This window comes from Epinephelus lanceolatus, chromosome 1, assembly GCF_041903045.1.
Source record: "Epinephelus lanceolatus isolate andai-2023 chromosome 1, ASM4190304v1, whole genome shotgun sequence".
Taxonomy (NCBI): domain Eukaryota; kingdom Metazoa; phylum Chordata; class Actinopteri; order Perciformes; family Serranidae; genus Epinephelus; species Epinephelus lanceolatus.
The window spans coordinates 52,077,257-52,149,345 of NC_135734.1; the positions used below are offsets into that span (position 1 = coordinate 52,077,257).

General features: G+C 42.4%; 3 protein-coding genes across 4 annotated transcripts; all 3 read left to right on the forward strand.

The window, feature by feature from the left end:
• The first annotated feature begins 32,152 nt into the window (after nt 1–32,152).
• On the forward strand, nt 32,153–39,362 carry LOC117256590 (nuclear factor 7, brain-like). The gene is made up of 2 exons (XM_033626093.2): nt 32,153–32,340; nt 32,450–39,362. Exon 2 carries the CDS (start codon nt 32,467–32,469, stop codon nt 33,853–33,855), a length of 1,389 nt encoding a protein of 462 aa, XP_033481984.2. The 5' UTR covers nt 32,153–32,340; nt 32,450–32,466; the 3' UTR covers nt 33,856–39,362.
• A 546-nt stretch (nt 39,363–39,908) lies between these two features.
• LOC117256473 (zinc-binding protein A33-like) lies at nt 39,909–43,274 on the forward strand. Its single transcript, XM_033625906.2, has 2 exons — nt 39,909–40,061; nt 40,171–43,274. Exon 2 carries the CDS (start codon nt 40,188–40,190, stop codon nt 41,574–41,576), a length of 1,389 nt encoding a protein of 462 aa, XP_033481797.2. The 5' UTR covers nt 39,909–40,061; nt 40,171–40,187; the 3' UTR covers nt 41,577–43,274.
• A 1,324-nt stretch (nt 43,275–44,598) lies between these two features.
• LOC144464531 (nuclear factor 7, brain-like) lies at nt 44,599–47,612 on the forward strand. 2 transcript variants are annotated; one of them, XM_078171991.1, is made up of 2 exons: nt 44,599–45,641; nt 45,736–47,612. In XM_078171991.1, the coding sequence occupies exon 2, from the start codon at nt 45,762–45,764 to the stop codon at nt 47,136–47,138; it is 1,377 nt and encodes a 458-aa protein (XP_078028117.1). In that variant the 5' UTR covers nt 44,599–45,641; nt 45,736–45,761; the 3' UTR covers nt 47,139–47,612. The 2 variants fall into 2 exon arrangements, with proteins under 2 accessions (XP_078028117.1, XP_078028113.1); XM_078171987.1 differs by having other exon boundaries at nt 45,745–47,612.
• The last annotated feature ends 24,477 nt before the right edge of the window (nt 47,613–72,089 follow it).

The following is a 72,089-nucleotide window of genomic DNA, read 5'->3' on the forward strand; positions in this document are numbered from 1 at the left end:
CACGTCAACCCCGTCTCTTCTCCAACAGTTAATGAAATGAAGAAGGACAAACGTGCAGCCGCTGCCTATTAATTACTCTCACTTCTGAAACCTCCAGTTAGTTGATGGAGAGTTGGGAAGGACGCCAGTCTGGCAGATTCAGAGTCTCCTGGCTCGTATCAGCCAATCTTCTTATTTCTGTCTTAACTGCAGTCCGTCACAGTTAAAGCTGGAGACACACACAAAGAAAACACAGCGCACTGTAATGCAATCCAATATGTCTGTGCAGTAACTACTGACTGTGTGAAACATCTTTTTAAAATGTTAGTGACATCATATCAACAGTGTGTGACTATTTATGGGTGTCTGTGGATGAATGATGGCGGCTCTTAAGACGTCTTTTAGTCAAACACGTTAATTAATAACAACACCTGTTCACTGAAACACATCAGCCAAGAAATGAGCTGGTGAAATGAGCTGGGTGTTTTTCTGCTTTTGGTGTGTAAACTCTGAGGTTCTACTCTCAGTAATAATTTATTGAAGCCGTCAGAGTTCATTGTTGCAGGAAAACTCCCACAGGAAGCTGGTCTACCTTCCTCCAACTGTTTTGTCTTGGTTAAAGCCTTTGTGAAACACAGACCCAGACAGAATCTCATTTCATTTTATCTTCTGTAACTGCTTATCCTGTTAGGTCACAGTGGGGGTGGAGCCTATCCCAGCTGACACTGGGTGAGAGGCGGGGTTCAACCTGGACACGTTGCCAGACTATCACAGGGCAATCTGTGGATTTTTTTTTTTTTTTTTTTTTATGACTTGCAGTTTTTATTTTATATATTCAAGTCAGTCGCATCAGATGGTCTAAATAACACAGTCCATCACAACAACAAAACAGGATCGACCTGCCCGCAGAGTGGCTCGCAAATGATGAATATACTACACAAATTATTAACCAAGAGATGTGACAGGGCAGAATAAATACAGTTCTGCAAGTAAGCTGAATAATCCCGTAAGGGGTGAGCCGTGTTGAAACAGCCAGACACAAAAAAAATCATTCATTCATTTGTTCTGTCCTGCATCACTTCACAACACTCTTTCATATGATGCTACTTTGCCTAATTCAGTCACCCATTCCTGAAAAGGAGGTTCTCCAGGTTTCTTCCAGTTTCTTTGTGATGCTGACATCATGACGTCTCCACACAGACTCTTAAAGGGACAGTGTGTAACATTTTCAGTTGTTTCTTGGCAAAAATCGATGTCTGCATTCATAAACATGTCATCACTGGTGCATCATTACCTCCACCAATAATCTGACTTATTCTCGTAAAAGGAGAATTTCAGATTTGTTTGTACATTGTGCGGGTAAGTCGTCTGGGGGATTCCATAACATTTCGCCATCTTGAGAATACACCCACCACCGCCTTCTGTGTTTTCGTTGAGTGCTGCGTGACTGAGGAGCCGAAGGAGAGGATCAAGAGGCGCTTCACTACGACCCCAGCACTACTGCAGCATAACACAGTCCCACTCTTTGAGCATAATGCAGGATCATGCACATGCAGCGTCACGGGAGACGGAATCCTCGTCGCCAAGAAAGCGCAAAGGGAAATCAAAAAGGCAACGTGAGCGGCAAATTCAAAAAACGAGGGTCAACATCGGGGCAGTCTTTCCCAGGTGGAGAGAGCTGCTGAAGGAGAAAGGTAATGCAGTCACAGGCCAGTGATGCGAGGAGAGGGATGAGGTGTGTGAGGTTGAGCCACTTGTCAGTTGTCAAAAGACAAGACATGATTGGTTTGTTTGGATTTTTGATTTGCTTGTACATTGTGCGGGTAAGTCGTCTGTGGGGTTCCATAATGTTTCGCCATCTTGAGAATACACCCGCCAGCAAGGGACATACAGCCCCGCCTTAGGCGTTTTCGTTGAGAGCCAGGCCAGCGCTGCATGATTGAGGAGCCGAAGGAGAGGAGCAAGAGGCGCTTCGCTACTACCCTGGCAAATTTGAAACAAAGTCCCACTCTTTGAGCATAATGCAGGATCATGCATATGCAGCATCATGGGAGACGGAATCCTCGTCGCCAAGAAAGCACAAATGGGAATAGGAAAGGCAGCGTGACCGGCGAATTAAAAAAATGAGGGTCCACATCGGGGCAGCCTTTCCCAGGTAGAGAGAGCTGCTGAAGGAGAATGGTAATGCAATCGCCAGTCACGTTGCCTTTTTGACTCCCTTTTGCCCTTTCTTGGCGACGAGGATTCCGTCTCCCGTGATGCTGCATAATACATGATGCTGCATTATGCTCAAAGAGTGGGACTTTGTTATACTGCAGTAGTGCCGGGGTCGTAGCCGCGCTGGCCGCTAACAGCGGCTAACAGCTGTTAGTGGCACAGTGTTGCGAGGAAAGGGATGAGGTGTGTGAGGTTGAGCCACTTGTCAGTTGTCAAAGGACAAGACGTGATTGGTTTGTTTCGATTTACATCCGCCCCAACAGTCCTACGCTGTAAACACAGCCAGCATGGTGAGGAGGGGGTTTGTCAACTTGCCCGTGTGTCTGTGTAGCAGCCTGAATGAATACTCCATGTAGTATCGGATGACATGGTTTCATCAGTGTTATCATTGCTTTTTGGTACACAGCAGCTACCGTAGTTGCAATACGCGTTTGAAACAGTGAGGCGCTAGAGTGCGTTATCCGTTTGAATGCAATATATGATTTCAACGTTAGATGGGAGAAATTCGTACACACTGTGGCTTTAAAGAGCCAGTCTGGCGTGTGACGATAGTAAAATGGTGAACTGTCATGTTTACACTTTGTTTTTTGGACAGATTGAACCAATGGGAGATAATGTGTTTGTTACTGAGCTTGGTCAGTTGTCACCTTTGGACGGTCTGAGCCAGCTGCTTCCCTGTTTCCAGTCTTCATGCTAAGCTAAGCTAATGTGCAAGCCATATATGTAGCCCACAGACATGAGAGGTTTTGCTCCTCTCTGAATAAGCATCAGTCCCAAATGCTGAATTCTCTTTGATGACGGTCGGGGAAAAAGAGTTAAAGTAATTAATTTTTATTAACATAAATTCTCCTTCTGTCCCCATCAGGACGAGACTTTTCAAACACAACGTGCTCGAACGTCTAAAACCCTCCTCAGTTGTTCTTTTCTATGTTGTGTTGGCCGTCCTCCTGGAGGTTATCATGATTGAAGTGGACATACCACGGCAGAAATGTTGCACTTTTCTTTCCTTCAGTAATGTCAAACAAATTGGAAAGGACGTGTAGCAGCATGCACACGAGGCTCGGGAGGCACATGCAGTCGTTAAATGTTATTCCCAACGCTTCCCCACATTGTTTAAATAAATTTGACTGAATGTCACGGGTGACACTCGGCGGAGAGTTTGCCCGTGGGGTGAGCTTTTCCTGGTGACATTTCACACCATGTGTGTGACAACTTGTCTCTTTCGGCATGTGTTTGTATGTAAGACACCACAACAGACAGAACGAGCACACTGGTGTGACAGTTCCATGAAACTAGGACGTGTTCACAGCTATCGTCCCACAAGGTCACTGCCCCCCCAACACTCCATCTGTCACTGTGGGCACACACACTGATGGACGTACATTTATTCAATCCATCACCCTCACCATCAGTGTGTGTTTCCCTCTCAAAAATCTCACACATCATTTCCAGTGGATGTGAACATGTTTGTTCACACACTGAAGAGACAGAGTCCTCCTTTGCTGCTAACAGAGAAATGTGTGTGTGTGTGTGTGTGTGTGTGTGTGTGTGTGTGTGTGTGTGTTTCAAGGCTTTTCTTGAAAACAATGAGACAAACTGGTTCAAGATGATAGAAAGGCAACAGGAAGTCAAATAAGCACTGGTTCCAACCAAGGTGTGCAGAAGAGCATCTCTGAAGCAACAACACCTTGTCCAACCTTGAAGCAGATGGGCTACAGCAGCAGAAGACCACACCAGGTGCCACTCCTGTCAGCTAACAACAGGAAACTGAGGCTACAATTCACCAAAACTGGACAATAGAAGATTGGAAAAACCACATTCAGATGGAAGCATGGATCCATCCTGCCTTGTATCAACGCTTCAGGCTGCTGCTGGTGGTGTAATGGTGTGGGGGAGATTTTCTTAGTACCAACTGAGCATGGTTTAAACACCACAGCCTACCTGAGTATTGTTGCTGAGCGTGTCCATCCCTTTATGACCACAGTGTACCCATCTTCTGATGGCTACTTCCAGCAGGATAACGCACCATGTCACAAAGCTCACATCATCTCAAACATGACAATGAGTTCACTGTACTCCAATGGCCTCCACAGTCACCAGATCTCAGTCCAATAGAGCACCTTTGGGATGTGCTGGAACGGGAGATTCTCATCATGGATCAACTGTGTGATGTCATCATGTCAATATGGACCAACATCTCTGAGGAATGTTTCCAGCACCTTGTTGAGTCTATGACACCAAGGATTAAGAAGGGGGTCCACCCAGTGAGTTTATATGTATATATATATATATATATATATATATGTGTATATATATATATCCCAGATAGCACACATACATCTGGCTGACGTCGGCCCGTTGTATCAAGTTTAGATCGTTAAGACGTAGCAGGGAGAGCGTTTGCTCATTGCCAAGACGCCGCTAAGACGTCGGCCTTTAATCGAAAATGACCACCACGCGACGTTCAAACGATCAATAAAAAGCTGCCCTCAGTGGGCGCTCCTTCATTAATATTCATTAATATTCATATGCTTCGTTAACTACGACCTTTATTCATTTAGGTCGGACCTTTCAAACTACAAATATTTCACCATTCAATGTGAGAAATCAATGCTAACATTCAAAAATAGCTGCTTGTTACCATATTTCGTGTGTAAGTGTGCACAATGAAGAGACAAAAGTCAATTTGACAAACTTGATTTTCAAATTTCCACAAACAGTATCTGACGGCCAGTCCGCTTCTCCTGGCAGCCTGCAAGACACAGAAAAGATGATGAGCACGTAACTTCAAGAAACAAATCCCAACTTCACCACTGTATTTTGTTTTAGCATTTCAGCTGTCTTTTAGCCAGACTGAAGGCTTTGGGTCCGTCACTCTGCTTCATTTAGTGTGGAAACTGTTAAATAACGGGATCCGGCGTTAACTCTGTTAACTGTTAACAGCAGCTCAACAATCAGTCCTTCATCTCGGAAAAACAGTGGTTTCAAAACTGCGTTATTACCTGTAGCCACCGGGTCAGTTTGCTTTGCAGAGGAGGAGACCTCGACTGATAAATTGGCCATAAAATCACATTAACAACATACCGAAGGCATCCTTAAACTTCACTATTTGACCTCCATGCTCCTCTCCGCTCCTCTCCCAGACACTTGAGCACATGTCCAGGGCCCCAGAGGTCAGGCCGGGGGGCCGTGGGACCACGGGTGGCAGCTCCGGGCACTTGCACTTTAACCCAAAAAGAGTGCTCACGATAACCAGATGAGCACATAACGTCAACTAGGGAAAATAAAATGAAAACACCGCAGTTGTAGCCTGTTAGCTAACATGAGCTAAACCGCTAAACTAGCTAACAGCTAACGAAAGATAACGTTAGTTGGTGGGCACATGTGCTAAGCTATATGTTACACCCAGTCGTGCCTCGCCACTCACCAGGAACCTCTTTTAACGGTCACAGAATAAACAACAAAGCTATTTTCTGCCAGTTTATTCCAGTTAGCTTACCTGAAACCAACTGCGATGAGATGCTGTGTGCTGCGAGCTCAGTTCCAAACAAAGACCGCGGAGATGAAATTCCGCCTTCAGTGGAGAACTTCCGTATGTGGGCAGACATTCTACGGCTCTGGGCCGACCCAAAGCCGACGTAACAGAGACGTTTGATGAGCTGGGACAAAAGAGTATTAAATTTAAAGATATCCGCCCATGCGGCCGACGCTTGTCAGACGTCGGCCAGATGTATGTGTGCTATCTGGGATTTATATACATATATATATATATAGATATAGATATAGATATATATAATTGTCAGCTTTATCATAAAGCAAGGAACAGACACAAATGTTGGTCTAATGAGGATGTGATGATGCAGCTGAGAGCAAATAAATAAAGTTTCCCTTGCGCAGGTTCCAGCCGCCAATGCCAAATTTATGTGAAACAAAAACCTCGGTCAGTCTTTATTTTGATAAATAATAAAACAAACTTGATGAGCCACAGTTGATTTTTCATGTTTACATGTCCAATACAAACTGATCTGAGACGCTCTCTGGACAGCACGTTGTACAGATGTGTCTAACATTAAAGCCTGAGCATCTCCAAGGTAGTACCATAACCTTCAGACACCTGGAGCCTCCTCTCACTCCTGCAGGCAGACACTGAAGGACTCTGAGGGCAGAAGCACCTGAACCATGACCATGGATGAATCAGACATTCACACAGTTACTGTTGTTACACATGATGACTTCCAAATACTTTGATATGGAAAAATATTTCCACAACAGTTTGTGTGAAGCTTGTAAATGAGGAGAGGGAACAAATCACGTTTCTTTGCTGCTGGTTGTAAAAACAAAAATTAAGGTGGTGTCAGCTTTGTGTGTGTTTGTGTGTGTCTGTGTGTGTTTGTGACACAGAGAGATTTACGGTGTGTATGCAGTAGTGTATGTGAAGTTATGCCTCCGAGGTGTGTCCCCACACATCTGTGTGTAGCTGTGTGAAAATGTCTCTGGTTATGTATGGTTATGGTGGAGTGCACACGGGCATGTCACGTACAGCTGTGGTGATATGAGTGTGTATATTACAGCTATTAATCAGACGGAGCAGTCGAGGGTTTGTTCGTCATCTTTCTCTCTCCGTCCACCACAAGCTTTAAAACACACTTTCACATAATCCTAGTGTGTGTGTGTGTGTGTGTGTGTGTGTGTGTGCGTTTCTCTGAATGAGTGTACCAACTGTAAGATGGTGTGGAGGAGCCGGCTGATGGATCACGTCAGCTCTCGCGCTGATAATGGAATACAAATACAGTTAAGACCAGAGTGAGGAGGACATGTGGTGTGAAAGTTTACCCGTCCACACATGCAGCGGTGGTCCTTGCACATTTGGTGCCCAGAGGGAACCTCACTTGCTGCAGCTCAGCAGTCAAAGTGCATGATTATTACCAAAATGCAAATTAACAACTGAGCTACCAAAAAAAAGAAGATACAAAATATGTGCTTATTTGCTGCAGTGGTTGTTTCAGCCTACCACAGTTCCTCTGCCACTGAGTTTGTGAGATGTCTCAGTTTGGACTCATGTTTCTGTTCCTTTTCTTTTTTCTTTTTATTTAACCTTTATTTAATCAGGTGAAGTCCCACTGAGATTAAAAATCTTGTTTGTGAGGGAAACCTGGCCAAGACAGGCAGCAACAATAAACAATAAAAGCAGTTCCAGACAGAACAACAAAAACAACAATACAGGGAAGTAAACATAAAAAACAATCTCAAGGATGCACATCATCAAGCACTGATGCATCAAAACACTGACAGTGTGAGGATTCTGACTCTCATTTCTTTCATTTTAAATTTAAAAGCAGTCAAAGTAATAAGATTATCAAGTTTTAACACATTCTGCAGTGTGTTCCATGACGAAGGAGCAGAATGCTTAAAAGCTCTTTTACCATGATCGGTGCATGCAAATGGCACATTAAGCAGGAAGAGGTCTTGAGAGCGCAAAAAGTACTGCCCCACTTTCTGAATTATAAATATACACAGATAATGTGGGAGCAGACCAAGAATAGCCGTATAAATGAACGTGTACCAATGGCACATCCTACGCGTGGCCAGCGCACACCATCCTACAACTGTACACTCACAGTGGTGAGTGAGGGGTTTGCAGTTTGTAATGAACCTCAAGGAGGCAGGGTAGGCTGCACCAGCCTCCTGAAGACATTGTGCAGAGGAATGCATATATAACAGATTACCAGCTTTTTCACATTAAAAGAAAAACACATCTTATGAAAATAAAACCCCAACTTTAACCTCAGCTTCTTCACCAAGCACATCACATGTAACTTAAATGTGAGGGAGTCATCGATCAAGATGCCCAGGTATTTATATGAATTTACAACCTCTTTGATGTTACCATCAAGAGTGACCACTGAAGGAACATTTATTGGCCCATTTTTGGCATTGGTGAACAGCATGAGTTTCGACTTGTCTGCGTTGAGAACAAGTTTCAGCTCAAGTAAGGTATGTTGAACCACATTAAATACATTTTGCAAAGATTCAATGGCCTGTACAAGAGTTGACGCACAACAATAAATCACTGTGTCATCAGCATACAAATGAAGATTTGCACCTGGTTCTGACACACTCTGACCCAGATTATTTATATAAGTAGTAAATAAAAGTGGGCCTAATACAGAGCCCTGTGGTACACCCTTGGAACCAGTTAGAGTATCTGGAGATCAGTAGTGCCCGTGTGAGGCAGGGAAAGAGTTTATTGAGGTTTACGGAGAATCCCCCCCCCCCCCCCCCCCCCACACACACACACACAAAAAAAAGCAAAACCACAGACCAAGTCCTTCCAATATTACATGTTGTACAGTCCACTACTGACTTAGTGTCCTATTTCTATATATTCTCATCGTATTACCTGTTATTATATTTCAACACTGCAGAACATAGTCAGAAACTTATTACGACCCAAATCAACAAACTTCACGTCGTCTTTTAGGCACAACTTTGTCCACTATCTCCGACTGTCATGTGCACTGAACTGCCTCACGTCACCACACCTGGTGTAAATAACTTGTGCCTGTATTCTAACACATAAATAAAGTGAATGTAAACATAACCTCAGCACAGTCCGCTACCATACACCACTCAGAATATACTGAAACTGTTGTGTGAACTTAAACAACACAGAATTCTTTACTAAATATAAATACATGGTTAAGTGGCTCTTACGTTTGCTTTGGTAACATGCATGTTGGAACAATCATAAAAATCACACACATAAAAAAAACACAAATTAACTAGATCAGAATAATAAACTATAAAATAACATATGATGTTTTAAAATAATGATAAATTGTGCAAATTAACTTTATAATTGAAGTAGAGATGCAACGATTTTGAAATTCTGATACTGATAGCAGTGTTCACAATAATCTCTCCAACAGCTGATGTTTTTTATATTTTTTGTTTCTTTTGGTTTGGTTTGTTTTTTATTCTGCTTCTGTGCCACAGAAGTCTACACTATAAAATTTGAATGAACAGTTGAAAGTCATTCAGTCACTTCACACCTCTGAATGAGCATTACATTATCATTACGTAGGATATGAATACATACCCCGTGTTATGATGCGCCATTTATTCGTGTATAACCCTCAATCACAGTGTGCTGATGGAGTAACAAGGCACTGGTCCTTTAAGGGGACGCACCTTTAACCACCTGGAAAACAAGCACCCTATCACAGCCTGTTTACCTGAAGTCCTGAGGTCAGAGCTGATCTACTTCCTGTTTGTCTGTGGGACAGATGTGATGCTCTGACAGCTCTGCACTAACATGATCAGCTTCTCTTCCATATTTATCACACACTGATATTTACTGAAGAAGGACAGATATCTGTCAGCTGTGATTGGTCGGTCCTCGTCACATGATGTTATGCACGCTGCTGCGTTCCAAAAGTTGAACTCAGTCTATCTCAGGGTGCAGCCATCGTGACCTAAAAAAACAAACAAACAAAAAAAAGGCGCTAGGGAACGTGTGTGCGTGTTTGACGTTGAAGTATGTACCATCATTCATGGGGTTCACATTTGTAGGATATCATATGAACCATATGTTGATGTGTTTGAATTGTTGGACAGGGATCAACTTGTGATGTGATGTCAAATATATAATTACACAGCCAGTGATGAAAGATCTGACTTCTTCTAAGTTTGACTGTGAAACAGTTTGCCTCTACTTTTCTGACTTTGATGGTTAAAATGCAGCAGATAAATAAGTGTGAGCGCAGTGATCCTTCATTACAGTGACATATTCAGGTCAGCTTCAGCCACGTCCTCGCCTCCATGCTGAGGGCTTGGTTCACATTCAGGTTTCTGATTCCTTTGAACATTAAGTGCAGTTTGACTCCCCAAGCTAAAATCAGAATCATTCACTGATAGGATGAACAAAAATCCTGTTTTTGTTGTCATGTTGTCTGATTTCAGTGTCTGATTTCATCTTTTGTCGTTGTTGTGCTGCTCACATCAGAGCAAAATTTGGATTCATCAGGCCAGTTGTTCAGAGAGAAGCTGGCTGACAGAGTTTAGTTGAGAGCTGTAACATTCTGCTCATGTCGATATGTTTGTGTGAGAGACTGAGAATTCGATTAGCTTTTGGGGACTGTGGTCGGGCTGCAGCTGAAATTTCAGGCTTGCAGAGAACTAATGGAAAGTGTTCAAAGCGCAGAGGCAGTGCTGCAGAATGTTGTTAATTTGCCTTTAATACAGTTTCCTGATGTCTGTCATCCCTGTGTTTTACAGCCGCGTGTCAGCTCCACTAATCTTCCCTCTCCAAATGAATGCAAATCCAACCAAAATGAAAATCCTTTTCCTAAAAGCTACTTTAGCAATTGAGCTAAATTGGGGTGAATTTTAAGTGGAAAATCTGAAACCCTGCGTTGTTATGAATGAGCAAAGGACCATGTCAACCCGAGGATAATGTCAAGAAAAGAATCTCCTAATAGAGATTAAGGTTCAACTGTGGCGTGTGAATAATACAAAACAGGTCTGTGGCTCAAAGAAAAGGAGACGCAGGAAAATGAGTGGTTTGAACCTTGTTTAAAGCTGTCACAGTTTCAAAGTACTTAGCCGGTTTACAGCGTGTAGGACAGCAATATTAGAGCTACTTTACAAAACCTGACAGTGTGTCAGGAAGAAATGCTTTTTCATTTGATTTAATGGACTATTGTTTGATGCCACAAAGAAAGTAACAAACCACACAAAGGCTGGATAATCCCAACGCTGCTTCCTGATTCTTGTTAACACCAATGAAAACATCAGGCGTCTGTCAGCATTTAGTCCACATTCAGACAGACTGACAGCAAAACACAGTCCCTTTATCATGGACAGATGGACACAATGGGCCCCTTGTCTGCACCAGAGGAGCAGGATCCCCAGACTGAGAGAGCCTGATTCTCTTTGTAGTTGTTTGTTTTTAGTCGCCTGACATGTTTCTGAGCTGGATCATAAAGTAAATCTGTGATCGATTCTGTTGGATGTCCAAGTAAAGTCTCTGGCGTTCCGTCAAAGTGTCCAGGGCCCTCTTTCAGAGAGCAGGCTCACCAAACTCTGAGCCTGTGCCTGAGCTGGCAAGCTCTGAGTTTTCAGTTCCAGAGCAGCTGATCAGAATTAGCTCAATCAACTCTGAGCATGTTCAGCCTGAGGGAAGCGCGTTCACGGTGAGCACCAAAAGTCAATGGAGTGCAGGTGACGTGATTCTCAGTGGCAGAAAGCAGAGCTACTTATTTCATCCCTCGGCCGAACTGGAGATGTTAATGACTGCATATGGACGGTGACTTCCAGCGTCAGACACCAACGAAAAAAGACGTTCTTTCATGTCAGCATGACACACAGCCGGTTGTTGTTATTGTTTAACGGTGCCAAGTGATGTTAGGGAAACGTGGCGGGACAACAAAAAATTTAAGATGGGTGGAAGTCTGAGTAGCGTGGGGGTGAGGGGTGGATGGGTCCAACAACCAACGACTTGCGGTGTTGTAAAGACACAGTGCTTTTATTTTGAAAGAGACTGTATCAAACTGTACATTTCCTGTGAAAACAGAAGTGTATTTTGAAAACAGACAATGCATGTAACAGGCTGAAGTTGACACAGCGTCCCAGAACGTCAACAACCAACACACCCAGGGTACCTTGGACGTCATATCTGGACGTGGAAAGTCCATGACTGAACGTGGACATGTGACGAGGTCACAGTGAGGATGTCATGTTTTTAATATATTCATATTCCAGCCATTTAAAAAAATGGAGAATCACAAGCAGCTCTCCTCTTTGTTGTGTCCCTCACATAACTGTAAGTCTGTATAGAAGGGCAGGTTTGAATGAGCTGACATGTTTTCTCCATATGAACCTTCTCGATCGCTGAGGTCGAATAATTCAGGTCAACTGACTGTTTTTGGGTCAACACAAAACACAGGGAGGCAAAAACTGTTCTGAAAAGTGGAAATGTTTTGTCATGTAAGAAGGGAATACACCTCGTCACGACTAGGAATATAAACGACACAGATACTCAAACAGAGACAAAACAGCTAACCTCCACTAACAGAGAGCAACAAAAATAGATATCACCTCTCCTCATGTTACCCTGCCTGTGGCTGTGAAACTCCCTCACACAACTTCCTTTCAGCCCGCGTCTCTCCTGATGCAGCTGCCTGCACACATGAAATGGAGGAAGAGTATGCAAATCATCCCGAATTCTGTTTGAAGCATGACGTCAGTGGGAGGATGACGCCGGGTAACATCACAGCAGGAGTAAAGGAATGAAAACATTTGGAGACTGAGACGCAGAACAAGGGAGAAAATCTGAGCAACATTAAATGAACCAAATGTGTAAGTTTGAGACCAAGTTTCTTTGAACCAAAACAGAAGTGAGAATGTTCAAAGGCATGCTGAATATTTCAGCAGCTTGTAGATCAGGGCCTGGTGCAGACGTCTGAGGAAAGAGATGCTGAAAGTGGAATAGAGGTCATCATCTGCACCTTCATCATCACCACAACCTAAATGACAGTCTCCACCTGTGAAAGGACAGCACCACGATAATGTCAGAGTCAGGACGAACATGACGTTGGAAAAACACACAAAAAGACACTTTGGAGATTTTAGCCAAAAACTTCGCTTTCCAGGTGGAGTTGTGTCCAACAAGCACTTTCATTCATTTTTTTTTTTTTTTTTTTCAAATTCTCCTCCCCTGAAGACTTTTGTATCCGCTCAGTACCTGCTGGTCAAACAGCTCTGTGCACACAGACACTGAAATCATCTCAAATGAACTGGAGCAAGACGAACACATTTGTTTCAGTCACACTGACTCTGAAACATTATTTAAACTTAATTCACTGCTTTCTAGTGTCATCAGTCTTGTCTTGGTCCAAATATGATCTAAAATACATCACATGACATAAGTCACTGAGTCATGACTTTCAGGCTGCTGTCAGCCCTAGAGTGGTCTCCTCTGGTCTGAATCAGGGACTCATGTTGTTCCAAAGTTGTATAATTGTCTAGAGTTGGTTCGTGTTCTCACGGCAGCATTTACAAGAGGACCAGATCAAATGCCTTGTGTGAGAAAGCTGCTCTTGATTGGTCAGAATTTCCATGTGGGAAAAATCCAGGAAGTAAAGCAAACGTTGAAGAAGAGTACACTTGCAAGATAAATGTGACACTTTCTAATGTCACAATGGAGGGACAACTACGCAGGTTGATTTTAGCGCTGCTCATCGTGGACTATATTGCTGTCATTGTTCATTTTAGTCAAAGCATACAGTTTGAAAACGAGGCGCGGCTCCAACTAGAAAACAATGTTTTGATGCATTGGATGTGCTGAATGTGCATATTAAGGCAGTACAGGAGGAGGTGCACATTAATAATCCTCCAGGACTGTAACATGCTCATGTTTAACCCAAACAATGTGTCATGTGACTGCAGTTGCTTCACATCCAGGTCAGAACACCTTCTCACCACAAACCAACCGCACCAGAGTTCCTTTGGAACCGGACTGAGACCACCTCTTCAAGAAGGTCTCAGTCTGGTTGTTTTGGTGTGTTCACACCTGCACAAACAAACTTGAGTTCAATTGAACTGAATCAAACAGGGCAGGTGTCAAAGCACCCTAAGTGTTATGGGAACAGGCATTTTTTCTATCATTGCACTAAAACTCTGGAATCCTCTTCCTTCCGCCATCTGATTGTCTCCCATCTTCGAGATCATTTTAAAACACAGTTCAGACCAAAGATTGGTGACGAACCAAACAGGGCAGGTGTCAAAGCACCCTGAGGTAAAGGCCTTCAGAGTTTGCAGTTCCATGGACATGACTGAGCTACTGACCTACTAAAGTGGGAGGGCTTGTTGCACTCTACGCGCTGTTCCCAGGTTAAAAATATGTGTAAAAGCTACGGGAAATGTTTATTTTGTAGCCAGCAGGGTAACAAAAACAAACATACCCAACAACACGGTGCAGGAAGAAGTGAAAATGTTATTTTGTAAGATCTGTGGTTTGTTTGACAAAGACATGAGGATACAGGTCGAGAGTCACCACTTTGACTTCTCTTGTTTACCATGCTAGTTTCCTGAAGTTGAACCAAGTGACTGAATTGTGGAGAATCTAACTGAGCTCACGGTGTGTAGCAGGTCCATATTGACAAGAATGGAGCCGTTGTGACATCTGACTGGTTTTCTCAGAGTATGCCACATTGATTTATTGATAAGTGATTCGTAGCCATGCAAAAATGTCTCTATTGATGTTAATAAAGATGGCTGACATGACAGCTCGGGTCATGGTTGGAGAAAAGGAGGCGGGGCTTTGTAAGATGTAGGAAGGAAAAAGAAAAGAAAGATGATGAAGAAGAGAAAGAGTTGGTTTTCCATATAAGAGTAGAGACAACACTCTGTCTGTCTGTCTGTCTGTCTGTCTGTGTGGTATGAAGACGAACACACTGACCCAGGCCATAAACAATAACTGCACACTGAGTATCTGTAAGTGAGTATGATTATGAAAGAACAGCATATTGCAGCACATGATTGAATGGCTAATATGTTTGCCAAACACACTCCTGCATTATTCAAGAGGCAAACCCTGAAATGTTTCATGCATGTGTGTATACATATATATATATATACACACACACACACACACACACACACATACATATGGAACACACACACACTACACACTGGTTGAAACACACAAACACATCCAAACACTGCTGGAGGGCAGAAATTCACAGATTGTCTGTGCATTGATTGCCAATTAATTAAGCATGCACTGTGTTGTGTAGTATTTACACAGAAACACACACACACATACATGTGAGCACACACACAGACATACATGTACACACACTAGTAAAAACTGTTTTTACCCTCTGCACACACACACACACACACACACACACACACAATAATTTACAGTCCACAGGCATAAATAAACATCAAAAGATGTGCACATACACACCAACTCATCTACAAATATATTAGAAAATGCTGTTGCTTGTGGGAAGTCACACACACACACACACACACACACACACATGTGAGCACACACACACACACACACACACACACGTACATTTTCTTACTAAAACATATCCAACCTGTTCTCATTCTGAAGTCGTCAAATACCGCCTCTCTGTCAGTGATTTCAATGCCAGAAACCACCTTTTGTGGCGGTTTGGTTGTCGCCTAAATCGAATCACGTGCTTTTGTTGGCGTCTCTGTGTTGGTTGCGGTGTCCTGACACGTCAACAGCAGACGCAGGAGGATACTTAGCATTTAATAAACTTTAATCCTCCTGCAGGCTGTGAGATTTTATCAGTCTTCTAAGTTCAGTGCAGCTACACTGTGTCACATGGATCTAATAAACTACAACATCCAGCGTGATGTCTGCAGACTGTACGATGACGGCACCTACTGAATCACACTCTATGATGTAACAGCTTCACACACTGAGTGCACAAGCATGCTGCTGGTTATTACTTCTCCAACTGTGAAGCACAATATAGAGCAGATTAATAGGACTAATAAAGTGTCAGGACAAATGTTGTTGTTCCTAAAGTACATAAATCCCTTGACCATCCCCCAGGTCGTCCTATTGTTGCATGCAATGATAGCCTTACCGAACCTATTTCAATTTTTGTTGACAACAGTTTAAGGCCTTTAGTTGTTCAATTACCTTCGTATCTGAGAGACACTATGGATTTTCTAAAACAACTGTCTGAGGTCCAACTGCAACCTTTTGACCCTGACTATCATTTGATTACATTAGATATCACCTCTCTATATACTAATGTACCATATGAGGAGGGCCTGGAAGCATTACGACATTTTCTAGTCAAGAGATCTGAAGATATCCCATGTACTTCTTTTGTGGTAGATCTTGTAACTATATTATTGAAGAAGAACTATTTCCTATTTGAGTCTGATTTCTACCTTCAGAAACATGGTGCAGCTATGGGTTCAATTTTTTCTCCTGATTACGTCAACTTATTTATGGGTTTTCTAGAGGAAAAGCACATTTGGAATGATAATCCATTCTCTGATCACGTTGTGTTCTGGCGCCGTTATCTTGACGACATATTTTTAATATGGAAGGTCCCACTGGAAACATTCAATCATTTTCGAGAGAATATTAACACACTAGTACCCTCTATCAAATTCAGTGCAGAGGTGAGCAAAACTGATGTGGCATTTCTTGACACCAGAATAACACTAAATGCAAGTTGCATATTTTCTACTCTATACACTAAACAAACTGACCGTAATAGCCTTCTACATGCATCTAGTGCACATCCCATTCCTCTAAAGAGCGGCGTTCCATATTCACAATTCCTAAGATTGAAACGTGTTTGTTCTAACAATTCTGATTTTGAACAGAGGGCCAAGGAAATGTATGACCGTTTCCTCCTTCCTTCATATCCTAAGTCATGGTTGGATACAGGCCTTAATAAGGTACGCCATGTTGATGACAATCCACCAGCACACAACAGAGATAAACAAAAACAGCATTCAATTAAGTGTGTTACAACATATTCCTCCATGAGTCAGGAAATCAAGGGAATTATCAAAAAACACTGGCATGTGTTAACTTCTCATCATGTATGTGAAAAACTCTTTGCTCAACCACCTCTGTTTTGTCATTACAGACCCAGAAACATCAGGAATTTCCTGGTCAGGGCAGACACATACACCCCCCCCCCCCAGCATCGGGACCACTCACTGAAATGACAGGCTTTTGTCCTTGTCGCTCTTGTACAGCGTGTTGAGATTCATGCAAGCCTACTAGCACTTTTGTCAGTCATACTACTGGCTAAAAGTATAAGACAGTTTTCCACATGCAGTTCTAGTAACGTCATATATCTAATTTCATGTCCATGTGGACTCCAATATGTTGGCAAAACGACAAGACAAATAAAAACAAGGATAATTGAACACAAAAGTGCAATTAGGAGGGTAGATGAAAAATCCTCTATTGCTCGTCATTTCAGAGATGCTAACCAGCCTGTTTCCTCTCTCACCTTCTGTGTTATCCAGCAGATTAAAACACCACGCAGAGGAGGTGACATGGAACGTCTTCTTTTACAGGCAGAGTGTAAATGGATATTTTATCTCCAAACTCTGCATCCAAAAGGTTTAAACGAAGAAATGGTATTAAATTGTTTTATTTAGAACCCTTGGGGTAGTGTGTGTATGCTGTCTGCCATGATCAGGGATGAGAAATGTGTCCTTCTATCCTTCTATGTATTTTGTAATTGCTAGTTTTAAAACTGTTGTGTTGATCTAAAATCAGGCTTCTTCTCTTAGTAATCTGATGATGCTTTAATATGCTATAATAGCTTTAGATATCATCCTGTGTGTAGTTGTACTTGTGGCCCTGGAACATGTATGGATCCATACACTGATTGACTCTGTCCCCAATCTCCAAATAGAAAACAGGTGTGTGATTTGCCCTTTAAGCATAATCACACTATGGTAGCACTTGTTAAACATGCTACCTCAACATCCATCATCCTCTGGAGTGGACAATCCATTTTTCTGATCAGTGTGCGAGCTTTTCCTGCTTTCTTCAGGACAAATGTTGAGAAATGTTGAAAAGTATATTTTAAAAATAGTGATAAAATGTCCAAAAAATGTTGATATAATTTACAATAAATGCTGATAAAATAAAATACTAAAATAGCTGAAAAAGTGTAATTAAATTAAAAAAAAATGAAAAATATTATGAAGGTGTGTGAAAATAACTTTTAAGTGTTGTGGGCGCTTCGTACTTCTTTCTGCGATCATGGTCAGAGCTGGAGGACACATCACAAGGTTTTCCTTGTGGTTCTTTTAGCGCTTTAGTTTTGCCTCCATGGCGAGCTGCGATCTGTCTGTTTGACTGGCTCATTTCATGCTGCATTTCTATTGGTTGGTTAGTAGACGTAGGTGGTGACAGCATCACACTGTCAGAATTTTAATCCCAGGCTGTCTTTGATCACAAACCGTGACAACGACCATCCTTGAACCTCTCTGACTGTGTGACGTAGGACCATCGCTTTAGAGCCGCCACCAAAGATATCGCCACATTTCTTTACCCCTCGGTCATCTTTTGTCTGGGACAGCCCAAAATCTGTGCTATGCAGCTCACAGCAATTTATACAACTCGGTCTCTGGCTTTTGTTTGATGTCTAGTGTCAGAAAAAAATGTTGTTGCACATTTCCGATCTATAGCGCAGTTAGCTTGTTTACTTATTACACGAATGTTATTACACAAATGTTGCCGTCACACTGAGCGTCTCGCTGAGCCCCGCTCAATCTCTAAAACTTTATATGGAGAGAAAAAAGAAATGATCAAATATTCCTATTGAACAGCCAAATCTGATCCAACTGACAGCTGGGTACAGCCCTAATATCAGACAAGCCGCTGCACACACACACACACACACACACACACACACACAGAATACAACATAGTTACATGCAGTCAAACACTGACTCCTCCACTAGCACACGTTCATAAATGTATCTTCAAAGATGCACCAGCATGCTCAAATTGATCTTCATTAATTCATTAAGAAAAAGTTATGTAACTTAAAGCCAGCAATAAAACACACACACACACACACACACACACACACACACACACAAACACAGATCCTATAAGTCCTTGTTGGAACATCAAACAAACACAGTGTGTGTTCCTGCTGTGGTTCCTGTGAGACCGCAGGTTCTCTGTCGCTCCTCATTACACACTTTATGTAACACCTCCCGTCTTCCTCCTCTCATTCTGTTTGCTTTTTCCCAGGACTTTTCTCCTCCACCTAATCCATCTCTTCTGCAGCAGCACAGATCAGATATTTATTATCTGCGGACCCAAAAGGATCTGCCTACAAGGTCTGACAAGGAAGAGAGGGAAGGAGGGTGGAGGAGGGACAAATTAGATTTTGGCAGGTATTATCCATTTCCGAGACGTATGGATGTCCAAGGACACCGCCAGCAGGGTAAACAATGGCACACAGTGCAGCTGGATAAATAAAACAAACACAACAAATAAAGCGTTGTGATGATTGTGGACAGAGTGAGAAATGTGTTTGGGGAGAAGGAGGGGCTGTAGAGTTGTTAATGATGGAGGAGCATTAGGAGACACTAGGCCTCAGTCATAAACACACAAACCTGAGCTTAAACCGTGCGGACAAATGTTTCAGTAGGAATCTGGGATTCATCAATATTACCTCACCTGACTGTGTTACTACTCTGTGAACAAATTTAAAACAGCCTCAGACCACAAGTACACACAAATGATAAAGGCCTGAGTGTCTGAGAAAAAGCAAACACACACCTCTTCGTCCCTCGATTATTTCAACAGCCTTTATTTGTGTCTTAATCTAAAAACACTGCAACGACTGCAGATTGTACACAACTCAGCCGCTCGGCTTTTAACCAGAACCATGAGGTCCGATCACATCACACTTGATTTAGCCTCTTTACACTGACTCCCTGTCTATTTTAGGATTGGCTTTGAAATCTTATTGATCACGGCTAAACCCGCTTAAAACAGGCGATAGACTGCTTTGCAGTAGATCATAGCTGTGAACACGGCTCTGCAGCAGACGAGTGTAACGTCCTGTTTGTGTGATTGTTTTTGATGAGTTCAACGTTCAACGTCATAGACAGGCCGGAAAACAGGTTAGTAAACTGTAGAAAGCAGCATAAAGACCTGTAAAAAAACCTTTGCAGTGGTTACCTCTCTTTATATATCTCTTACCTATTCAGTTTGTCTTTCAAACTCAGTGCAGACTAATTTGGATGGATGTTTGGGTGGAGACAGACGGTACTTTTAGGTGGCGTGTCACTGCATCTTGCCGATTAATGGGCTAAAATTAGTGTGTTCACCTGCGTGTTGTGTTCCCATTGATGCCAGTCAGAGCCGGAGGTGATAAATACCTGTGAGTGCTGCAGAGTCATTTGACTCAGGTGTGAATGCTGATTGTAACCCTACCCATCACTTTAAAAAGACAGATGTTAGCAGTTATTGGTGAGTTATTTTGTGCAGTGGCAAAGGGGCTTTACTGTGCGTTCACACCAAAAGCTGCCAGAGCTGCAAAGACGTCAGGTCTAATTCATTTTCAATGGATAGTGGCGACCAGAGGCGTTTTGAGCTGCAAATGATCAGGCACCAATCGAAAAGTAGATGTCCATCGCTTGTGTGGAACCCAGAGAACGTCCTCGGAAACTTTTAGTTCCTACCACACATTCGTTCCTAAAACGAGCAGCAAGCTGTCAAAATGATCTATGTTCAGCCTGAAGTAGCGCTGGAGCCTCTCCCCATCCAGCTGCAGCTCCCGCACCAGCCGATGATATTCCCTGTGCTGTTCACGGACCCGGAGGATGTCGTGAACCCAGACCCGACGGCGGCGCAGGTACCACACAGCAGCCCACATTACAAGAATGTCTTCTTCCATGTTGAATCAATACACGTGTGGACAAGCGCACGCACTTATACAATTTCTTTGTGTTCTGGAACGCTTGTTATCAGCGGGAATGTAATTCATTTGCTCTCCGTTCCACCAGTTTAACTAATCGCACTGTAGGCACTCGAACCCAAACCACTGACAGTGTTTCCCCTGGGTTCACAGCTTTGGGGGGAATAACAAATAAAAAATGTTGCTCATATTGGGTTCGGGTTCGGCCCACTTGACATGCTGCTGTGTTGTGCTACGGTGTATTCAAGTACTGGAATTTGTTATTTACGTGACAACGCCTGAACGCAACACAGGCTGTGTGTGTTTAATGTTTAATGTCAGACCTGTTTAGAGTTTTTATTGTTTTCATTGTCCAAACGTGGAAGTTTCTGTACAAATGCACAAAGTCACATTTCTGTGCTCCAGCCAGTAACCTGCTTTGGCTCCTTTAAATTGAGAAGCATAATCGAATGTTCAGAATTTGACGTCATGAGCGACTTGAGCTGCCACATATATTTTACCAGCGGCGCTGATAGAGCGAATTCCGCTATTTTGCAGCTCTGGCAGCGTTTGGTGTGAACGTACAGTTACTCAGTGTTTGGGGTCCCACTGACCCGATGGCTCTGTGTAAAAATAATAATTGCAAGATTCAGCAGTTATTTTTTCCTCAAATATACTTTGCTTCTGACCTCATTTAAACACAACATGTAGAAAAAATTCCAGTGATAACCTTTCTCTTTGCCATGCTGTGAAACTGCACATGTAATGAATGGGAAATAACCATGAAACACAGTAATAAACCAAAGAAGAAAGTATGTCAGGTGTTACATATTCTATGGGCCACACATGAGCACATATATAATAATTTTACTCTGTAATAGAGTAATAAATGTAACATATGTTATCCTACAGATCAGTTTCACAGAAGCAAATATAGCTGTGATAAAAGCAATCTGGAGTGTCTTTAATCATCATGTTAACAAATGATAAGATGGTGCTTTGAAATTGATACAGTCATTTAACTGTTGCAGCACATTCTCTAAATTATAGTGTGCTCATCTACAAGTCAAAGCTCATCTGGTAATTGTCTGGTTTTGTCAGCCTCCCGCTGAGCATGAAATGATTTCTGTTGACCCGTACTGAGCTTCACAGCCACCACCATCCATGGCTGGTTTTTTTTTTTGTCTCTCAATAACAGTAATTGCGAAATAATTTCCATTAATGTGTTATCTCAATTTTTCATTGAAACAAAGGTTAACAAGCACAAGAAAGATGTCAGCAACTTCTCCACTGTCTGATGTGCCGCATTTGTGTTTCACACAAAAACAAAATAGCCTGCAGACACGGCGTCTCCTATCAAAGAGGTTTTTGTCTGATAGATTCTGATTGAAGAAAAAGAGATGAAAAAGAAACTGAGATGAAAAGCAGCAAAACTCATAAAATGAACCTTTTCTCCTCCAGCCTGTATTCTGACTAGAGAAGAATTCAGCGGCTGAGCTCTTAAAGCTACGCTGACATCACTGCGGTGGAACTGAACACATGTACACTGACAGTGGAAACAAAGATGGTTATTCAGACTGTGTGAAAGTGAAAGTTATTCTTTGTCAAAACTGTGAAACTGATTATGACACAGAAAACTAATAACATATCACTTCTGTGGATGTGAAACTACGGTGTAACTCGCAGGCATTACTAGAATATGACTTAAAATCAGAAAACTCTGCATCTGCATTAAGAAATGCATCGTTTAAAGTGACAGATCACTCCTAAGTCAAAACCACATATTTGAGCTGTTTGTCAGTCTAGATTATTCTGGTGTGAGCTGCAGAGTGTTGGAGATATCGGCCACAGAGACGTCTGCCTTCTGATCAGTCTAATGAAACTAGATGGCACTCAGCTTGTGGAGCTCAAAGTGCCAAAAAAAGTTCGGTGGAAAGAAAGTAGTTCCTACATGAAGCTGCACCACACCATCAACAAGGTCTGTTGTGATTTCAGGTCATTTCAGAGCACAATGTCCCCTGGCACTCCTGTCATAAAACAGTAGGCTACATAATACCCACTCACTGTACTCTTCAACCCCAATATTTCATTGTGTTGTTTCTGTAATCAAAAGCCTCGTGTCCACCAAGCAGTCCGGTTCAATTCAGCTGTGGATGGTACCAATAGAACCATCATCCATTTCATTATTTTTCTTAATTTTTTATTTTTAATAACCAAATTTTATTCAGCAATACTGATCCAACACTAAAAGGTGGAGCTAGATACGCTACCGTTCAGGCTGGTTTTGAAAGTGATGTAACCACTGGCAATATGCCTTTGACCATTTAGGGCCCTATTTAGATGGTCTAAAGCGGACGGCGGCGGGCACATAATCCATGTCGCAAGTGTCATTGCTATTTAGATGCAGACGCAGTTTTCATTTTCACGCCCTGCACCCCCGTCATCTAACTAGCAAATGAACTTGCGCTTCTCTGGGTGTGTTGGTCTAAAAATGAGGATCGGTCAGGCGCAGTCATGGCGCGTTGCTAGTTCGATGACGTAAAAAGCAAATGTGCCAGTGACCAACAAAAATCTGGTCTAAAGTCAACGGCGCAGTATTTCGCTGTTAAACAAGTTGGTAATATGCGTCTCTAGGCGGGTGCACAACACGCGTGCACTCTGCTCAGACACACACGGAGCAGCCACACATATGCAACAAGATAACAAATAAAAATATGATTACAATGTGAAAGATTATTATTGTGCACATTACAATATTTATCAGAAACACGTCTTAATGGTCAGTCATTAATCAGAATGATCTAATCGCAGTAATAATGAACATCATAATTTGTAAAAATGACAAATGAAATTGTGAAATATTCTGACCAATCAATCATTTTTTTGATTGAAAACCAAAGGCCACACATTGCATTTATTTTAACATGTTATACTAGGCTACATTATATTATATTATTATATTATCTGAGTGTAGAGAGGACACACATGCAAATAAGAGGCAGAACACAGCTCTAGGAAACGTGAAAATTAACAAACGTGGGTGGGGGAGAAAACGCTGAACAGGTCCTATAGCTGCAGGATCAGCACCTTGCGGAGCTCCGCGGCAGTCCTGACAGCTGTGCTCTGTTATATGATGAAAACAGGTTTGAATAATATTCCACGGAGATTTAGTAAGATCTTTCTTGTATTAGTGATCCCACGCCTGCTTTACCTCGGGGAGCTTGGGTGCCTGTCTGCTGTCCCCGTAGATCTGGTTCTGACAGACCTTCACCTCCCGCACGAGGAGTTCCGTCTCCTCAGCTGTAAAACGCTCACTCTTTCCAGTTGGTAGGTCCACCATCTAACTAGCTCTCCGCCGTGCGCTCCAATCGCGCCTCTTTTAAAGGGAATGAGAGGTGACACTCTGATTGGCTTATTGAATGATACGCCCAAAACACACCCATGACTAATTCACAGAGTAAGTCCAACCCTTTTAGACTGTCCGCCATGGCGCACAGTCTGAAAACGTGCTGTCTAACTAGCAAGTGACTGGGACACGCCCATGTGCCGCACGCCTGCCGTTTTGTGTTTTAGACCATCTAAATAGGGCCCTTAATTTGTCTTTATGAACTCTCTTGGATGACATATGCTGTACTGATGATTGGATCTTCAAGTGTTTAAAACGTGTATATGAATTTTGACTGGACTTATGTGAACTGTGAATATTCTATTTCCTCACTTGGAGAAAAAACATGTCGGAGCGTTGTTTCAGTGTTTTTATTATATTTTTAAATATAACATGGAGAGAGACTCAATCCAGCCTGTTCTTTCTTTTTCCCTAAAAATTGTCAGTGTACAATCCTTTTCTGAGGATGACAAACGAGGTGCGCACATTTCTCTGCATCACTGGTGAAGAGGAAATACAGCTAAAGCTGGACAGAGCAGCGGGTAACAACAGCCGGCCTACATTTCTGATGTAGACGCTAAACAGATCCAGGGTTTAGGTGCCTGTCTGGACAGGTTGGGTTCAGGTCTAAAGGTACTACACCAAATGATTTTGTTGGAAACATGGCTTTAAAAACCCATGGTGCCCCTTAAACATTTAATAGTACCCCTAAACTAAAATATTCCATGGTACCCTTTTCAAATTATTCCACTGTACCATTTACTGACAAAACTGTGCAGTCCAATTTACATTACATTAACATGACAGTAGTCCACAGTACTCCTTATTTACAGCGTACCGTGGTAACCATGGTTACCCTGATGTGCCAAATTCCTCTGTACCACGTTCCTAGAATCAGTTTTACCCCTTACGGTACCTAAAATGTTTCATTGTACACTTGTAATATTTCAGGGCACCCCTTTCATGTAATAGTTGATTACCAATTAACTACACCATTCCGTGTTTTTCCATAATATGCCACGGTACCCTTTCCTGCAGTATTCCAGGCCACCCTGTAGCTGTAATATGTAGTGATACCTAATTATTGCATGCAGCAACTGACCTATGGCTAAGTCCCGCCCTCAAACGCGATGAGCCAATCACAGTGCGTATAGCCATTCCCATACACTGGGACATTCTCTGCCTGGACGTCCATTGAAATGCATTACAGAAAGTCAGTTTGTTCGGTTTCATGAGCTTTTTCTGAGATTTGAAGTTTTAAAATGGTCAAACGGTGTGCATGGGGTACATGCAACTCTGACACAAGGTATCCTGAGAGGCTGGGCGACCAGGTGTATTTTTTACACTTTAAACCACATCTCAACCGAGAAAAGTGTCTCCTTTGGATAAAGTTGTGTGGTAACGTTAGACCACAACATCAACTCAACGTGAATAAGATTAACAATGATGTCTACATCTGTTCTAAGGTAAGTCAACATTGTGTTTGAGGCAACATATTGTCACTTTGCTGGAAAGAAATATAAAGTTATCTTTAACATCTCTAGCTAACGTTAGCTAAAGTTAGCCTAACGTTAGCTCCTAGCTGCGTTGTTCATCATGTCACCTTGTTTGCTGGGAGTTCATTAGCCTATTTTGTTCTAGTTTTGTACTTTGGTGATCGTACATCATTGTTAGCTGTTGTCCAAAGGGCTCTAGTTAAGCTAACGTTAACTTCTGGAGCTTAGCTTCATTAACTTATCTGTAATGGCAGAGATAACAAAGGTTGGCAAACGTTATGCTGAATGATTCAGTGTAAATACTGTAGCACCAAACTAACGGAGAGACACTCTTGGTAAAGATGGTAAAAAGGCCGTTATCCTTTTCTCATATTCTGAGCCAAAAACCTTAACTTCAGTGGCACTTTAACTTGTTGTCTTTGATGGTGACGGCAACCAGATGCGGTTCACAAGCGTACACTGTGACCTGTAAATTTTGGCTTGTAATTTAAGCTTTTCATCGATCTTCTCAACAATAAAATGATGAATATATCCCTCCAATGCGTAGTTTAGGCCCTTTTGGTTACTTCTCAATGACATCTGATCGTTATGTCCCCAAAAATCACTGTGTACTGTGACACCTGCCATAGCGCCGGTCACTGAATGTTGATAGTTTGTCTGAGTGAGTGGAGGGGGCGTGGCTTAGCCATAGGTCAATTCAGTTGCAGTTGTTTTGATACTGCTCCACTAAATTATATTTTAACTCCTCCACTCAGTGGCGCCATATCCACCTTATTTTCAAACACGGAAGTAAATAGTGATCAGCTTCCGTGTTTTTGTGCGTGACTTCCGGTCAGCCGCTTTCCCTCATGCTTTCCCTTACCGGAGCTAACGGTGCAGGCTAATTTTTTTCAGTTTTCAATTGTTTATGTTAGTCAATCAGTTACTTAGTTAGTTAGTCTGTGTATTTTATATAGATAACTGTGCCCACGTTTCCGTTATGACGGAAATGTCATAAACGCGAATAAATTGCACGTCAGTCAAAAACTATGAACCAAAAAAGCACAATCTATCCCAAGTGAGACAAACTGCTTGATGTGTACCAGCAGAGAACCTGCAGAACCAAAAAACACACCGGGCTACACAGCCTCTCTACCTGAGCAGCTGAAGCTGCGGCTCACACCCTCGACACACAGACACACAGACAGTGCTTCTGCATGCCAGCCACACGTGTGCGCACCTGTGAGAAATAAATATGTGAGGTGTACGCTGCTTTTCTATCTTTTTTTTTCTTTTCTTTCTTTCTCTCTGTCAGCGACATACACTCCTAACACAGGACGGGTTGTTTTTATTGACTGAGTTGATCATTAAGCCATAGTGATGCGCGGATCGGCTCTGATAGCACCCGAATCAGCATGTACGCATCAACCATCCAGCTGTTACAACATGATTGAGCTAGCAAAGCAGTTTTGTGTTGCTATGTGTAGTATTTATTTGGGAAATCACGATGTCTAGAAAGCATCAGTGGCTGCAGCTGACAGGGACAGCTAACACTACCAGCAGCAAAGGTAACATCAGGACGTCATCTGTTAAAAGCCTCCCGTTGTTGGATACGACATGAAACTACTCCAGTTAGCTCAATCATGTTGTAACTAAGACATCCGCTGGAAAAAATATTTTTTTACGGACCGTTTATTGAGTTATTACAGACACCGCTAACGGCTAACAGCTAACGGTTAGCCCAGCTAATCTACGATAACCATGTTTATTACAAAACGTGCACACAGAAATAGTAATGTTTGTTCAATCATTGTGTTTATAGACTTTACAAACATCAGGTTAGTCTAAACGGTGATATAGTGACGTGAAAAATATGATTGATATATATATATATATATATATATATATATAACTATAGCTAAACTCAACAAGGTAAACAACAAGGCAATTCCCATTTACACAGTGGTCAAGAGTGCTGTGGCAGTAACAGTTTAATATCCCCACTGACCAAAAAGGAAACATCCATATTGACTGACCACCCCCCTGTATCTGCATGAAATGGTTTGGTCCTGCCTGAGCACACTGAAGGTGACGGTGACGGTGCCTAGCAGCAGTCAGCAGTTGCGCTAGAATGCTACAGTCATCATCATGCTAGCTAGCACTAAAAGAAAATCCGTTTTTTTAAAAAAGGAAAAAGAGAAAGGAGAGAGAGGAGAGGCAAAAGAAAGGGTGTCAATATGTGAGTCAGTGTTTCTCCAAGAAAGGTGGGTAGCCTATAATGTGTGAGCGGTAGAGATTAATCTGTTAGCTTAATGTCCATAGTGAAATAAGCTAACGTTAGCTACAGACTAGCATTAGCCTAACGTTACACTTCACTCCTTTTTAACCTACATTTAATCAGTGCAGGTAAATGTTTAGCAAGATATTCATATTAAATCAGTTGTCCCCGCCCCTTTTACCAGCAACAGATGAGTCAGCAGCAGCAGCAGCAGCCCTGTCTGCCCATAACTTTACCCCTCACCATCCCAATGAAGAAGGTGAGCAACACATGCCAGTTAGCATCACTGCAGGGAGTCTGTGGGACTCTCTCTCTCTTGCTCTTTTTTACCATTACAAAAAAGAAAACAAATTATTTTTCCACATAATGATTATTATGAAACAAAAACTGTCTGTACTGGACACTGGACAGTTGGAAACATTAAGTAGCCTAACTCAGCCTGTATTAAAGGTACAGGCAATATTAAAATAATCCAGGTAGATGCTTTCATTTAGATTGAATTATGGCAGTTAAATGACATCTATAGATAGGAGAGGGCGGCTACAAACGGGCAGGCGGATCATGGACATTTACTCACGTTACACCGTAACCCGGAAGTTGACACGCGGTACACCGTAAGTATCTCCCGCTAGGAAGTCCAGAAAAAAAAAAATCAGCACGAACGGACGTGTTTTGGTGGAGTTAGAGCGAAAAAGCAGTTTCTTCACTCGGTGAGTAAAAAATACAAAAGTCTGAGTTTTCCATTTCTCAGGTTTATGTTCATTTGTTAGGGATTGTGTGTGAAGTGTGTGTGAAGTGTGTATTATCTGATAGACGTATCTGTGTGCTAACTATCAGTGAAAGTTTCATTTTCCATGCTTGCCTAGGTTAGGTGGTAGACAGCTATACGTGGATGGAAGCGGTAGGAGGACGAATGGATCACTGTGCTCCGGGTCAAACGGACCTGCACGGCCTCTGTTAATAAACATGTATTTCTCTGCTCTGTTGTTTCAGAAATGACCAAGACTAGAGTGAGAAAGACCACCAATGGCCTGTACAGCAGTCCCACATTGTTTGCACGGGCACATCAGGCTGTGTGTGAGGGACACACAGTCAGAGGTGCTGCAGCTCTGTTTGGAGTGCCGTACACAACTCTCCATCATTACATTAAAAATAAAAGCATGGACCCAACTGCACCAGAGCCAGGATACAAACCCCATAATAAGGTGTTCTCAGCAGAGCAGGAGAGCAGCTTGAGGGAACAGCTTCCACCGTCCTTACTGTTAATTGAAAGAGGAACGCGCATGAGGAGTGCACGTGAAGGTGAGCAAACTAGCTTGTGTGATTATGCACAAAGATCAGTTTGATGCATTGGACAAATGTAATTCATTTTCAGACATTAAACATCAGGTGCCCAGAGAGGCAGTTAGAGCTACAGGTTACAATGAGGCTAAAAACAGGCTCTACGCTAACTTTTTTCACTAGGAGCACAGAAAGAAATTTAGGGGCGCAGTGAAAATATTTTAAATAACACATTTAATAGGAAAAATAGAGTCACCTTCTCCTCCATCATGTGTGTGGTAAGGGCCCAGCACACACACACAGGGCTACACTGGGCCTACTGCTCTACTATTAGAGCAGCAGACCCCGGTTGTGGGTTGAATGGCGGTCACAGACAGGAATACGGCGGAGCACTATGGCCACTGCAAGATAACGGTTTACCAGTGACCAAGAAGCCCGGCTCTAGGTCCAATAATTTCCTCTTCTTTGGTGTCATGCTCCACAGTGACTGTTAGAACCCAGCCTACACTACATTTAACCTATGAACCTGCCTGAAATATTCTACAGTTTTTCTTCCAAAATACCTCACGGTACCTCTTTGATACAAAATTCTTCATTACCCATTAACAAAAAATACTCCATGGCACCCCTTACCTGAAATTTTCTACAGTACCCCTAACCTAAAGTATCCGTTGGGACCTCTTACCTAAAATATTTTACAGTACCCCTTACCTAAAATACCCATGGTGCCCTTTTACTAAAATATTCTGACATTCTAATATTTAATATTCTATTTTAATATTCTATCTTATCCATTACCTAAAATAACCCTGGGTACTAACACACCACATGGTACCCCTTAGCTAAAATATTTTACAGTACCCCTTACCTAAAATACCCCATGGTACCCCTTATCTAAAATATTGTGTAGTGCCCCTTACCTAAAATATTCTACCTTATATGTTACCTAAAATACCCCATGGTACCCCTGACATAAATATTTTACAGTACCCCTTACCAAATGTACCTGTTGGTACCCCTTACTTGAAATTTTCTACAGGACCCCTTACATAAAATACCCCATGTTACCCTTTACCTGATATTTTCCACAGTACCCCTTACCTAAAATAACCCATGGTACCTCTTATGTAAAATATTCTATGCTATCCATTACCTAAAGTATCCCTTTCTATCCCTTACCTAAAATACCTCATGGTACCCCTTACTTTAAACATTGTATAGTGCCCTTTAACTCAAATATTCCATAATACCCTTTACCTACAATATTACTTCATACCAATTGCCCAAAAACTTATATGGTACCCCTGCCTATAATATCTCCCAATGCCCCTTAAGTAGAACATTTCATGGTACCTTTTTGTTAGAGTATCCCAAAGTATCGTTTACTGAAAATGTTGCATTATTCCACTTCCCAGTTCCATGGTATCCCCGACCTGCCAAATTCATTTGTACCCCTTTCTCACAAATTCCCTGTTTCCCCTTACAGTACTTAAAATACATAAGGTGATATTTTAAAATGGATTCTAATAGGAGGACGCTCCACTCTGAGAATCTCTGACCTGAGAGAACGATTCAGCCAAGTATCGAAATTTGAGATTCAAGATGGACGCTGCTGCCTGGGCGTCTGCAACAGATTCCTTCAAATTGGTCTGTCACAACTACTTTTATTGTCTGATCTATTTCAAACTTTGCTCAAGGTTGCTATTTCCTCCGGTAACCTGCTCTGTTGTGTGTGTATCTCTTTACAAAACTAACTGTTTGCTTTCTGCTATGGAGTGGGTCCCTGTTTCCCTACACACAATTTGGGACACTATTTAATGGATCAAAGTTAAAATGATGGCTCATTTTTAAACACAAAAATCGAGACATTTCAAACTGGTCTTAACAACATTTCAAGGATCCTTGTCTTCACTGGTTGAGCAAGGTTTGGAGCTCCAACACAGGGTGAACTCTAACGAAGATAATATTGGTGACTTGGCAAAACATGTGCAAATACTTGAAAAGGAAAATTCCTACCTGAATGATAAAATTAATGACACTGAGAACAGAAGTTGGTCCTCCAACCTTTGTTTTCTTAATGTTTTTGAACAAGGTAAAGGAAGAGACATGATCGCCTTCTTGAATCAGATTATCCTACTTCTTCTTCTTGGAAAGGAGAACTTCCTCACTGTGCTTGTCATCGAAAGGGCTCACCACACTCCGGCCTTCAGCTCCAGCACCGATCTGCTCCTCGACACACCCTGGTTCAAATTTTACATTTCCAGGACAACGTGAGGATTTTACAGTTGCATGCAGCGGACTGTGATCCCTGTACCATAATGACTCGGCACCAATACACAAAACGTTACAGTCCTACCCTAAACTCTTTCCTGCAGAGAGGTGATGCCTGCAGGTGGGGGCCAGAACAGACTGAGTTTTAGGCACTGAAAACAGCCTTCACCTCTACCCCACGGTTAGTAAGGTTCCTCATAGGATCCCCAGAAGAAGTTCATACTTGATACAGATGCCAGCAAACAAGAAGTAGGAGGTGTACACACTCAAGTTACTCCAGAGTGCCAGCTCCCAAACTCCCAAGTCAGGTCCAACTTGCTGCCAGAACGTCGGTTGCCGGCTGCTATTCATAAAGTCACAGGGTCATTGTCCATGGAGTTTTGTCTCCATGGCCGTGTTCCAGTGATGTCTTGTTTCAGTAGCATCTTGCCTCCATAATCATTCTCTGGTAGGGTCCTGCTTCCATGGTTGCCCCTCATTCGGGTCTTATCTTCATGGCCATCCTCAAGACGGTTCCCATCTTTATCCCCTTTATCCACCGGAGGTGTTCCCTCTGCATTGCTGACTTCTGGGCATTCCTCCAGAGCAATCCTACACTGCTAACCCCAATCAAAATGGAACACTTTACAGATTAAAGCGTCATCATAGCTGAGCACCTGCATGATATTTTATCAGGTGAATTGGAGTTATATTCTTCTGTACTCTACAGACGAAATAACATCAAACCTGTTAATCAGTAACTTTTAGAGATATTGATAGTTGTTCTTTTGAACTTTGGAATGAGACACACACTTGTGTTACAGGTGAAGCAACAGCAATAGACAAAGCAGAAAACAGTTTGTGATACTTCCTCACTCTCCACAAGAGAGACACAGACTGACGATGAGATTCACCTTCACACCAAACTAACAACTTCCTCTGAGTGAGTTCAGCTACAGGAGAGAAAAGTGGAAACTCCAACACTGCTGCTTCAACCTGCTGACACTCCACACACTGAAGGTGAGTTTGACTAAAAACACCACTCAAAGTCAAAGTAAATTTCAGTGAAGTTAGTAGAGGAGGGAGGGGAGCCATGACTGACTGTACTTTCTGTCTGCTGTGTTTTCAGCTTCACTCAGAGACTAAATGGCTTCCAGATCAGAGGAGGATCTCTGCTGTCCGGTCTGTCAGGACGTCTTTAGACATCCTGTTCTTCTGTCATGTAGCCACAGCTTCTGTAAAGACTGTCTGAAGAGCTGGTGGAAAGAGAAACAAACACAGGAGTGTCCAGTTTGTAAGAGAAGATCTTCAAGAGAACCACCTTTAAACCTGGCGTTAAAGAACCTGTGTGAGGCCTTCTTACAGGAGAGAGATCAGAGAGCTTCAGAGGCTCTCTGCAGTCTGCACTCTGAGAAACTCAGACTCTTCTGTCTGGACCATCAGCAGCCAGTGTGTGTCGTCTGCAGAGATTCAGAAAAACACACCAAGCACAGATTCAGACCCGTTGATGAAGCTGCACGACAACACAAGAAGGAACTTGAGGAAACTCTGGAGCCCTTAAAGGAGAAGTTAAAGGTTTGTGAACAAGTTAAAGTGGAGTGTGAACAAACAGCAGAACACATGAGGGTCCAGGCCCGACGCACAGAGAGGCAGATTAAGGAGCAGTTTAAGAAGCTTCACCAGTTTCTAGAAGAGGAAGAGGAGGCCAGGATGGCTGCGCTGAGGGAGGAAGAGGAGCAGAAGAGTCAGATGATGAAGGAGAAGATGGAGGCTCTGAGCAGAGAGATAGCAGCTCTTTCAGACACAGTCAGAGCCACAGAGGACGAGCTGAGAGCTGAAGACGTCTCATTCCTGCTCAACTACAAGGCTGCAGTGGACAGAGTCCAGCAGCGCCCCCTGCTGGATGATCCACAGCTGCTCTCAGGAGCTCTGATAGACGAGGCCAAACACCTGGGCAACCTGACCTTCAACATCTGGAACAAGATGAAGGACATGGTCTCCTACACTCCTGTGATCCTGGATCCAAACACTGCTAGTCCATATCTCATCCTGTCTGAAGATCTGACCAGTGTGAGAGGAGCAGAGGAGAAACAGCAGCTTCCTGATAATCCAGAGAGGTTTGATCACCACTGGTCTTCTCGCGCCTCTGAGGGCTTTAACTCAGGGACTCACAGCTGGGATGTCGAGGTTGGAGACAGTACAGGGTGGGGCCTGGGTGTGTTAGCAGAGTCGGTCCAGGGGAGGGGACACATGCGGTCTAAATTATGGGGAATACGGATCTTTAACGGTGAATACTCAGCATGGTCACCACCGGATTTATCAATTGATCTTCATCATCAGAAGAAGCTCCAGAGGATCAGAGTGAATCTGGACTGGAACACAGGAAAGCTGTCGTTCTCTGATCCTGACACTAACACACACATACACACCTTCACACACACTTTCACTGAGAGACTGTTTCCATACATTAGCTGTTTGGATAAAGTGAAGATATTACCACTGAAGATCTCTGTGACAGGTAAACTGAGCAGTTAGAGATGAAGAGGATGATTATATCCATGATGTTGTTTATTTCTTTAAAGTAAAAGTCACTGAATTGAATCCACTGAGCTGCACCTGTCCCCCTGCTGTCTTATTATTCCAAAGATATGTTTATTTTGTTTCAGTCATTGTTTTTATTTTATTTTTGTTGTTATTAATTTCAACAATCTGATTTTGTTTCTGTATTCTGAAATTTCAAATGTTAAATTATGTCATTTCATAACTGATTGTCACTGCTCCGTCTCTCATTTCAAGAGTTTTGAAATGAAATGTTCACTGATGCAGAAGAACATGAACATGAGCATGTAAACAAGACAAAATATAGGTGTATTAAATATGCATTACGTAAATAAAGGGAAGAAACATTAATGATAATAATGATAATTAGAAAAAACCTTAGTCTACATACAGGACTTCCTTAACCCCTTCTATTCCCTTCTCCATTACCCTTGTCTCACTCATAAACTCACACAGTAAGTATGAGTTTATGAGTTAGGTACATAGTACAACTCAGGAACTGTACTTTGTGCAACCTGTGATATGAGAGGCCGTCAGATTGTGATTTTCATGGGAGTCTGACTCATAAGTCAGTCTTTAGATGCTTTGCTTAACTAAAGACTGATGACTTTCTCCCTGATTTTGTGTTTAGATGGGCGGATACAATTTCAGAGTTTAAAAAAACTCCCTACGTTGCAGAACCAACAGTAAATCCACAGGGCGGTACAAAATGGCTCAAGTTGCTGTAAGTCCTTTATTTCCACAATCTTGTGGACTGAGCACACATTTGATAAAATGTAGTTACATCTCTCGGTATCCAACAGCTTTTTTTGTTGTAATGATACAGTAGGGGAGGAATTTTTGTTGGGCAATGGAGTTTTTTAATGCTTCAGATACACCCTGAATGATTAGTATGGGTTCTTGTTCCAGTGAAACATTAATAATTTCTGAGATGCTGTTAAAGACATTGGACCAAAAAGATGAAACCTTAGGGCACAAGACAAAGCTGTGAGAAAGGATTGGCTCTGAGGTCTGACATTTATCACAAGCTGGTGACGTATTTGGATATATGTTGTGTATTTTGGCCTTGGAATAGTGGAGTCTGAGTAGTGTTTTAAATTGTATAAGACAGTGTCTGGCGTTGTATGAGCATTTGTGTATGTGTTCAAGACTTTTTTGGCATTGTAAAAAAGTATTTCTATATATTTTGTAAATTATGTATGACAGGATTACGATAGTAGATTGATTTATCAACTGAAGTGGGAGCTATGAGTATAGCACCAATAGAGAAGGGTGTAGATGTTTCTTACCTATCCTATGTGATTTGTAATACCACAAGAAAGGAATTATTATGGAGTCTCATCTCTTAAAGAATGACTTTGTCAGAAAAATAGGGATATTTTGCCTTAGATATAATATTTGAGATAAAAAAAAGATCATCTTAGAGATCTTTGAGATCACTCTGCCAACTAGGGAGATGAGAAGAGTTTTACTTTTTAATGTGTCTATTAGGGAGTAGAAGTTGGCCTGCAGTTGGCATTTTTTTGTTGCTGTCTTAAATGGAAATTGTTCAAAAGCTTTTAGAAAGGTCAAATTGACTGGCAACAATATACTTTAATTCCAATTAATACTGTATCCTGAAAATGTACCAAAAAAATCAATTTTCTCTAAAACAGCTGATATAGTAGTTTGCAGTTTTGTTATATATAGAAGAACATCATCTGCATATCATGATATGTTGTTTGTTTTTTCTTTTGTATCATAGCCACAGATGTGCAGGTCTCATCGAATACTCTGGGCAGGTGGCTCTTTGATAGAGGGCAGCTTTGTCTTGTTCCTCTAAGTGTAAAGGGAGGCTAAGTGTCAGATTTGTAAGATTATGTGCTTTTGGATTCTTATAGAGAAGTTTGATCCATGCTAGAAAGTTAAGTCCAAGATTGAATCTCAGTAGGACTTCAAATAAATATGACCATTCAATCTGATCGACTGTTTTTTCAGCATCAAGCCCAAGTATGACTAGGTCCTTATTTCCTTTCCTTTTTGTCTATATAATATTAAAAAAGATGTCTTCAAGTAAAGAATTTCTGTTGGGTATGAAGCCTGTTTGATCCATATGCACCAATTGGTTTAATAAAGGGTTTGTTCTATTGGCTAAGGTTTTAGCAAACAACTTTCCGTCTACATTCAGTGGAGAGATCAGGCGATATGAGCCTATCTCTTGCACATCTTTACCTTTTTTGGAAAACACGGTAATTACTGCTTCTGTTAAGGTTGGTGGGACAGTGCCTCTAACTGGGCTTTTGTTTACATTCTATGTAAGTATGGCAATAGAATTTTATTGAATTTCTTGTACAGTTCATTCGAAATCCCATGCAGGCCTGGTGTTTTTTTTTTGTTTTGTTTTTTTCACTTTTCAAATACATAATGGGTTTTTGAATCTCTATAATACTGAGTTCAGAAGTGAGGTCTTTACATTCTTCTTCACTTATTTTAGCATGATTACATTTATCTAGAAATTTATTCATAACTGAAGGTTCTATGGTGCACTTAGGTGTGTACAGATTACCTATCATTTATGTCCTTGGGTTTGGTCAATATAGTTCCATTGTTACTTTTAATCTTATTTATCATTCTATCACTCTCTACTTTCCTAAGTTGCCGTGCTAGTAATTTGTGTAGTATTTTTTTTCAAAGTATTTTTGTTTGTTGAATAGAAATGCTTTGCTTATTTTTGTTGAAAGTATTTGATTGTATTGATATTTCAAAATTGTTATTTTCCTGTGTAAGTCAAGTTTGGAGATAAAAAGGTGCTTGCATCAGATATTGAGTGACATGTAATATTACCTGTAAACATAAAATCAAATTCAGGGAGTTGCTTCAGATATTGAGTAATAAGTGATGTAAAGGGTTAATTCGAGGTACTACAAATGCTTTTTAATTCATTAACTTAAAAAAGGGTCCCCTCCTCCGCCCTGAGGCAACACGCCTTGATTTATATTGCAACTATAGGTTAGTCTAGAGTGTGTGTATTTGAAGTAGCCTAGTTGAAATGGTACTCCGCTTATATACAAGGCATAATAATGGTATTTTGATTTAATGTTAATTTGTATTTTTAATTGGATGTTAAGAATCAATTTTGATCATAATGGGAAGAGTATGTGTCAATCGCGCTTAACATATCAAAGTATAAGACCTCGTATAAGAAAAGCATTAAGTTTCCTCCAAAATAACATAATGAGACTATTTTACAACTAGAGAGAGTCCGCCTTATCAAATCCACCCTCTTTGGCCAGATAAATACGAGCGCACTAGGCGCGGCTCGCTCTCTTGTTACTCTCTTTGTTACTCTCTTGCTTCTTGTATTTTCCATCCTCTTGTAATTTCTGCTTTTTGTATTCTTGCTCTTTTGTTGCGCTCTTCTTTACTTTAGTCTCTTGCTTTAATGTTTGCGTACACTCTTTTGTTTTTACTTTATCTACTTGTTCATGCGTAACTCTTTTGTGCTCACGGTCAAAGTTATTTTAAACTTTTAAATTTTGCTTACTCAGTTTTCTTTTATCTCCAGTATTCAACATTTTTGCGCATTAATAATAACTTTGACAACAATATCAAAAGGCCAACGATATTGTTTTCACCATAATTATAAGCGAGTAATCATAACAAAGCAGACCAGCACCTGCTGATCGACCTCTTTGCCCCAGATTCATCAGAACCAGTGGCTGCCAACCACTCATCACTGGGGTTCTTGTGCCAAACCCCAAAGACTGCGCAGCGCAAGGGAAACGACGTTCTGGGCCAACTGCAGGACACCGCAGACTCAACCACTCCCACACTGCTGTATGACAGCCGGCTTCATCCTGCTGGAAAGTCCGGGAGCCGCGAAGCAACAGTCCGGGGCCCCAAGAGGAACTTCGCCTTTGATCCCCGCTGCTAAAAGTAGGCAAAGAGCTTCCACTGCTCACCTGGCGCTGTAATGTGCTAACAGTGTCCAAATGAAAAGTGGCTGATCTTTCCATTTCTTGCTATTAGTGTTGCTATTAGTTGCCGATGTTTTGAGATGGATGTTAGCAACTCTCCTCTAGCCGTAGCTATTTCTCCTCTTAAAACCAGGTATACATCCTTAAAATGGCGGTCGATGGCATTTTTTAATTTGGGTCACCTCATTCCGTAGTGCTGTGATGGCAGCTGGCACTGCTCTGTTGGGTGGGTCCTCTTCTTCATTAGCCTCGCCCAGCATCTTCTGGTTGGGCGAGCATGGTGCTTGGTCTGGGCCCTGTTTGCTTTGCTCATTTTTCTTATTTCTAGGCTTTACCATGTCAAATTATGTAGCTTGCGGGTGGACATAGTTGTGTTTTTGTATGTATTAAAGTGTTAATTTGATGGAGCTAAAAGGAAGCGGGTGTTACTCCTCCACTGCCTGAAAGCGCCCTCCTGCACATTTTATTCTTTTACTAGTCCAGATAATAAAGTTTCCGAAAATTAGAATTAATGTTTAATTACATTAAACGTTAACTTAATGTTAAATATATGTTTCACATTATGCAACAGCAACGAGTTGGATGTTTGATGTGACGAGGAAAAGATGATTCTGTCTGATGAATCCTGCTGTTGGTCATTGAGTGTGAAGAGTCACTCTACTTTAGGTGGACGTCTCAGTTTTTAAGGTGGACTTCAAAATAAATTAATAATGACTTGTGCTGTATGTCAGTGTTACCCGATTTTACCCCTTACCTGAAAAATTCTCCAGTGCTCCTTACCTAAAATACCCCATGATACCCCTTATCTAAAATATTTTATGATGCCCTTACCTGAAATATTCTCCAATACACCTTGATTAAAAAAACTCATGGTACCCTTTACATGAGATACTCTGCCGTACCCCGTACTCAAAATACACCACGGTACCCCTTCCTAAAATATTCTACAGTACCCCTTGCCAAAAATACCCCATTGTTCCCCTAACCTGAAATATTCTACAGTATACCTAAAACACCCCATGGTATCCCTAATCCAAAATATTCTATGATGCCCCTTACCTAAAGTATTCTACAGTACCCCTTCCCTAAAATACTCATGGTACCCCTAACCTAAAAAAAATCTACAGTGCCACTCACTTAAAATACCCTATGTTACCCCTAATCTAATATATTTTATGATGCTCCTTACCTAAAATATTCTCCAGCATCCCTTACCTAAGACACCCCATGGTACCCCTTAGTTAAAATACTTCATCTTATCCATTACCTAAAATACCCCATGTTAACCCTTAGAAAAAATATCATAGTACACACTAAGTAAAATATTATAATGCGTATTGGCTCAATCATTGAATAGTACCCCTGCCAAAAAAAATCATAGAACACTAACTAAAATATTCCATGGTACCCTCATAAGATTGCATGGCCCCACTCATATAACATAGTACCTTTACATACAGTAGCCCATGGTACCCCTTACTTACATTATCACATGCTACCCATTCTATGGTATCCTTGACGTGCTAAAGTCCTTTGTGCTCCTTCCTTAAAAAGCTTCATGGGACCCCTTCACCTCCGTATTCAGTGCTGCCTATTTCATGATACCTGTTATGGTACTTAAAATGTTCCATGGTACATGTTACTTTTAATATTTCAGGGCACCTCTTTCATGAAATAGTTTGTTACCCACCATCTTCACCATTCCATGGTAACTGCTTTTCCATAATATGCCATGGTACCCTTTCCTACAATATTACAGTTTACCCCTTCACTGCAGTATGTAGTGATACCTCATTATTACATGCAGCCAGTTCTGTTGCAGCCCTTTTGATACATACTGCCCACTAAATTATATTTTAACTCCTCTACTACATTCAACCTATGAACAAACTACTTTTGAATATAAACATGCTTCTGCAACAACCTGCTGCAAACTCTCAGTCTACATACCCAGCAGTGAATCAGTACTTTGGTATGAGACACACCTGTGTTACAGGTTCAGCAACACCTTTTAGCACAAGGGGTGTGACAAAACTCCACTCCTCACCTGACTCTTCAGAGAGAATGCAGGAAACAGTATGTTGTCCTTCGTCACTGAAGAGAGACACAGACTGAAGGACAGACGATCAGATTCACCTTCAGACCAAACTAACAACTTCCTCTGAGTGAGTTCAGCTAAAACTCCAACACTGCTGCTTCAACCTGCTGACACTCCACACACTGAAGGTGAGTTTGACTAAAAACACCACTCAAAGTCAAAGTAAATTTCAGTGAAGTTAGTAGAGGAGGGAGGGGAGCCATGACTGACTGTACTTTCTGTCTGCTGTGTTTTCAGCTTCACTCAGAGACTAAATGGCTTCCAGATCAGAGGAGGATCTCTGCTGTCCGGTCTGTCAGGACGTCTTTAGACATCCTGTTCTTCTGTCATGTAGCCACAGCTTCTGTAAAGACTGTCTGAAGCGCTGGTGGAAAGACAAACAAACAAAGGAGTGTCCACTTTGTAAGAGAAGATCTTCAAAAGAACCACCTTTAAACCTGGCGTTAAAGAACCTGTGTGAGGCCTTCTTACAGGAGAGAGATCAGAGAGCTTCAGAGGCTCTCTGCAGTCTGCACTCTGAGAAACTCAAACTCTTCTGTCTGGACCATCAGCAGCCAGTTTGTCTCGTCTGCAGAGATTCAGACAAACACACCAAGCACAGATTCAGACCCATTGATGAAGCTGCACGACAACACAAGAAGGAAGTTGAGGAAACTCTGGAACCCTTAAAGGAGAAGTTAAAGGTTTGTGAACAAGTTAAAGTGAAGTGTGAACAAACAGCAGAACACATGAGGGTCCAGGCCCGATGCACAGAGAGGCAGATTAAGGAGCAGTTTAAGAAGATTCACCAGTTTCTAGAAGAGGAAGAGGAGGCCAGGATGGCTGCACTGAGGGAGGAAGAGGAGCAGAAGAGTCAGATGATGAAGGAGAAGATGGAGGCTCTGAGCAGAGAGATAGCAGCTCTTTCAGACACAGTCAGAGCCACAGAGGACGAGCTGAGAGCTGAAGACGTCTCATTCCTGCTCAACTACAAGGCTGCAGTGGACAGAGTCCAGCAGCGCCCCCTGCTGGATGATCCACAGCTGCTCTCAGGAGCTCTGATAGACGAGGCCAAACACCTGGGCAACCTGACCTTCAAAATCTGGAACAAGATGAAGGACATGGTCTCCTACACTCCTGTGATCCTGGATCCAAACACTGCTAGTCCATATCTCATCCTGTCTGAAGATCTGACCAGTGTGAGACGAGCAGAGGAGGAGCAGCAGCTTCCTGATAATCCAGAGAGGTTTGATCAACACTGGTCTGTCCTGGGTTCTGAGGGCTTTAACTCAGGGACTCACAGCTGGGATGTTGAGGTTGGAGACAGTACAGAGTGTTCCCTTGGTGTGTTAGCAGAGTCGGTCCAGAGGAAGGGACGCATACAGTCTGGATTGTGGAGAATAATGTTCTTTAAAAGTAAATACTTTGCATCGTCACCACCAGCTCCACTCACTGTTCTTGAAGTACAGAAGAAGCTCCAGAGGATCAGAGTGAATCTGGACTGGAACAGAGGAAAGCTGTCATTCTATGATACTGATACTAACACACACATACACACCTTCACACGCACTTTCACTGAGAGACTGTTTCCATACATTGGCACTAAAGATGAGCTGAAGATATTACCACTGAAGATCAGTGTGACAGGTAAACTGGGCAGTTAGAGATGAAGAGGATGATTATATTGGTGATGTTTAAGGAAAAGTCACTGAATTTAACTCTTTAAATTCAAGTTTAATGCTGTTTGGACATCATTTACTTATGGCCAAATTTTGAGAAAGGTTGATGCACCTGTTTGGATCTGTGGCGCCCCCCACGGAGCAATTTCAAAATTACTTTGCTTAAGTGGTTCAACATTATTGTTTACTATCAGAAACAGAATCAGAAATACTTTATTGATCGCTGGGGGGAAATTATGATTCACTATGTTACATCCTGCAAGTTTTTGGAAAATTAAACAAACATTTTATGATTTTCAGTCTGATTTGTGATGTCCCATATCCATTTCTTTACATTTTTGGCACCCCCTAGTGGTTGATTTGAATGAAACTTTCAGGGTGTGTTGCTGGTACGTCTTCAGACATTTCCTGCAATTTGTAATAATTGGCCTAATGGTTATAGAGTTAGGTCTGTTTATGTAAAGGACCACTCCCCCTCCAAAATTCATTGTTCAGTGTCTTCAGCAGGCAATTCAATAAATCAAGAAGCTTTTGATACCTTTTGTTAAGCTAGATCCGATAATGATCCACAGAAAGTTTTTTTTACAAATTGGAACTATGATTTAGGAGGAGAAGTCAAAAATGTGTTTTTCAAAAATTTCAAAATGGCAGAAAATGTTACAGTGGGACCTTAATGATGGTTGTGTGTTTTTCGTGGACCTTGTTTGGTTGGACTTGTGTGTCAAATATCAAGTCATTCAGACTTACGGTGTGAGGGGCATGGCCTTTTGTGCCCCCATCTTACCAGTTGGCGTCATATTTCTTCCAATCGTTGGTGAAAATTTCATGTGTTTACAATGCATCACCTCATGGAAATTTGTGAAAACATTTCTGAAGGAAAGAAGAAAAAAAAGAAGTCAAAGCAAAAACAATAGAATTTTAGCCCTGTGGTCTTGAACCCCTTAATATGGCAGTATAAAAAATTGACAAAAAATCTTGTTAATCTAATTCTTACTTAAAAGGTTCTTTAATCTTATGCCAAAATCATTCCACATAAACATAATTTATATGGTGAAAACTTGTTTATAAGAACATCACAAATGTGGGTGGCTGTGGCTCAGGAGATCAGGCAGGTTTTCCAGTGATCACATGGTTGGAGGTTCAGTCCCCAGCTCCACCAATCTGCATATTAAAATGGCGAGACCATGTATCCCACATTGCTCCCCAATGTTGACCTGCTGCCATCATTGTGTGAGTGTGAATGTGTGAGAATGAAAGGAAACAAATGTGAGAAGAAAAAAAAGACAGAGGAAATACTTGTTATAATTGCATTTACTAAATAATGACAGTAAAATTAATGATTAACATGAACACATTATTCCAGTAGAAATCTCTTGTGGTCATTTGGCAATCTCTGCTGGGAGAGTGAAACGATGTTTTTCTGATATGAACTACTGATACCACTTTCACACTATATGTCATGGAAGCTGTTACCTTTAAGATGGCCCATTCCCCAAATCCCTTTTTACCCATTACCTATGATACTGCATCATATGTCCTCCTTTCCTGTGATACTCCAAGATACCTCATGATTACAGAAAGACCAAAGACCATCATTCCCATAATAATCCAGGCTGTCTCTTTCGGGATGTATTCTATGGTTCCTATTCAGATGCTCAAATAAATATGGCACACTGTTTTCTTGTTCCAGTTTCCGCTTTCATTTTTCATTGAAGTGACATTTCAATCACAAGAAGTTTTCCTTCCTAAGGTCTGAGAGCAACAAAGGTATGTACTGAGATAGTTGCTGTTATCCTGTACAGATTGTTGTTACTCAGCACCTGCGAAAAAAATGTACCGCTGCGAGGGTCATAAGGACAGAGGGATGTCGTATGCTGTAAAGCCCTGTGAGGCAAATTGTGATTTGTGATATTGGGCTTTATAAATAAAATTGATTGATTGATTGATGATTACAATTCAACTGTTCCCCTTACCACCTTATCTAAAACACTCCATGGAACGTTACTTAAAACATTCCATCGCACCCCTTAACTTACACACCCAATGGAACTTCTAAGCAAAAATACCCCATGTACCCCTTACCTTAAAATACTCAATTTACCCCTTGCCAAAAAAATCCCTTAGTACCCCTCACTGAAAACACCCCATTTACCCCTTACCTAAAATACCCCATGTTACCTCTTACCTTAAATAGACAACAGTACCCCATGGTAACCCTTATTAAAATATCCCATGGTACCCCTTACCTAAAATACTGAATTTACCTTTTGCATAAAATATCCCATGGTAACCCTTCCTAGAAATGCCCTGTGAAACCCCTTCCCTAAAATACCCCATTGTACCTCTTACTGAAAATTACCCATAGTACCCCTTACCTGAAATACCCCATGGTACCCCTTACCTGAAATATTCAATAAAATCCTTTACCTAGTCACTCAATAAGTAGGTAAGGGGTACCTATTGCCTTGAATATTTCAGGTAAGGGGTACCATGGGGTATTTTAGGGTAAGAGGTAGTGTAGAGTATTTTAGGTAAGGGCTACCATTGACATCTTGAGAAAGGGGTACTGTAGAATATTGTAGGTAATGGGTACCATTTGTTATTTTAGGTAAAGGGTTTTGTTGAGTATTTCAGGTAAGGGGTCCCATGGGGTATTTCAGGTAAGGGGTAGTATGATGTAATTTTGGCAAGGGGTTAATGGGACATGTTATGTAAGGGGTATTGTGGGTAATTTTCAGTAAGAGGTACAATGGAGTACTTTAGGGAAGGGGTTTCACGGGGTATTTCTAGGAAGGGTTACTATGGAATATATTATGCAAAAGGTAAATTGAGTATGGTAGGTAAGGGGTACGATGGAATGTTTTAGGTAAGGAGTAACATGGGGTATTTAAGGTAAGGAGTAATTGGGGTGTTTTCAGTGAGGGGTACTTTCTCAAGATGTCCATGGTAGCCCTTACCTAAAATACTCTACAGTACCTCTTACCCTAAAATACCCCATTGTACTCCTTAGCTAAAACATGAAATAGAACACTAAAATATTCCATGGTACCCTCATAAGATTGCATAGCCCCACTCATATAACATAGTACCTTTACATACAGTAGCCCATGGTACCCCTTACTTACATTATCACATGCTACCCATTCTATGGTATCCTTGACGTGCTAAAGTCCTTTGTGCTCCTTCCTTAAAAAGCTTCATGGGACCCCTTCACCTCCGTATTCAGTGCTGCCTATTTCATGATACCTGTTATGGTACTTGAAATGTTCCATGGTACATGTTACTTTTAATATTTATGGGCACCTCTTTCATTTAAAAGTTTGTTACCCACCATTAGTGATGTGACGTTCGCGAACGAGCCGAGTCTTTGAACCGGCTCTTTGAAGTGAACGAGCCAGTTCCTAATTCACGTTGTGTTGATGACCCCCCTCAGTTAGAAACGAAAGGTAGGAAGCTAACCCACTATCAGCACTTGCTTGTATTGGCAGGCTTGTTGTTTATAAAGGGCGTTGCTATGGCTACACCAAACTTTATATGTGTAGGGTCTATTCTGGGTCCACGTTACAATATCCAGATCATGTGATGTGATAAATCAGCAATGCGATTCGTCGTTGAATCCACTAACACCCGCCCTCCACACACACACACACACACACACACACACACACAGCAACAACCTAAATTATATTTTAACTCCTCCACTACATTCAACCTATGAACAAACTACTTTTGAACATAAACATGCTTCTGCAACAACCTGCTGCAAACTATCAGTCTACATACCCAGCAGTGAATCAGTACTTTGGTATGGGACACACCTGTGTTACAGGTACAGCAACACCTTTTAGCAGAAGGGGTGTGACAAAGCTCCACCCCTCACCTGACACAAAACAGAAAACAGTTTGTTCCCCTTCATCACTGCAGAGAGACACAGACTGAAGGACAGACGATCAGACTCACCTTCAGACCAAACTAACAACTTCCTCTGAGTGAGTTCAGCTAAAACTACAACACTGCTGCTTCAACCTGCTGACACTCCACACACTGAAGGTGAGTTTGACTAAAAACACCACTCAAAGTAAATTTCAGTGAAGTTAGTAGAGGAGGGAGGGGAGCCATGACTGACTGTACTTTCTGTCTGCAGTGTTTTCAGCTTCACTCAGAGACTAAATGGCTTCCAGATCAGAGGAGGATCTCTGCTGTCCGGTCTGTCAGGACATCTTTAGACATCCTGTTGTTCTGTCATGTAGCCACAGCTTCTGTAAAGACTGTCTGAAGAGCTGGTGGAAAGAGAAACAAACACGGGAGTGTCCAGTTTGTAACAGAAGATCTTCAAGGGCTGAACCACCTTTAAACCTGGCGTTAAAGAACCTGTGTGAGGCCTTCTTACAGGAGAGAGATCAGAGAGCTTCAGAGGCTCTCTGCAGTCTGCACTCTGAGAAACTCAAACTCTTCTGTCTGGACCATCAGCAGCCACTGTGTGTCGTCTGCAGAGATTCAGAAAAACACATCAACCACAGATTCAGACCCGTCGATGAAGCTGCACGACAACACAAGAAGGAAGTTGAGGAAACTCTGGAGCCCTTAAAGGAGAAGTTAAAGGTTTGTGAACAAGTTAAAGTGAAGTGTGAACAAACAGCACAACACATGAAGGTCCAGGCCCGACGCACAGAGAGACAGATTAAGGAGCAGTTTAAGAAGCTTCACCAGTTTCTGGAAGAGGAAGAGGAGGCCAGGATGGCTGCACTGAGGGAGGAAGAGGAGCAGAAGAGTCAGATGATGAAGGAGAAGATGGAGGCTCTGAGCAGAGAGATAGCAGCTCTTTCAGACACAGTCAGAGCCACAGAGGACGAGCTGAGAGCTGAAGACGTCTCATTCCTGCTTAACTACAAGGCTGCAGTGGACAGAGTCCAGCAGCGCCCCCTGCTGGATGATCCACAGCTGCTCTCAGGAGCTCTGATAGACAAGGCCAAACACCTGGGCAACCTGACCTTCAACATCTGGAACAAGATGAAGGACATGGTCTCCTACACTCCTGTGATCCTGGATCCAAACACTGCTGGTCCAAAACTCATCCTGTCTGAAGATCTGACCAGTGTGAGACCAGCAGAGGAGGAGCAGCAGCTTCCTGATAATCCAGAGAGGTTTGATAATTACTGGTCTGTCCTGGGCTCTGAGGGCTTTAACTCAGGGACTCACAGCTGGGATGTCGAGGTTGGAGACAGTACACAGTGGATACTGGGTGTGTTAGCAGAGTCTGTCCAGAGGAAGGGACTCATACAGTCTGGATTGTGGAGAATAATGTTCTATAAAGGTGAATACTCAGCACGCTCACTACCAGCTCCACACACTGATCTCATCGTGCAGAAGAAGCTCCAGAGGATCAGAGTGAATCTGGACTGGAACAGAGGAAAGCTGTCGTTCTCTGATCCTGATACTAACACACACATACACACCTTCACACACACTTTCACTGAGAGACTGTTTCCATACATTTACACCACTGATAAACTGAAGGTCTGTGTGACAGTGGAACACAGCAGTTAAAGATGAAGAGGACGATTATATTTTTGATGTTGTTTATTTCTTTACAGGAAAAGTCACTGAATTGATCTCGTTAGGCTGCACCTGTCCTCCTGCTGTTTACTTTGTTTCTGTCATTGTCTCTATTTTCACTTTGTTGTTGTTTATTTTAACAATCTGCTTTTTTTGTTTCAATCAGTACTAGTCCAAATTTTTGTTTCAAAAATCAATGTTTAATTACATTAAATGTTTTAAATGTTAAACATATATTTTAATTTTTTTTAATCATGTGACCATTTTCCTGTTTGATATAATAAAGTCTCGATGATTCTGTCTGTAAAAGTGTTTTCATTCAGTTTCCATCAGTTGAATTCTGCTCTTGGTCATTTAGTCTGAGGAGTCGCTCTATTTAAAATGTCTCAGTCTGGGTTCAGACTTTATATAATGTTGGTCATATAATAACATTAATATAGGCTTTTCCCATCTGTCACTCATAACCTTCACATGTAACCCCTACAATGGATCTACAGTTGAGTCTAAATGCAGTGGTGGAAAAAAGTTTTCGGACACCCTTAAAATTTTACACAATCTCAAATATTATCATGAAATATTTGTGGAAAAATCTTTTTTGTGTTTCAAAAGGTGTGGCTGCATTGGACAGATACAAACAAATACAAATTATATTTTTTTGTTTATTGTTTACAAGAAAAACTAACAAAACTAAATTCTTGACAGTTTCAATATGTCAGTTCTCAACATTGTCGGTATCAAAGTCAACAAATAACAGAGAATGTGTTCAAAACTGAACAAAAAATAAATAAACCATCACATCATCAAATTAATATTTAGTAGTCCTGCCATTGGCACGTCGTAGAGCTCTAATCCTGGCTGGCATGTTCCCCATGAGCCTTTCACACTGTTGAGGGGTAATCTTGCCCCATTCTTCTTGAATTACTGCTTTTAATTCTTCTCAATTCTTTGGTTTATGCTTTGAAACAGACCTTTTGATAATCCACCACAGATTTTCAATGGGGCTCATGTCCAGGGATTGAGCTGGCCACTCTAAGACCTGGATACTGTGCTCCTGCAGCCAAGTTCTACTGGCCTTGGATGTGTGGCAAGGGGCATTATCTTGTTGAAACATCCAGTTTTTACCTCGACGGAACAGTGCACGCGCAGAAGGGAGCATGTGGGTTTCGAGAATGGTACAATACTTGGTAGAGTTCAATGTGCCATCACAGACAGTGAGATGACCAACACCAGCAGCACTCATGCATCCCCAAACCATGATACTGCCTCCACCATGCTTGACAGTAGGTACTGTACATGCTGGAGATAATGCTTCGCCTGGCCTTCTGCGTACCCTCACATTAGTAGGAGGAAGATAAAGCTGGAAACTGGACTCATCTGACCACAAAATCTTCTTCCAGTTCCTGGCTGTCCAGTTCTTGTGTGCCTGGGCCCAATGACGCAGGGCTAACCTCTGTCTCTCATTGATCAGGGGCTTCTTGATAGCCTTGTAGGACCTTAAGCCATGATCTAAAAGTCGGCCACGTACAGTGCGGGTGGAACACTGGACACCAGTTTGGTTTGACCACTGCTGCTGAAGCTCCTGTGATGTCATTTGGCAGTTTTGCCTGCACATGCGGATCAGGATGCGGTCATTTCTTGCTGAAGAAACCCTTGGACGCCCAGATCTTGGTTTGTCTTCCAAGCTGTTGGTTCGTCTGTATTTCTGCAGAGTGTATCCAACTGCTGAAGGACTGCATCTGCACTTCCTGGCTATCTGGCAGCAGCTGTACCCTTCCTGGCTGAGAATCTTTATCTTCAGGCATGTTTCCTGCATTAGGTTCCTTGTTTTAGCCATTTTTGTGTCTGAAGAACTTTCAAATGTGCTGGCTTTATGTAGACACGAAGCTTGGCAACAAAAATTGTGTCTTTTAATAAAAAGAACGACCTTCATCACTGGTACCAAAATGACCCAATACTCAAAATTTCTTATGTATTTTTATGGAACCAATCAATTTTAAGTTTTAATGGCTTTTTTAGGATTTATTTAGTATTTTGGCTGTGACTGTACTAAAAGAAATTGCACTTGAAGACCTAAGAGTGATTCTTAATGCAATATTTCACAAATGCATGGGGTGTCCGAAAACTTTTTTCCACCACTGTATTGTGTTCTTTCTTTGTTAACTTTTCTTATTGAACATGTTTGAAACATATCTTTTGGTTTGTGTTGTCAATAGTCACACTAAAGATTTGTTATACTAAATAGTCAATGTTAGATGTAACCTACAGTCTAAAGGAAATGTCGTGAGTTCAGCATCAAACCTCATCTCTTTTCTCACCAGGAGCTGTCTCCAGCAGTAGAAAGTAACACCAGTGTTTAACCCGACTCTTGTCTTGCTTCTTTTATATAACTTCATTTCTCAGCCAGTGAATGTGGTGTCCTACAGGCAGCAGGTGGTCGGGACGGTGATGAAGGTCACTTGCTGAGAGCCTCAGCCATCTTTTGGTTTATAAAAAATTATGTTTTTGAAGATTAAAACGTTTTATTTTGGATGTAGCCTTCGTGTTTCATGTGCTACTATCAGAGGCTGTAGGTACTTCTTTGCCCTCTCATGTTGGACTGAGGATAGACTGGACGCTGCAGTGACTCACTATCACCTCTCAAGGTACAAGTGGTATTACAAGACAGGATGGCTGGCGCTAGCTGGTTAGCATGCTAATCTCAGTAGATACCTCTGCAAGACAGTTCAGAGACATCTTTGACATAACAAAAACGGTCACTTCTTCATATTCTTTTTATAATGCTAACTAATTTTTTAATGTGAAAGAGACAGATAACCCTACAGTGGTGGGACAGTGTCATCCCGGCAGTCATGTCCACACCCTCTGGTTCTCCCCACGTTAACACCGCTAGCTCTGTCAGCATCTGTTGCCATTGGTGGCGGTGTAAGTGCTGTCAGCACCTTTGGCCATTTTTGCTCAGCCATGTCCATGTTTGCTTGTGATATCAGAAGTGAAAGCCATGTGCAGGCAATCCTGGCACCTTTAAAGAACTGGAATTGAGTCATGAACACTTGCCTACACGATTAAGCAACGTTACCTTTTGACTGTAATCACATGACCCAGGTTTAGATGGACTTCAGGCAGATTGCCCTTCCTCTGTTGACAGATGATGGGACTAAAATCTTCAAATATATTTTCACTAAAGATGACCGTGTGTTTGAGTATTCTTGTCACTAAGCTTCTGTCGGATGAGTGCTTCTATCTTAATGAGATAACACTCATTTAGGATAAGTTTAAGGTGTATGGTATGATGTTTCAGCCTCATTCCCAAGTGATCAGATATTGTCGTTTTGTCAGTGGTTTTGGCATCGGACACCGCCGCACAAAGGCACGTGTCAGGGCAGGATAATACACCACGGAACAATACAGCGCCACACAGTGTCAGTGTATGACGTTGCTGGATGGCATTAGATAGAAACGCCTCCGGTAACAACGTTGGTACAATACGCCACCAGGTGGTGTCAGCTAGAAACACTGCAGGTAATAACAGCTGTATGACATGCTGCTAGGTAATGTCAGTTTATAATGCCACCAGATGGCCTCAGTTTGAAATGCTGCCAGTAACAACGTAATATAAGTAGCTGGTAATTCCCTGTAGGGCGGGCGGGAGTGGAGGTGGATGGGTCTTACAAATTCCGGACTTTCAGCCGGGAGCCCGCTGTTCAGTTCCTGTTTAATCTTAAAGCCAAACCATGATGTTTTTCTGTAGACCTAACCACATGCTTTTTTGCCTTAACCAAGTCATATGCTTTTGTTCATGTTCTGGCATTGGTGCCAGCGTCCCATAATGTTACCAACAGATGTAGGAGGATACCTAGTGTGTATATCGTACTCGTACTCGTTGTCCTCCGCTTATCTGGGTCTGGGTCCCCGCGACCCGCCTTGGAGTTGTTTCACTACCTCAGCAACTTCTGCCCCAGAAATTGGATGACCCGCCCCCGAGACCCCCGTCTCTGTTTCCTCACTGGAATACGTGTTGGTGGGATTGAGGAGCTCCTCAAAGTATTCCTTCCACCGCCCGACAATGTCCCCAGTTGATGTCAGCAGCTCCCCGCCCCCACTGTAAACTGTGTGAGCAAGTTGCCGCCTTCCCCCCCTGAGGCACCGGACGGTTTGCCAGAACCTCTTTGGAGCCGATCGATAGCCTTCCTCCATGGCCTCACCGAACTCCTCCCACGCCCGAGTTTTTGCCTCCACGACTGCCGCCACTGCGCTCCGCTTGGCCCGCCGGTACCCGTCAGCTGCTTCCGGAGACCCACAGACCAACCATACCCTGTAGGCCTCCTTCTTCAGCCTGACGGCTCCCCTCACCTCTGGTGTCCACCAGCGGGTTTGGGGATTACCGCCGCGACTGGCCCCAGCGGCCTTGCGGCCACAGCTCGCAACCGCCGCCTCGACAATGGCAGAGCGGAACAAGGCCCATTCGGACTCAATGTCCCCCTCTGCCCTCGGGACGCGGTCGAAGCTCTCCCGGAGGTGGGAGTTGAAGATCATCTGGACAGGTTCTTCCGCCAGGCGTTCCCAGCAGACCCTCACTGTTCGTTTGGGCCTGCCAGGTCTGCGCGGCGTCTTCCCCCACCATCTGATCCAACTCACCACCAGGTGGTGATCAGTTGACAGCTCTGCTCCGCTCTTCACCCAAGTGTCCAGAACATATGGCCGTAGATCAAATGATACGACTACAAAGTCGATCATTGACCTGCGACCTAGGCTGTCCTGGTGCCACGTGCACCGATGGACATCCTTATGTTTGAACATGGTGTTAGTTATGGTCAAACTGCGACCAGCACAGAAGTCTAATAACTGAACACCACTCGGGTTCAGATCGGGTAGGCCGTTCCTCCCAATCACGCCCCTCCAGGTCCCGCTGTCATTGCCCACGTGAGCGTTGAAGTCCCCCAGCAGAACAATGGAGTCCCCGGTCGGGGCACTGTCCAGCACCCGTCCCAGGGACTCCAAAAAGGGTGGGTACTCTGAACTGTTGTTCGGTGCATAAGCACAGACAACAGTCAGGACCCATTCCCCGACCTGAAGGCGCAGGGAAGCAACCCTTTCGTCTACCGGGGTAAACCCCAACGTACAGGCAGAGAGTCAGAGAGAATGCCCACCCCGGCCCTCCACCTCTCACCCGGAGCAACTCCAGCAAAGGAGAGAGTCCAACCCCTCTCAAGGACTTGGGTTCCAGAGCCGGAACTATGTGTCGAGGTGAGGCCGACTATATCTAGCCGGTAGCGCTCAACCTCTTCCACAAGCTCCGGCTCCTTCCCCGCCAGAGAGGTGACATTCCATGTCCCAAGAGCCAACTTCTGTAACCGAGGATCGGACCGCCAAGGCCCCCGCCTTGGTCTGCTGCCCAATCCACATTGTACCGAACCCTTCTGGATCCCTCTGCGGGTGGTGGGCCTGCAGGGGGACGAGCCCATATAGCCGGTTCGGGCTGGGCCCGGCCGGACCCCATGGGCGAAGGCCCGACCACCAGGCGCTCGCCCATGGGCCCCAACCCCAGGCCTGGCTCCAGGGCGGGGCCCTGGTAACCCTCCGGGCCGGGTACATGTGTCCTTGTTTGTGTCCATCATGAAGGGTCTTTTGAACCGTTCTTCGTCTGACCCTTCACCCAGAACCAATCTGCCATGGGAAACCCTACCAGGGGCAAAATGCCCCCGACAGCATAGCTCCTAGGGTCATTAGGGCACTCAAACTCCTCCACCACGATAAGGTGACGGTTCACGGAGGAGCCTAGCGTGTATATGTAGACATGAAAGTCCACTGACAATATGTCGATATTTAACGAGATGGGATGAGAAGGTGTTGGATGCTCCAGATTCATCTATGATGGCCGGAATAAAGAACATTGGGGAAATTTTTCAAATGGTCTGTGGTTGGCAGCTTTATTCTAAAAGCATGGTACTAGAACGCTTCTCAATAACTCTTTTGCCTTGTGTCTCTCTGTAGGATTCAGAAACTCCTTTCAGTTTCACTGCCCTCAACTTCATCCCCAGTCTTTCTCTGGATCTCCCCTTCACTTGCTCACTAGTGCCTTCTTTTGCTCTCGCACTCTTTCTCTCTAAAGGAGTTATGAGATTCCTATCACTTCCCCTTTCCCTCCATCTTCCCATCTGTTTTATGATAACATTTTAACTCTCTTTGCTCTCACTTTTCTCATGTTGTTGTAGTCAATAAAGATCAAATGTTTTATCAGACATGAAACTGTCAGGGACCCGTAGGTCTGTAGCTGACAGCTGTGAGTACAGAAAGTAATCCAGGAAAACTATCGTTTTCCACATGACCCCTCTCTCTGCCTCTTCCTCTTCCTCTTCCTCATGCTGTCTCACTTTCTCAATTGTTTTGCTTTTTCATTTCTCTTTCTCTCTCTGCCTGCCACCCACTCTGCTCCTGACCTTGCCTGCTTTTAGATAGGACCGGGTCCCTCGGGTACAAAGGCAAGTAGTCTCTTCCATTACAAGTCCAGAACCTGACATATATCATCACTTTGCCTTCCTTCTTTGCAACCTTTATCTCGCCCTCAGATTACTGTCTGTCTCTCAGTCCCCTCTGTGCCTCATTCCCAGGATTGGAAACATGTCTCGCAGGAATTACACCATTTTGTTGCTCTCCATTTTTTTACCTCTCACTCTCCAAATTCACTGCATATGAAACTTACTGTAAAATATGGATCTATCAAACAGCCACAGCAGGCTGGAGGCAGTAAATGTGTTTAACGGGTGTGTGTCTCCTTATCATGCATTTGGTCATGTGTATCTGTCTTTCCGCATCTAATCTCACAAACTACTGGACCAATCAGCATAATATTTTCTGTGCACATGTGTGCTCCAGGACTTCTTTTGGGTTGCGGTGATTAACAGTTGTTGAAAAACCTGTTTTATCAACAGTATTATACCATCGCTGACTCCTCACTCCTCTTAACAGGACGGTGGGGGGCAAATTTTTTTGGAATTCATCACAGCTACAAACAGTGAGCTTGATCATCTGTTGCCGGCAACATATTGTCTGTCCTTGTGGCTCAAAAACTGACATCTCTAGAAAAGTTTGGGCTCATTGTCAACCAGAGCATCTGCAGATCAGTTCCATTCAATAGATGTAGATTCCTGCTGATAATTCACTTAAACCTGCAGTGCACATTTTCAGGATTTTGCCATCCAGGATTTTCAGGATTTTTGTGTAAATCTGGGGCCTGAATCTTTCTGTCCTTCATCCACACAGTAACTCTAATCATTTTTAAAATTTCATCTTCTCTCAAAGTCTCCTTCCTTCCTTCGTCTTTCCCTTCTCTCCTGCAGTGGCTACTTTGCTGTAGCCAGTTAGCTGTGATAGAGACAATGATGATAGAGGCCGATGTTTTGACAGCAGTGAATGTGTAATCAGTGTGCCACATCCACATCTGCATCCTCTGTTGTAGTGACTCTGGAGCTTCTTGCTTTCTCTCCCTCACTTCCTGCCCTGCCAGAGGGGTAAAGGCAGTGATCCAGCAGGCACCTCGTTAGATGCATATCCCTTACTCTGCTTCCAAAATCTACAATACAGAGACACAGATTCCCAGTTGGAGAAGTCATTGCAATTCATTGAGGCTTGAAATTAATTTCATATGTCTTTACAAGAGAATCCAGCTGGGCAGAGAGAGCGCGGAGCTGCTGCGAGAAACTAGAGGCGAAGAGCTCACTGACGTACACGCATGGATAATCATGCATATTCATAATCATGATGATAGCACTGCACCGTACTGTGTGCAGAAACAATATCATCTCAGAATAACAAAACACAATGCAGACTAAAACTTTGTAAAGGCGGCACAATTGCCTCCACAGAGAGCAGCACTGATGCAATTTGGTTACATCACATGAGCTGAGCAGAATAACAGAGTATTGCTCCAACAGGGGCGTCCTGGTGGCCGTAGGTTTCAAAACACTGATCATGTAACCACAGTGTCATCACCCCCCCCCCCCCCCCGTCCTGATAGCGTTCTGCTGTCACTATCGGATAGAAATGCCCCAAAATGTTTACAAAAAACTGTCAGAGAACATACATAGATTATGACAAAGGTTGGATATTAAACAAGACTCATAGTCTGCAGCCAATACTAAATGTAGCGGAGGATGAAAGTGAGACGGCAGCTAGTAGAAAGACACGCCTGTTGTCGCCCTGCAATTCCTCACTGACCTCCACAGACCCAGAGTCCTTTAAGTGAGTTGGTCCAGTTACATGTCACAACAACACGCACAGGCTTCTTGGAAATGTCACCAGACTACCAAATTCTAATCAGTTCATCGTTGAGTCCAGGTGGATGTTTGTGCCCAATTTGAGGAAATTCCCTTGAGGCACTTTTGAGATATCATGTCCATGAGAATGAGACTGATGCAAGGTCACCATGACCTTTGACCACCAAATTCTAATTCGTTCATCCTTGACTCATATTAAAGAAATCCCCTCAAACTGTTGTAGAGATATCACATTTACAAGAATGAGACAGACAGGGTCAAAGTGACCTTGACCTTTGAACTTCAGCCATGAAATTCTTATCAGTTCATTGTTGAGACCATGAATGTTTTTTTTAAATGAAAGCCACTCTAAAATTGTAGACAAGCTCCTTTCCCTCTGCCAGTAGCCTCCTACCCTGCGTCCTCATATGAGGACATGATATTTTTAGGTTTGCTGCACCTTAGACTTCATTCTGCTTAACCTGTGGTCCTCGTACATGGATCCTTTTTGTGCCATCTAGTGGCAGTAAAAGCACAATACACTAATCCCTGTAAAAACAAGATGGCGGCCATCTCTGCCAAGTCAGTCTGCAGCTGATCCTGACACACAGCAGTGGACAAGGTGCATAACCTATTAAATGATCATGGTTTATTTGTGCTTAATAATGTTTGCAGTTTGACAGTTTGACATATCTGACTAATGTTAGCAAAAGTAACAAGCTAAGAAACTGTTAATTAGGAGGTGCTTTATCTATAATTTAGTTTTTGCCCAGCCATGTTCAGGCATTGAACAGTTTTGAACAGTTTTAGTGACCTCCAACAAATGTTGCATTGTTTGTAATTTTGTTTTTGCACGACAATGTTCAGACATTAAAATAAACAGTTTTATACTTTATTAAAAACCTGTGACTATTAAAAATAAACCCATCGTCCTCATATGGACATCATTTTTTAAAAAAGTTTCTTACTCCTCAAAGACAATGCTGAGTTTTTATACTTATCAGGTCCTGCTAGAAATTAAAAATGCAAACCAAACAAAAGCTCAGGTCTCAGGAGGTTGCACACGACTCTGCAGTGGACGAGTATGCCTCTGTTTGTTTTTACTGGTCTGTTACGTTCAGTGTCACCGATGGGCCAGAAAACAGGTTCCAAAGTTGTCATATACCTCGGCTTGGTCCGTGATGTTGGCGCCAGACACTGACTCAAAAAGGCATCCTTTCGTGGCGGTATGATACAGCGCCAGTGTATAACACGTCAGATGACATCAGTTTGAAACGCAGCCATATAACAATGTAATTTAAAGAGCTGAAAGCGTGTGGGAAAGGGGGTGGATGGGTCAAAAAACACTGGACTCTTACCCTGGAGCCTGCTCTTTGTTTCCTGTATGAATGTAGAGCCAAACCATGATGTTTTTTTTCGAAATATAACCACATGCTTTTGTTGCACAAGAAAATAAATCTAAACATGAGGTGTTTTACCGACGCAAGTTCATTATGAAAGAGACTGCAGCTAATGAGCAGAAACTATGCATTTCCTGTGAAAGCAGACATGTAGTTTGAAAAGACACAATGTATATGAAAGGATAAATTAACATGGCGTCCCGGATGGTTAACAACAACAATATTTGACGGGTTAGGAGTGAGAATGTGTTTCGTAAACACTGGACAGTAACAATGGAGGTCGGTGAAAATGTGACAATGGTTACTTCTTTTTTATATCTCCTACTTATTCAATCTCTCTGTCAAACTTGGTGCCAACTAATTTGGAATGATGTTTGTGCACTGCTTCGACAGAAACAGAAAAATTTTGTGTTGCACTGCGCTGGAAAAGGGGCAACATTTGTGTGTCCGCCCAGGTATCCATCACTGCAAATCAGAACTTGAGCTGATGAAAACCTGTGACCACTGCAGAGACATTTGTCCTACGAATTAATGTCGATCGTAACCTTTCCCACTGAAGGCGAAAGCCGGATGTTAGTGCATGTATATCAAAATCAAATGTTACGTTTCGTCCCAGGAATGTGTGTTTGCACGTATGCGATTGGCCGATGTGGCACCTTGCTGGATGACAATGTGTTGCAGAAGTTGGTTCAGCTTTTTTTGTTTTCCAGAGCTCCCTGCGTTGGCACTCCTACTGCACTCGACAGACTGACGCCATTCAGAATAAAAAGGGGGCAGTTTTTAACTTTCTATATGTGTACAGTATGTCAGAGCAATCCATCAAATAACTGTTGAGAAATTTCAGTCTGGACTGATGAACATTTCCACTGTCATGGCACTAGGGCAGCTATAAAAGGTGAAAATTCAGGATTACAAAAAGATGCCAAAAAATATTTGACATCTGGGATGATGATGATGATGATGATGAAGGTTACTTGTTAAAAACGTGAACTTATTTCAGAGACCTGAATAATGTGTCAGCAGATGCACATGTCTGTTCCTGAAGCTACGTTTAAATCAACCACACCGCCTACACAAAACTTTACCTCAACACTGTTGGACAGGAAGACTGAATCCCAACAATACTCAACACGGCATCCAATTATTAACTGTATAGCAAATACTCCGATTCTGGCAATGTATGCTGTTTGCCTTCTGGCACAAACACTGCTGAAACTTGTTTATAATGGAAACGCTGCTCTCTGTGGATGATGTATCCCTTCACTTAAAAAGTCCCAGATTTACTGGTTCTGACTCGCTGCCAGTACTTCTCCCTCTGAGCACTAATCAATTGTGTGATTAAGTAACAAGACAGTGCATTATAAGCCAGTCTAAAAAGTTAGATTGTACTCCATGAACACAGGGAACAGTAGTGAAGAATGAGACTGGGCAGATTGTGATAGGTGAAACGTAACCTTTAATTTGTTGAGTAAAGGACACAGGAAGTTGGCCCGATATGAATGTAATTCCTTGTGTCATGTTTCCATTTGCAGCTCTGTAATCCCACTGTAATTCCAATATCAACACTTCTGTACAGTTAAATCAGAACACCTGTTTTCTTTGCAAAAATAAGATAAGTTGGGGCTGTGTGTTCTGCCTCGATTAGTTTCAGCCGATCTTCAATTATTTTACTTCCTTTGATTTGTGTTTTTTCCCACTTTCGGGTGTAGTGAGACAGATTTAGTTTTTCTTAATCTCATTCTGCAGTATTTGCATTTGTTTTGTGTTGTGATGAATTGAAAACAAGAAACTGTAAACTGTAATCTCAGGTCGCAGTGCTACATGTGAAGTTTCTCCACCTTTCAAACTGAGAAAACTCTTAAAATCAGATCGGGTCTGTTTCCCCCGGAGCTCTCCTGTTTTCCCCCCATTTCCTTTGTTGCTATTCAAACTGAGAGACCAGATTTTCTTTGTGAAATTCTTGTTCTTGGCAGTCGCTGAATAGAACAGACAAATAATTCAGTCAGAGGGACAAGCCAGTCGTCAACTGGGAGGACAGGAACTTGCTGGAAACACCAGAGAGAAGATTAAAAAGATGGCAGAGTGAGGAGCATCTCCTCACATCGTCAGTGGAAGGACAGACAGAGTAGAAAGAAAGGAAACAAAGAGAAGTGAGACAACAAGTACAACACATTTCTTATTGAAGTTTCTTATTCTTATTTATGTGACTGGAGACCGTGATCACACGGTATGGAGCCCAGACGTTATGTATAATAACAGCAGAATGGCACACTGCGGCTGAAGTACAACAAATGCAGTCATCAAAAAAGCAACTTTTGGCTTTGTCACAGTGTTCATCCTCTCACCACTCACCACACCTCTTTGTCACTCTAACCTGCCAGCCAATCATTCATGGGCGTTAATTCATAGGATATCATATGTAGGTGTGAGCGTCTCAGACCAAGTGAGGATATGTGATGAGTCGGGATGAGAGCAGGTTGGTAGTTCTTGTTATACGATGAAGAGCTCAGTTATCAACAGCTTGAGCAGGACTGACCAACACATGACTCAATTAGACATGTTAAAACCTTGACTAAGTGTCAGAGTTCAGACCTCAGTCCTGGTTGTTTTGGTGGCACCTGTGGTTACTATGGTAACATCAAGTGCAGTTTAATACTGCAGCAAACAGTGGCTGGTTATATAGGGAGATAATTACTGAATGTAAATGGTTTGACTGGCTTGGCTTCGGAAACAGGGTTTGATTTCATACAAATCTGCAGGATTATAACTTTAATAATAAAAAGAACGTTCTTGTTTACACAGTTGTGTCTCGGTTGGACACGTATTTGCTTTTCATCCCCAGAAGACGTGATGTTTTGGAACAGCTCGTCCCCATTTTTATGCTGCAGTCGCAATCCGGATCTCACATGGAGATTCATGCATTTTAATTACAATGTAATCTGACAAGGGGATCTCACTGTATACCATAATAATAATAATAATAATAATGCTTTGTGCCTCAGTTAGAGCTCTGCTCGGGGTCATGTGGTAGCTCCTGCAATTGACTGAAACACAGGATTAATATCATTAACCTGATTGCATCAAAATGTAAACATGCTACAGAGGATTGTTCTTCAGAACAAATGTATATATGTGTGTGTGTGTCATGTTATAGGTCTGTATGCATGCATGACTGTTGGTGTGTTTAAGCCCCTGAGCACCTCCCTGTACAGCTACACACGCTTGTTTGGGTGTGGATACATTTGTGCGTGAAAGAAAATACACTTAACAACAACAGTAACAACAGAATCAAGCCCGTCTGATGCATGTCATATAAAACGACCCACAGTAACACGACATGACTCTCAGACTGAGCTCTCACAGAACTTCATCTGTTACAAGAAGCTTTGAACCGTCAGTGTGACGCAGCGTTCTCCGTCCTGTACACAAAACAGCATGACTAAACATTTAGTCGTGGCAGCTATGAAGCACCTTGACTCGCAGATCTCCCGACATCACAGTTTAGTTTTGCCTCGGCCCCTAACTTGGAGTCGGAAATCTTATTATGTGAAACTGTTTCCACAACATGTAGCGCACAGTGCTGCTGACTCACTGTCCCTGCTCCTGAGACAGAAATGGTTTACTTGTCAACACCATGACATCTTCAGAGCAATGACTTTAGTTTCACATTTTAACTGTTTGAGAAAGAATAGGATGCATTTCTCACAGCTGTGATTATAGTGTTGTATCCCTTTGGCACCAAAATTAGCGCAGGTATGCAGGGGTTTTTTTAAACACAGGAAATCCTGCTAAAAGTAGGATTTAGCCTCCTCTCCCACTGCCAGTAGGTCAGAGCTGTGCACACAGCTCTTTAGCAAACAGGTTAGTCAACAGCAGAAAGCAGCATGGAGGCCTGTGAAAATGTTACGCCGGTTACTTCTTTTTATATGTCTCTGAAGGCCAAAATACACCGGCAGTGAACGCAGCATGTCAAAAAATACTCCCCAATGGCGCTCCTGGAAGTGCCGCCCTGCAGCATCCCGCACCACTGTCCTGTTTCCAGACAAATGCATTTTCCCCCTCTCGCTCTCTGCTTGTACAGACCAGCTCCTGTAGCAGCTCTTCTTCTTTGCTCCCGCAGCAGCTCAACTCCTCTCCTCATCATGGACGTATGAAGAGATCTCTGTAGCTGTTGTTGTGTCTTATTAGTGACAAAGACTGGGTGAGGAGAGACTCGAGACATGTCCCGAGCTACATGATCCACTGTCCCATCACTGATATGTCTAAAAGATACTTCCTGGTGAGTCACAGCTCTGGAGATCGGCTCTCCAGGCTCTCTTTAGTTAGAGGCTGTCTGCACAAGCTAATGCAGAGGTGAAGAAGTAGTAATAACTTTGTGAGGTCATCTGCAGCGTGATGCGTTCGGTGTGTGCTAGTGATGCGCAGTGCCAGTGTGTTTTCTTCACTTACTCTGTCTGTGTTTCCATCAACCCTGATCAGAGCCAGAGCTGACACATGACCTGTGACTACTGCAGAATCACTTGGTGTGAATGCAGATTGTAAACTTTCCCATTACATACAAAATCCAGATGTTAGCAGATGTTAGTGGGTTTTTATGCAGCGTGAAAGAGGCTTGTGGTTTGTGGTTTCAGTTATGTGTTTTTGGACGTTTGAATCTGGGGCGCCGTCAGCCTCCATTAGGTGGAGTTGTGTTGCTACCTCCTCTCCCCTTGGATCTCTGCAAGTGATGTGAGGACTCTAAGGCCCAATCCCAAACCACTCCCTACCCACTACCACTTCACTACCGAGTGTCACTCCAAATCAAGTTACACTCACAGCTGCGGAGGGCACTCCTGATTAAGGGGAAGTGTATGAAAGAGAAGCCAAACCATGGGACGCCCTCGCCACTCTACCGGAAGAAGGAAACAGATGTAACCATGGATACAGACAGATGCTTTGTGAAAGCAAAATAGAGCAAAGGGCTATTAAAAAAACATTTAAATATTAATTAAAATGAGTTAAATTAAAAAAAAAACTTTAATAAGTCAGATAAGAGATACAGTGCAGTGTAATCAAAGTAATTAACTTGTTCATATTTTATAGACACAGTTTACACATTCACAGATGAACTTTATTAATTAATCTGGGCAATCTCACCTCCATCCCTGCTTTGCAGCATTCCTCTTTTTAGTAAAGAGACTTATTTTTAATCCGTAGATCGATTAACTGCTTTGTTTTTTCTTCTGTCCCTGTGAACACATAATTATATATTTTTTAAAAATCATGAGAATGGGATGAGGAATTTTTTAGACAGTTTTAAATAGTTCATTTAAGCATATGGACATGTAGGTTTTCATCTTTTGACACCAAACATTCTGTGAGTTTGTTTGAGACTGTAAAGTCAGTGTGAGGAAAACAAATGTGTGTGTTTGATCTAAAATATTTTACAAAGTAGAAAGACGGAACTGTTACATTTGTACGTTGTTTCCTCCATTGTGATGTTGCGCTTCCTGCTGGGCTCATCAGAAGCCTGCACTGATGCACACTAGCTATCTAAGGGCTGAGCAGTCCACTCGCACTCAGCGATAATTGGTTTGGGACAGCCCTTAATATGGCGGAGCTCTGCGTGACCACGCAAACGGAGGGGGAGTGAATAGGGCGAGGGGATAGGGGCCGGTTTGAGATTGGGCCTAAACCTTCACCTGAGCCTCCCTTGGCATATGGGTGAGTAGATAATGGCTGAATTTTCATTTTTGGGTGCACTATCCCTTTAAGTGGGATCTATACATTATGTTTGTTGTACAACATCAATCTGTAACTGGTAATTCAAGCTGTCTGATAAATGTAGTGGAGTATGAAGGTAAAGTTGCACTGAACAGAAATACTAAAGGCTCGTCAACTTTATTTAAATAGCACTTTGCACACAAACACAGTTGATCCAAAGTGCTCTGTGGCACACGCAGAGAAAAACAAAAGGAAGGGAACAAACACGAGTGAGGTAAAACGTGTTTTGAAGATCCACTTCTCTCACAGTGTGATACGGAGAGAGGAGTTCTGTGATGTCAGAGGGGCGAGGCCGTTTAACCCCTCGTAGACAAACAACAGAATCCTAAAATGTATCCTGTAGGCAGCCAGCGTAGGGAGGCAAGAACGGGGTCGTACTGGTGTTAGGTTCTAGTGCAAGTACCTAAAACTAGTACTGAAGTACAGTACTGGAGTAAATACTTTAGTACTGTACTTTGTTTCTTTCACCACTTTTGGATGTGAAACATTTTCATAGATTCTCTGCAGATATTCTCATAAATCCTAATATTTCAAATGATCTGTGTAACAGCAGAACTGTCAGGCTCAAATGATCATTTGTACAAAAGCAGCAGTGAAATGATGTACAGTAGCATCACACACTAATCACAGGATTTTCCATAAACGACATGTTAAAGAGCTGAACATGAAAACTAATGGTTTTGAGACACAGTTCAAATTTAGCATTAAAATATCATTAACCCATGCCCTGTGTGGTGCATCTGAGGAGCGTCTCAGCATCTCCGTGAAGGCACGATCAGGTCATTGTGAAGACGGATTAGACTGCAGGTTCAGAGTATTATGGGTATTTGTGTAAAAGCTCAGGTGTCATATGAACGCTGATCTGGGGTCAGCCTTTTAAATCCCTCCGACATCGTCAGGATTAAAGGCGTGGAAACTGAATAAATGTGTCGTCTGCTCTGAAGGGCATCTCCATGACTGAGACACACACACACACACACACACACACACGAATAATCCGATACAATAGAGTTATCTCGTGCTGCCTGGGAGGAAGCTCTGCCTTAAAGCAGCTATAATCAATATTCTGATTATAACAGTGTATGAAGTGACAATGTGAATTCAATGTGACAGTGTGTGTGTGTGTGTTGGTGATGAACCAGAATGATCAGCTGACTGTGAAGCTCCTCTCAGCTTAACGGGGCTTTATAGTGAGTTTCAGCTCATTCACTCTTTGACACAGCCTGTATGAAAGGTACGAACATAAAATGGAGGAGGGCATTGTTGTTGCACTTTAAACCGGCTGTGGAGGAAGAAACAGAGCTGAATCCAAAAGTGTAACGCCAGCTTCAGACTACACAACATTTTTGTCTGTTCCTACAGTCACTACGTCAGATCAGGTGATTGTGGAGTCATAAAATCGTGCTGTGACTCAGCCGACACACATGACACACTACATGTTGGTCCACGACCACGATCTTCGCTGGTCGTCATTTGCGACATGCGTGATGTTATCCAATTATTCTTGTCCTATGTTTACTATTATAACTATTTTTTTTTCAGTCACTGTGTCTCTTCATGTTCCAGCTGAACTGTTATTGTAGGAACGTAAAAAGTGTCACCAGATGGGCGGAGCTACATTTGAAGTACAGTCACTGAATCCTCCACAGGACGTTCCTGCAAATTCACAATAAAAGCCTTTTTTATAAAGTGAAGAGATTTTCTCAGCTGAAAAAGGGGCTTTTAATTTGAAACAGAAACAGGAAGTGTTGAGTTTGAAATGATGGCGTGATGCATTAACTTTAACAAGACAAACAGGAGCGGATTCAAACTAAGAACAGAATGATAAATGGTGTGGTGTGTTTGAGATGCAGCTGGTAGCCTCTGCAGCTGTGCTGAGTAAAGGCCCAGACACTATCTGTGAGTTTGATTCCTTTATATCCTCCATTATGAAGAAAGAACATTGTTTGCTAGCTTGATGCTAATGGCAGTACTCAGCGGGTTGATAAAGTGCCTCTGCTGTTTCCTTTTTACTCTGTGTGCTAACGTCCCTACAGGAAATATCTAAAAGGCTGGGCTGTTGTTGTCCTACAGTTTCCACGGCAACAGGTCGCTCTGTGTTCCTATTGGTCAAAGTGACGGCTGTGATGGGAGAAGTCGTGGAGGACAAAAAGAAAATCAAACATGCTAGACTTTCTGTTGTGGCATCACTTGTCATCTACTATGACAGTACATGAGATTGTCATTCACGATCCCGTCCGACACTGTACAATCGGGCTGATATCATGTAGTGTGAACTCAGCATAAATTGAAGAGTTTAGAGTCCAGTAGTGACTCTTGAGGGACGCCACATTTACCCATAATGCATTCAGATTTTTACCAGCTGACTGAATGTATTGTCGTCTAATATGTAAACAACTACTATAAACATTTGTGACCTGTTGATCTGATGCCACGTGTGATGTGCTGACTTATAGTGTCAAATGCTTTCCTTTTTTAAATCAGTACATACCATGATTATACTGTGATTTCATTCATGCTAAAGATTAAAGATCGATCTCACTGAGTTAAATTTCAGTGTCTGTTTATCTCTGATGAGTTCTGATGTGTGAATCCATTTGATTTGTTTGCTTAAACTCCAGTGAACCACGAGTGTAAGAGCTCCCGAGACTTTTGACAAAGCTTAATATTATCAGTCTTACTTACGACCTGAGAAAATAACTTGCCGTGCCTTCATTGATCATTCTTTGTGAACCCCTCAGAACTCCCCTGAGCTCAGAGTGAGGCAGCAGTCATTAACCAACGCAGCTAATCAGAGCTCAAGAGCTGGACTGCCTCGTTAAATATGATGTTTTGAAAGCAGGTGGAGAGCAGAGTTACAGACAGATGATGATTGGGCTGGTCTCAGGAAGGAGTATGAAAACAACAGCATGTAATGGAGATAGTGAGCACATGAATGTTGCATATTTGGGTGTTTCTAATGTCCACAATGCATTGCACAAAGGAAACGAAGGAGCTGCTCACACAATGACGTTTGAACTTAACATCACCCTGGTTCCCTGGACAGAAAGCCAGTGGGAATTTTCTATTGGACGTGAAAAGGTGACGTTAGGCTATTAAAGAACTAGTCCATACCCACTGAGTGCACAGTTGCCCATGTACAGTTTCACATGGTGTGTGTTTGGGATACAGGTCATAGGAAATTGCAGATTAAATAGTCAACTGAAGCCATTAAGAAGAGCAATGTATTCAGACAGAGTTTGTGAATTTGATAGTACGATTGCTTTATTGAAAGTACAGTAGTACCATTGCCAATAGTGGGATAGTTAGTGGGCTAAAACTGTACATTAGTAGTTGAGGTAGCACGTTGAAAGGCAGATAGTTAAAGTGTTTATATGTTGTATTGACTTAAAAGTGGGGCGCACTGGTAGTTCACATGGGAAAGGTGCAGCTAGCCCTTGTTGCAGCAGCATACCATACCATGACTTAGTCATACCAACAACATTGGTCCACAGGGGGAGCCACAGCGATCGGTCACATTTTAGCCATTTTGAAGCATTTTTCTGTTGTTATAGCGCCACCCAGTTGCCAATTAGAGTTAAATTTCTCCAGTCACCTTGAGGCGTCCTGTTCTACATATCTACCAAGTTTAGTAAAAATCCATATGGCGGTTAGGCCTAGATAAGAAATGAGCTCTCTAGCGCCCCCATTTTGTTTGATGGGGTCAATAATGGAGGGGTCCCCTCAGATTATGTGTGGTCATATGCCTACAAAGTTGCGTGGTGATGGGTGAAACCCTTGAGATGTTATACACCTTTATGTGATGAGCCACGCCCTCCGCAATATTCATTGCCTTATAGAAGCTCAGTTTTAGTAAGTTTTCCAACTTTTGCCAAGAGGGAACTTTAGATATTGGTCCCTAGATTATGTTCACCCAGTTTCATGCAGATCGCTCAAACTTCCTAGGAAGAGATCTATTTGAAGTGTTTTTCAAAAAATTCAAAATGGTGGAAAATCTATATAAGCAGAAGTTATTTGACATTTCAATGGGTTGCTTTAGCGCCCCCCTTTGGCCAATTGATGTAATATTGCTTCATTGGCATCCTCCCATGACCCTCTACCACTGTGCCAAATTTCACATGGATTGACTAAGTCAGTGAGGAGAAAAACATGGAACACACACACACAGAGTTTTCGTCATTATATAGTCAGATTACACAACATGACTTCATGTTGCCTCCACAGTGAGGCTGTAAAGTCGTGTTTGGCGTGATGACGCTCTGTCGTCTCATTTAGCCATTTGTTAGCAACTGCCTTTTTTCAAGATACATACAAGCGTCTAAATTCAAAGTGAGATATTTACTGACATATTTTATGTCATAGAACAAAACGTGAAAGTCTCCTCAGAGTGTGTTAAACACACACATTATTTCAGACATCGAACCAAAAACACCAAAAAACTTGTTGACTTTAAGACTAGAACCAGCGGTGCTAAAATGCTGAATCATTTCTGGGTTTATGTCTTTGTTTATGTTATGTGTTTTAACATTATCACAGTGATATTTTTCATGGTGTGTGCACAAATCATGTGCTGTATAGAATTAGTATGTACTGTATTCTAGTTTTGGGACACTGTACATGTGTTTGATCCTGCCCCCCCGCTCCCTCACCTGCTCTGACATGATAAGTAAAGTTGTAATTTACTGTCTTTGTGTCGGCATCTCCACTAAACTGCTTAGCAGCGTCTAATTACCTCTGTGTGTTTGCCAACTGTGTCAGGGATTTTTATTCTTTTTTTTTTAATAATCCAAATAAGCCTTTACAAGAGAACCACTGGGACGTGACATGTAGTCTAGTCCATAATCCTGGAAGAGTTGTTTACCTCTGAGAACGCGGGGAGCGATTGTCTGGTTGGAGCCATAGAGTTGATTATTGGTGTGGTATTAAGAGAAACTACGGGAACATGAACCATCTGCCTGCCGCTGAAAGCAATGAGGTTTCCACAGAGAGAGAGAGAGAGAAAGAGGAGTGAGGGATACGAAAGAGAGGAAGATATATGTTTAAAGAATTTCAGTGTGTCACTACCACAGTTATTGTGACGCCCTGCAGGTCAGGCCAGCATCTAAATGCTCCACAGCAGACGGAGAAAAAACTCAACAAAGAAGAAGTCCATGGTGGTATCAATGCTCATCGAAGTTATGACTGAGAAAATTAAATGTATTAGCTTCATGTTTCACATCATGGTTGTCGCCATATTTAGTATTTATTGTCTGTGTGAGAGCTGATGTGTCTCAGAAACTTCTGACACCTCTTGTGGTTCAAGAGCAGACTGTGGATTCAGATCTTGTCAAAAAATTATTCCATTTAAACTCCAGAATAACTGAACATTTATTAGCATTTATTTTTGCACTGAATCCTTCATTATTTCAGTGACTGTTGCAGCCAGTGAGAGGGTGTAATGTAAGTGTAGTAATGGATGTGGATATGGTGATGTCACCCACTTGGTTGTGGGCTCCTGTTTTGAAGCCTGGAGTTTGGCATTTTGGCCGTCGCCATCTTGGTTCTTTGAAGGCGTTGATACAGTTAAGCCTCACCGCAGACACACAGATCTGGAAACTAAACTCCTGCAGTGTGAAAGCAGACGGATCTTTCTTCTTAGGCCTGAATTAAACACTTAATTTGTACTGCTTTTTATAGATATCTGCCTGTATCAGCACTCTTGGATATCCTTTGTCATATTTTGTATTTGCTCTTTTTTTCATATTGATTTCTGGGGCAAAGGAAACACTTCACACATCTATTAAAGAAGACAGGTGCGTTGGAGAGAGAAGACCAAAGAGTTGCAAAAGGACTCCCGCACACTGTCTAACTTGCAATAAATAATTCATTTACAACATTTCTGTATGAGACCTTCATCAGGCAAACCCTGATTTTGCCGACCGAAACGTTGTAAATAAAAGTATGTGCTATATTGTAGGCAATTGGACTTGCTTGCGTTTCTTGAAGTTGCCTACGATATAGCACTTACGATTACCATGACCTGGATGACTGAGAATCTTCACCGACAAGTCGTAAATAAATTATTTATTGCAAGTTAGACAGTGTGCGGGAGTCCTTTTGCATCATATTAATTTCTAAGTTATTTATTCATTATTTAATTATTTTATATATATGCATGTGTGTACATAAATATGTATATATATACAGTACAGGCCAAAAGTTTGGACACACCTTCTCATTCAATGCGTTTTCTTTATTTTCATGACTATTTACATTGTAGATTCTCACTGAAGGCATCAAAACTATGAATGAACACATGTGGAGTTATGTACTTAACAAAAAAAGGTGAAATAACTGAAAACATGTTTTATATTCTAGTTTCTTCAAAATAGCCACCCTTTGCTCTGATTACTGCTTTGCACACTCTTGGCATTCTCTCCATGAGCTTCAAGAGGTAGTCACCTGAAATGGTTTCCACTTCACAGGTGTGCCTTATCAGGGTTAATTAGTGGCATTTCTTGCTTTATCAATGGGGTTGGGACCATCAGTTGTGTTGTGCAGAAGTCAGGTTAATACACAGCCGACAGCCCTATTGGACAACTGTTAAAATTCATATTATGGCAAGAACCAATCAGCTAACTAAAGAAAAATGAGTGGCCATCATTACTTTAAGAAATGAAGGTCAGTCAGTCCGGAAAATTGCAAAAACTTTAAATGTGTCCCCAAGTGGAGTCGCAAAAACCATCAAGCGCTACAACCAAACTGGCACACATGAGGACCGACCCAGGAAAGGAAGACCAAGAGTCACCTCTGCTTCTGAGGATAAGTTCATCCGAGTCACCAGCCTCAGAAATCGCAAGTTAACAGCAGCTCAGATCAGAGACCAGATGAATGCCACACAGAGTTCTAGCAGCAGACCCATCTCTAGAACAACTGTTAAGAGGAGACTGCGCCAATCAGGCCTTCATGGTCAAATAGCTGCTAGGAAACCACTGCTAAGGAGAGGCAACAAGCAGAAGAGATTTGTTTGGGCCAAGAAACACAAGGAATGGACATTAGACCAGTGGAAATCTGTGCTTTGGTCTGATGAGTCCAAATTTGAGATCTTTGGTTCCAACCGCCGTGTCTTTGTGAGACGCAGAAAAGGTGAACGGATGGATTCCACATGCCTGGTTCCCACTGTGAAGCATGGAGGAGGAGGTGTGATGGTGTGGGGGTGTTTTGCTGGTGACACTGTTGGGGATTTATTCAAAATTGAAGGCACACTGAACCAGCATGGCTACCACAGCATCCTGCAGCGACATGCCATCCCATCCGGTTTGCGTTTAGTTGGACGATCATTTATTTTTCAACAGGACAATGACCCCAAACACACCTCCAGGCTGTGTAAGGGCTATTTGACCAAGAAGGAGAGTGATGGAGTGCTGCGGCAGATGACCTGGCCTCCACAGTCACCGGACCTGAACCCAATCCAGATGGTTTGGGGTGAGCTGGACCGCAGAGTGAAGGCAAAGGGGCCAACAAGTGCTAAACACCTCTGGGAACTCCTTCAAGACTGTTGGAAAACCATTTCAGGTGACTACCTCTTGAAGCTCATGGAGAGAATGCCAAGAGTGTGCAAAGCAGTAATCAGAGCAAAGGGTGGCTATTTTGAAGAAACTAGAATATAAAACATGTTTTCAGTTATTTCACCTTTTTTTGTTAAGTACATAACTCCACATGTGTTCATTCATAGTTTTGATGCCTTCAGTGAGAATCTACAATGTAAATAGTCATGAAAATAAAGAAAAGACATTGAATGAGAAGGTGTGTCCAAACTTTTGGCCTGTACTGTATATATATATATATTATGTATATATATATATATATATATACATAGGTAGTGGTAGTAATCTGTCTGTGTCTGTATCTGTTCTGTGCAGCACACGTCAGTCACACTGATGATAGTTGAGGACTTAAACGTTTGCTGCTGGGTTTTTTTACGTTTTATTATTACTTTTTGCACTTTGAGCACTCTTCTTTTTGTGCATGGATGTTTTGACTAAATTGACATTTTGCGGCACTGACATCAGCCTGTGAATCTTTTTTGTGTCTGTTCAGCTCAGATGATTTGGTGTGCAGGTATTTCTTCTGTCATCCTCTCTTGATTGTCCAGTGTACAGATGCACCCAAGATCAACTTTTTTGTTGCCCAGAGTAGGCGCAGTTTCACAACAGCCTTAAGACCTTGGAGCCAGACGTGACCATATTTGGGCATGAGGGTGGAGTTATGGAGGAACGCGGGGTGGGGCTGACTGAGAAGCTGAAGACACTGTCAGCAGGCAGCCTGTCAGCTGACAGCCCCGCCCTTAAAACCCTTTAAGCCCACTACATGTGCATTTACTTATACACATACATGGTTCTTAATCTACCAGACCTTCTAGTTTTGGACATGTGGGGTCTCTGTGACGGCCCGGACAAAGCATACAACCTTACAGTTGTTCCTCAAAATAAAAAAGATGTTGTCTTCAGTGATTGTGGTAGCGATGGGTCAGATATAGACTCTGAGGGGGAGACAGGTCGTTAACCAGCCAGGCGTTGAATTTATATGCTGAACTTATGCAAACATTTTCATTTCATTTATTCCTTTTGACCTCTCCCCGGGGTATAAGGGGCAGACAAAAAAATAACGTTAACAAATCAGAACAGATCATGACAAGAACAGCTTTATCAGTGATGATGATCTCCCTTCCCAGTGTTCTCATCCCAAGTCCTCATATACCACCGCTTCGGCAAGGATTGTGGAGTCAGAAACCTGACACCACAAACAACCTTACATGGCAGCATGTAACGCGGTTTTAACAGTTTTTTTCTGCTGTAACCTTGGACATGTTAACACGGGGGTCTGGGGGGGATTGATTCACTCTTGGAGCCAGCCTCAAGTGGACATTAGGCAAACTGCAGTTTTTGGTTTCATGCTTCAGCCCCGGCGCTTGCAGCCGGTGAGCTCATTTCTCAGTCCGCTCCTGAGGTCAAGATGTGACGTTCAAGTGCACAATCCAAGGAAACACCACTGTCATTGTTAAAGACTGAAGCTGTAGTGAACCGGCCTGTTTCCAGTGAATCTGTCACTGAGCTGAAGGGAAAATTATATCCTCGAGCACAACTGACAGAGCATGCAGTGTGTGTGTGTGTGTGTGTGTGTGTGTGTGTTTGTGTGTGTGTGTGTGTGTGTGGGGGGGGGGGGGGGGGGGGGGGTAGAGAGAGTAAGCAAGTGTGGTTTGCACATAAATACAAAAGCGTGTATCCAACACAATCAAAATAAATCAAAGTTTCATAATCTCCCAATTACTGTTATCATCATGTGATCTCATCTAATCAGATAAAACATAATGAAACCTGTGAACAGTAATTAGCCTCCACTTCTATCCCTTTCATTTACAATCACTGTAACACACACACACACACACACACACACACACACACACACACACACAGTGTTGAGCAGAACTGTGTACGTTTAAGCTACATCTAACTTTTTTTTTTTTACTAATACGTTTGAGGCGTCAG

Excerpts from the sequence above, each read along its gene's own strand:
- LOC117256590 (XM_033626093.2), top strand. The coding sequence starts at position 32,467 with ATGGCTTCCAGATCAGAGGAGGATCTCTGCTGTCCGGTCTGTCAGGAC.
- LOC117256473 (XM_033625906.2), top strand. The coding sequence starts at position 40,188 with ATGGCTTCCAGATCAGAGGAGGATCTCTGCTGTCCGGTCTGTCAGGAC.
- LOC144464531 (XM_078171991.1), top strand. The coding sequence starts at position 45,762 with ATGGCTTCCAGATCAGAGGAGGATCTCTGCTGTCCGGTCTGTCAGGAC.